Source organism: Terrapene carolina, unplaced genomic scaffold (genome assembly GCF_002925995.2).
Source record: "Terrapene carolina triunguis isolate 2854851 unplaced genomic scaffold, T_m_triunguis-2.0 Scaffold951, whole genome shotgun sequence".
Lineage (NCBI taxonomy): Eukaryota > Metazoa > Chordata > Testudines > Emydidae > Terrapene > Terrapene triunguis.
In genome coordinates, this window is record NW_020665302.1 from 378,309 (window position 1) to 444,839 (window position 66,531).

The window sequence follows — 66,531 nt, forward strand, 5'->3', positions numbered from 1 at the left end:
CATGCAGAGAAAAGGCTCTCCCTGCCATGGGCTGTTCTCATGCTCTGCCAACCCCACCCCATCTCAGCAGCTCCAGCTGCCTGAGGGAGCAGGGAGAAGAGGCCATCCTGCACCTGGGACAGAGATGGAGATTGATGATCGACCTGCACATTGTGAACATGGTGCAGGACAGCGCTCAGGACATGTGATTGCAGGTTTTCTGGCAGGAGACCGTGTATGAGACCTTGCAGGTTGGGGGGTGAGACAGGCACTAACATTGGCATGGAAGTTTGGGGAATGGGGCAGAGGCCGGTGTTAGGCAAGGAGAGAAGGGACTTGGGAAGCAAGAGCTTTGTAAATGTGGGTCAGGATTATCCCCACTTCAGAGAGGGGGAAAGTGAGGTACCATGTGGGAGCGGAACCAGGCCAATCTGGCTGAGCCTCTGAATAATCACTATAGTGAAAATATAAAAACTATTAAGTACCAGCAGATGATTCATCAGGAAATTGGAGAGTTCAGGGAGAGTTCAAGGCTGGCCAGAAAAGGTGCAGTATGTGGCATAAACCAGTATGCGCTTTGCCACCTCACTGGTCTTGGAGTCAGGGGACGTCTCTTGGACAGGGGTTAGAGGATCTTTCTTTCAGACACACAACTGTCAATAGTTTGGAACACAAACCCTATTTGTAATTTTGCTCACTGGCCCTGCTAGAAACGCCACCCTCCAACCATTGTGAACCAGGACCAGGAACACCATTCCCCTCTCATGTTTACATGGACCTGCAGACATTGCAGCTGGCACATGCACTGGTGCTGGCGCTGTGATATGAGCTGGATGAACCACCCTGCTGGTCCATATACCCAGCATTCTCTCCCTGAGCAATCAGTCCTGATCCCTGCTCCTCCTCTTTTCATCCAGGAACCCCTGGAGCAGTCTTTCTGTATGGACCGTGTCCCTGTCCTCCTTGGCTCTTTGAAAGCAAGGTGCTTTTTGCTCCTCCTTGCCCCCATCTCCAAAAGTTCCTGCATGGTCCTCCTCCTTCTGGCCCACTGCTGGCCACTTGTAGCACCCGCAGTTCCAGGCAGCAGGCTTGGCCCAGCAGGTATGGAAGTGTCTTCCAATGGAATGAAACAGAGGCTATATTCATTGTATTGCCATGGGGGGTGGGAGGGAGAAAGAATCCCCCACTTTGCTTTCTATCTGTCCACAAGGCCATGATTTGCAACACTGTGGAATGCTTCTATATCACTCTTTCATAAATTCTCATGTTCACTCCATCTCATTTCTGTCCTTGGAAGATTCACACATGCACAAGCCCAACTGATGCAGGTGTGTGAGTAACACTGTTTTTATATAAGAACGGCCATACTCAGTCAGACCAAAGGTCCTTCTAGCCCAGTATCGTGTCTTCTGACAGTGGCCAGTGCCAGGTGCCCCAGAGGGAATGAACAGAACAGGGAATCACCAAGTGATCCAGCCCCTGTCACCCATTCCCAGCTTCTGGCAAACAGGGGCTAGGGACACCATCCCTGCCCATCCTGGCTAATAGCCGTTGATGGACCTATCCTCCATGAATTTATCTAGTTCTTTTTTGAACCCTGTTATAGTCTTGGCTTTCACAACATCCTCTGGCAAAGAGTTCCACAGGTTGACTGTGCGTCAATCTGTTGATTTTACTTTAAATCAATACAAAAAAATGAAGAAGCTGGATCTGGCTGATGCAGGATAGGCTGAAGTCGTGTTTGGGGATATTTACCAATACTGGCTTTGACTTTGTTTGTGGCGGGGAAGCCTTTAATATTTTAGAAATATTGGAAAACTAGTAATTTTCCAGGCAAGTGGTGGGATCCCATCAAAGTATGCAGAGGAGCTATTCAGGGAAATGGTGTGTGAACAGCACATCAGTGAGTGCAAAGGTTTATTAAGCTACCAGGGACAGGGGGAGGGTGGGCTACAAAAGTTCTCTCTATCCAGAAATCTGAAAAAGTCATCTAGAATTCATGTTCCATGAAAAGCTTCCAAACATCACCTTCCAGGAGCGGAAGGAAACCAGGAGGAAAATTAACAAACTTTTGGATTAGAATGTAGCCTTCTGCTTGCAGCAAGGTGGATTCTTCCCAACCCTCCTCCCAAGCCCGACAACAGAAAAGCCAGGACGACACAGGGCAAAAGAATGCCTGCTGCAGGAAGCAGCACTAAAGTCACCTTCCAAGGAGTTAAGGAGAAACCAGGATAAAAAAGGATTCAAAATTCACATTATCACTGCTAGGTGGGGTAATAATTTGCTACCCAAAACATGCATCTGCAACATTAGATCAACATACCCAGTATAACAAAAAGCTCCACTTGTAAAAATAGGCCCTCAGGCCCGCTAGGTTTGTTAGCCATTAACAGTGTGGAAAGCTGTAACTTCAAGGTTTTTTCCCCTCTATTTGAACTTGTGATGGGCAAACCTCACACTGGGCAAGAAGGGGTTAAGGAGCTCCCCTGGCCTCAGCCAGCCCCACCCCAACACACCTGCAGGGGATGTACAGACTAGGGGAGGATTTAAAAGGGAGCAGAACAGCTCACTTGTGGGCAGACCAGGTAAGAGTAAGGACCTCTACCTTGCAGCCACCTCCTCGGGAACTCACCCCAGTTCCTGTGCCAGACCCTGGAGTGACTGGCACGGAGCACGAGGCTAGGGAGTGGTGCCGTGATATGGAGCAGTCCCATGAGTGGGGTCTGCTCAGATAGCCGGATTGGTGCCGATACGAACAATGCTGAGATCGGGACCTACTGCGCGAAGGCGATCTGCGCTGTGAGCAGGAGTGCTGGCGGGATCTGGATTGGTGCCGCAAGTGCGAGCGGCGCTGGGACTCCGAGTGGTACCTCCTCTCCACAGGCTGAGTTGAAGGGCGGATCATCGCTGGCTTTCCCCTGGACGGCGCCGCCCGTGGCGGTATCAGAGGCATAATGCAAAGGGCTGGAGACCTCGGTGCTGTCATCGCATTGAGGTCCCTGGCAGCCTCAAAGGTGTCTGGGGTGGAAGGCAGTTCTACCTCCTCCACCACCGGACCCGGGGAGTCCAAGTGCACCAGATTTGACGGTCCCCCTCATGGGGCCAAAGTCAACAGCACAGGCTCCAAAAGTTTCGGTGCTGGGGGCTCCTCCCTGGGACACACCCCATTGGCCGGCTCCGATGGGGTGAGTCCTGAAGTGGGGGAACCACTCCTCCCTTGCTTCCGGTGCCGCTTCTGCACCGGTGAATGGGATCGGTGCCGGGGAGTGACGGTGCCGTGGGTCTCTACCAGAGTCCTTTCATGGTGCCGCCTCTGCCACTGCTGCCAGGGCACTGCGCACCAAGGATGGGACCAGCCCTGACACCGAACATTGTCCCAGTCTAGAAAGACAATAACAAGTTGTGACCTGCAGGATACAAGCATCGTCCTGAGTGCAACAATCCCCTTCCAAAGCTCTGCAATCAATGACTCAGATATTCCATCCTGCGCACAATTTCTCAGCCCCGTGGGGATGGGGAGGGGCTCATTTGCACAGCACGTGTACCTGCCCATTGATCCTGACCTACCTCCTTCCCCCACAGCACATCAACTTCTGGATTGTGTCCAGAGTGACCCAGGAGAGAGCCAAGGCCATTAGAAGCATCACCCTCCCTGAGATTGATGTATGTGACCTCTGACCCCAGCTTCCTGACTCCAGGTGTAGGTGGGCTGGCTCCGGCGGTCTGGAGGATCTGCTGCTGCAGGGGCTGTGGGTTAGGAGTGTTCTTCTTGCGGAGGCAGAGTCAGAGCAGGGAATGAGTCAAGTTCTTTTCCTGGTTAGTGGTAACCCTGGGCCTTTAAGGGGACTATGCTCCAGCCCCTGCCCCAGCCAGGTTCGTGCCTGGCCTTGGGTCCCTTCTTGGCATCCTGGAGCAGCTCCAGGCTCCCTTGGCCACAGGAAAATGAAGGATCTCACTCTAGCTTTTCTCCCCCAGCATCTCCTGCAGAGGGGCTGAGGGGGAGGAGACTCCCGGCCCAGGCGGGACTGGGAGCGGACAGGAAAATGCTGATGGAGTACCCTCTCCTCTCCCGTCCATTAGAACTCAGCCGAGTTCCCTAGGATGGGTCACCATGTGGCACAGCTGGGTCTGTTCATCAGTGACCCAGCCAAAGACATAAGCCGGCAGGCCAGGGAGGGGATTTACCGGCTGTACCAGTTGCTGCTGCACCAGAGGGGTAAGGAACCCAGCTGGGAAATGGGACCCAATAGGAGATTGAGACAGACCGCAGCTGGGTAATGGGACCCCAGCCAATTTCTCTGACTGACCCCAGCTGGAGGATGAGTCTCTCTCTTTCTCTGTTCCTCTCCACCTCCTGCAATTCTATTGGGCCAGGGATGCAGCGAGGACTCTGCCCACTGTGCAGCCAGCAATGGGGTTGGAAGGACACAGACACTGCTACCAGAATGACAAATGTGTGTCTCTCTCTCCCAGGGCTGACCATCCATGAGGCCGAAGATCTGTGGTGCTGGGACTGGCACCAGGAGAGCAGGCTCCTGGGCTACAGGAACGCAGCCAGGGTGGGGGAGGTAAGGACACTCTGCCAGGGCATGACAAGGCTCAGGGACTGGGGCTGGCTAGGTTCCCTGCAGTGGCTGCCTCCTGGAGACAGGAGAAGAGCCCACCCCTTATTTCCAGCTCAGAGTTCCTCATCCAGCCCACAATGGGAGAGGCTGGTCCTAAAGTTCCCACGTTGGAACCTCGCTAGTTGCCGTGATTTGCGTGTCTGACATGGATCCATTGCTACATGCCATAAGGAGAATCCAGAGCACTAACAAGATACAGCTTGCTTTCCACGTCTTACTTTAAGTCACTCACCCATCTCCCATTACCGCTATAATCCTTCTGCTGTTTTCTCCCTTCCTCTTTACTATGGTTAGTCACAAGCCCATCTATACTTGCATTGGCCCCAGTGCCCAGCATAACTACACACGTCTACAACCACCAAGTCAGGGAACCCCGTTACCACAGGCTATGGCTGTCCCCGATCTCTTTATCACTGTTACATGTTATGCAGCAAATGGGCAAAGGCTTGGACAATCTGGGGTTTTTAGATGAGGGCAGAGTTTGGTCTGGTCTACACTATTGTTTTTAACCCTGCTGTACCCAGGTCTTCTGGCCTGGTTAGAGTTGTAGCAAAGATAGAGCCTTAAGACACTAAGGCCTAGATCCTCAAAGGAATATAGGAGCCTACTTAGGAGCCAACAAAATCCCATTGATTTCAATGGGAGCTAAGCGCCTAAATAGCTTTGGGAACCTAGGTCTAAAGTCTTAGTGGGACCCAGCCCAATCACCAGTTCTTAGCTTCAGTTGCTCACTGCTCTGTGGAGTTTTTCTCAAATCCCTTGAGCACACATGCCAGCATCTTTCATCCTTTTTGCTATTCCACATACAAATGCTACTTTGGGGATGACTTTCTGCGCATTTTAAGCTTGTTGGGTGAAAAGCACTGTCCATACCAAGAGCGTAACTAATTTAAAGCTTTAATAAGAACATTTTAGGACAATATATTAGCATCTTTAATCAAGCACAGAGCATAAGTAAAGCAGATGGAGCAGGATAGTATAATGACCAGTGACGGTGTCCTGGGGCACAGGCAGGCTGCTTCTGTCATCATCAGATCCATCCTGGTTCCAATCTGGTGTAAGACCACTGTTGCTCCACCCCCCTTTGTTAAACATACATCCTTTATACTGTGTCTCGGAACATCCCATAACAGGTGTAAATTATTAAAACTACCTCATCTAGAAACATTCCATTTGAAATATATTTTCTAATACATTTTACTTACTCTGCTAACACCAAATTTGATACCTATGTCTTCATTATTTCTTACAATAGCTGCCTTATTGTTACTTATCTGCTTCTTCTGACCTTGGAGTTGTTGACTAGTTTTGTCCAGTCTTTATCCACCCTAGAAAGCTCTATATCTGGCTAGCAAATCATATGTTTGTCTGTTTGCTTCACCCTGGTATCTACACAGACCAAGAATCCACTGTAGATAAGACACAACCTTTGAAAGCTGTCAAGACACATACAGAAAGCAGAAAAGTTTCCTTTTACATTTTCTTATAACAATATATATCTGCGTATCTAACTTTACCTAATACACATGTATTGAACAGTTCATTCTACATTCTTTACACGCTCACTTTGCAGATATAAATGGGTACAGAAGGCAGGGGAGAATCAGGCCCTTTGTCTTTGAAGAGTAGAGGTATGCTGCAGGCAAAGGGCCAGTAGATCAGCCTGTTACCCCAGGGGCCCCACCTCAATCTAACCTATCGCTCTGACTCGGCTGGATCACGCAAATTCCTCTACCTCCAGGCTAGCTACAGGGCAGCGTGTTGTGACCTCAAGATACTGGCTCATCAGAGCGCGTTGCAGTGTCACTGCTCTAGGCTAGAGCAAGCCTAGCAAAGAGTGCTAGACCAAGGAATGCTGTACAAAGAGAGCACTGAGACCAAACTGGCTTGGTTTGGGGTTCCTAAGTGAGCAGAGGTGGTGGGGTGGAGATGAGGTCAAGAGTTGGTGTTTAGGAGAGTCAATGAATAAACATGAAAACTCTCAATGATTATGCAGAGCTGAGAGCTTTGATCTTCCTCTCTGTTGCAGCACCAGCAGATGCACATTAACGACATTATGTTAAAGCCAGCCCCTGCAGGAAAACACACAGCACGGCCCTGCTCGCTGCCATTCATCTCTCAGCCCCTGCGTTCGCATGCTAGTTTTGTTTACAACAAACAGACACAGCTTTTCAGTTATTAACCAGCAGCAACAAACCCCTTCCTGCACAGGCTGGCATCTGCAGAAGCAAGGCCAGGAAAATTCTCTCCATTACGCTGTTTTGCCTACACAATGCCCCCTTATTAGGAACCCCTTTGCAGCACAGCACATTGGTTTTACAGTAGATTCCTATTTAGATAGCAGTTTAGGCTGGTACTTTTCAAAGGAGCCTGTGGGCATTCGGCACCCACCTCCCATTGAAATTCAGAGGGAGCTGGGACCTGACTCCTATGATTCTATGAAAACCAAAGCCTTAGTCCTTCTGTGACTGAACAGAGATATTAATGTTTCTAAGGGTATGAACATAAGAACGGCCAGACGGCGTCAGACCAAAGGTCCATCTAGCCCAGTATCGTGTCTTCCGACAGTGGCCAATGCCAGGTGCCCGAGGGAATGAACAGAACAGGGAATCATCAACTGATCCATCCTCTGTCGCCCATTCCCAGATTCTGGCAAACAGAGGCTAGGGACACCATCCCTGCCCATCCTGGCTAATAGCCATTGATGGACCTATCCTCCATGAATATATCTAGTTCTTTTTTGAACCCTGTTATAGTCTTGGCCTTCACAACATCCTTTGGCAAAGAGTTCCACAGGTTGACTGTGTGTCATGTGAAGAAATACTTCCGTTTGTTTTCAACCTGCTGCCTATTAATTTAATTGGGTGACCCCTAGTTCTTGTGCTATGAGTAAATAACACTTCCTTATTTACTTTCTCCACACCAGTCATGATTTTCTAGCTCTTTATCATAACACCCCTTAGTCATCTCTTTTCCAAGCTGAAAAGTCCAGTCTTATTAATCTCTCCACAGATGGAAGCCGTTCCATATCCCTAATTATTTTTGTTGCCCTTTTCTGAATCTTTTCCCAATTCCAAGGTATCTTTTTTGAGATGGGGTGACCACATCTGCATGCAGTATTCAAGATCTTTCTTGAGTGGTAACAGCTAATTTAGACCCCATCATTTTATATGTATAGTTGGGATTATGTTTTCCATTGTGCATTACTTTGCATTTATCAACACTGAATTTCATCTGCCATTTTGTTGCCCAGTCACCCAGTTTTGTGAGATCCTTTTGTAGCTCTTCGCAGTCTGCTTTGGACTTCACTATGCCTACACTACAGCGGCATGGTTATGGTACTGCAGCTGTGGCACCATAGCATAGACCAGGGGTTCTCAAACTTCATTGCATCACGACCCCCTTCTGACAACAAAAATTACTACACGACCCCAGGATGGGGGACCGAAGCCTGAGCCCACACAAGCCCTGCTGTCCCAGGCGAGGGGACTAAAGCCAAAGGGCTTCAGCCCCAGGCATGGGGCCTCTAACCTGAGCCCCACCACCCAGGGCTGAAGCCCTTGGGTTTGGCTTTGGCCCTGGATGGTGGGGCTCGGGCTTCAGCTTTGGACCCAGGAAGTCTAAGCCAGCCCAGGCAACCCCATTAAAATGGGGTCCCGCCCCACAGTATGAAAACCGCTCGCATAGATGCTTCCTACATTGACGGAAGGGTTTTTGCATTGATGTGGTTAATCCACCTCTCAGAGAGGCAGCATTGAGGTTGATGGGATTTTTCCACTGACCTCGCTCTATCTACAGCAGGGGTTAAGTTGACCTAACTATGCTCAGGACATGAAATTTTGCACAATCCAGAGTGATCTAGATAGGTTGATCTCATTTTAAAGTGTAGACCAGACCTATGTGCTAGGTCAAATTTACATCACATTTAACAGATCAGCCTGCCCCAGTCAGCACTGCCAACTCTGGTCAAGTTGTCTTAGGCAATACAGAGCTGAAGGAAGAGTAGGGAAGGGTCTTCCATGCACTGAAACAGATGTGGAAAAGCTTGACTGAAGCCATAAGGGAGAACAAATGAATTAGAACATGCACCTGAGCACCGAAGTTCTCACGTCTGTCTGTTTAAAGTTTAGAATTTAGAACCAGAATGTTCTACCTGTGTAACTTTTCCACCTAGCGCTTGTAATGAAAGCAGCAGCTTGTGAAGTTCTGATTTTGGGGTTCCACACATACACAAAAGTAGATGGCAGAATTGAGTGTGATTAAAGAAATAAAACTGCTAAGGCCCAGTCACCCTACTCTTCATCACTCCAGTTTATTCAGACCACACTGCACCGTTAGAGAGTTTCAGATACAAAGTGCTTCTGTGTAATAGCATAGAACAAGTGCTCTTTCCCAGGTTAAGTGCTGCTGAGATGACATGCTGGCTGTGCTCCTGCTACCTTTTCAATCAGTTGTAGAGAGCAGACATGTTGGCCCCAACTATGGCTATGTCTACAGTACAAGCTAGGGGTGTGATTTCCTAGCTCATGTATGCACACTCACGAGAGCTCCCATTGAGCTAGCGTGAGTACAAACATTAGTGTAGCCAAGACACAAGGACATACCCCAGGTGGGTTTGTACTCGGCGTGGCTCATCTGTGCCTCCGCTACCCGTGCTACTCCAGCTGCACTAGACTCGCACACGCGTGTGTACAGAAACAGGGGAATTACACAAGCTAGAAGTGTGGCCTCGATGGTTCCCAGAAATGACTAACGCTCAACTTAGCACACTAGGTCACCTGCAAGTCATACCTGTCAGGAAGCGTTAATCCAACTTGAATTCTCTCCAACTTCCAGATGGACTCTCTCGTGGGTGGGACTCACCTGACCGACTGCAGGGGGATCTGGCAGTGGCCCAAAGATAGGGTAACTCACCTTGTGCAGTAGCTGAGGTTCTTTGACCTGGGTGCCCCTGTAGGCGCTCCATTGTAGGTGACTGGGTGCTCCTGCACCTCTCAAAAGCAGTACCTGGTTGGGCCATACATGCACTCTCCCCGTCTCACGCCTGCAACTGCAGTTAACCAGTACTGTGCAACCCCCCCACCCCAAAGTTCCTTCTCTACCGCAGAGCCTTAGAACGCTGGAGTAGAGGGGAGGAGGGTGGCTAATGGAGCACCCACAAGGACACATCTCAAAGAACCTGTTACTGCACAAGGTGAGTAACCCTCTCTTCTGTAAGTGATGGCCCTGTGGGTGGCTCCGCTTCAGGTGACTGCAGAGCAGTGCCCCTCCGGGGGAAGGAGAGGCTTCGAAGTTAGATCTGTCATTGACTATAAGACCGTGTGTCCCAGCCGAGTGTCGTGATGCGGAGTCCTGGTCAATGACAGTGTTGAATGAATGTGTGAGATGATGTCCAAGTAGCTGCTTTACATATGACAGTGATAGGCGTGTTATTCAAGAAGGCTACTGATGTGGCTATTGATATGGTGGAGTGTGTTCTGACCCGTGATAGGGACTGCAGCTCATGTTGACAATAGCCAAGTTGGATGCAACCTGAAATCCATTTGGAAAGTGTCTGCTTAGATATGGCCTTTAGACTGCTCCATAGTGGAGAGAAATAATTTAGGAGTTTTTCTGAAGTGTTTGGTCCTTTCAAGATAAAATGCTATCGCCCTTCTGACATCCAGGGTGTGGAATGCTGCCTCTTGTCTGTTCTTGTGAGGTTTACGGAAGAATGTGGGAAGACGGATGGGTTGGTCGAGGTGGAATGAAGAAGGGACTTTAGATAAAAATTTAGAAAGCAGTCTTAGGGTGACCTTATTCTTGAAAAGGATTGTATATGGTGGGTATGCCATGAGAGTCCCGAGTTCTACATGTCTTGTGGATGTGATGGCGATGAGAAATGCTACTTTCATGGAAAGGTGTAGTAGCGAGCAGGTAGGCAAAGGTTTGAATGGGGCACTTATGAGAGATTGAAGCACTAAATTGAGGTCCCATGGAGGAGTTGGGGTAGAGGTTACATACACCCTATAGGAATCGTTTGGTAATTGGATGTGCAAAGACTGAAACTCCATCCACTTTATGGTGGAAGGTTGTGATTGCTGCCAGGTGTACTCTGAGTGAACTCATTGATAGACTTGATTTCCTAAACTGAAGTATGTAGTCCAGGAGTATCAACAGCGTAGAGGCGGTGGCTTCGATTTGTTTGTTTAAGCACCACATGTGGAATCTCTTCCATTTATGGAGGTATATTGAGCCTGTAGTTGACAGTATGCTGTTTAACAAGATGTCTTTGACTTCCTCAGAGCAGATTGTCTCGCCTTAGAACCATTGAGGAGCCAAGCTCTTAGGTGGAGTGTTTCCAGATTTGGGTGCAAGGTCTGGCCTGCATCCTGTGACAAGAGATTTGGAAGAACTGGGAGGATGCACGGTGGGCATTCTGACATCCGTTGTAGGTATGGATACCAGGTTTGCCTGGGCCATGCGGGGGCTATCAAGATGATGTTGGCTTGGTCGATCCTGATCTTCTGTATGACCCTGGACAGCAAAGTGGTAAGAGGGAAGACGTACATGAGAGGTGCATCCCATCAGATGAGAAAGGCGTCACCTCTGGATCCTGGTCCCAGGCCTGCTCGGTAGAAAAATGTTGGGCATGTGCTGTTCTGACTCATGGCAAATAAAACTATTGTGGGGAAACCTCATTGTTGAAATATCCTCCGGATCACTCATGGTCATGGGAGAACTTTCTGTTTAATATGTCTGCCAGATGTTCTGAGATCCCGGTAGGTAGGCAGCTGATATGGTGATCTGTTGAATGCACCTTTTCTACAGTTTCATAGCTGTGGTACATAGGGAATGACCTCACCCCTCCTCGTTTGTTTATGTGGAATATGGAGGCCACATTGTCAGTCATATTGCGGAGATTTGTGGACTGTTCACCGTAGTACTGATCAGGCTCACTAGGGCAATGAACCTGTGTCGTAGTAGTGAGGCTTTCAAGTTCCAGTGAATTTAGGTGGGCCCCCAATGAATTCCAGTTCTTGAACTGGTTTTAACATTGATATTTGAAGGTTTATTTGTAGACCAAGGTTTGTGAAGAGTGACATCTTTTGTGCAGCTTCGACAGCTTCTTCTAGAATGGGTGCCTTGAGTAGTCAATTGCCTAAATATGGGCATATCATGACCCCTTGCTTGCATAGGTGGGCCACCACCACTGCTAGAACTTTGAAAAACACTTGGGGAGCCATGGAGAGGCCAAAGGGCAGTACCATGTATTGATAGTGATCCTGCCCCAAGACGAATCAGAGAAGTTGCCTGTGTGCTGGGTGTATGGCGACATGAAAATGTGTCTTGCACATCAAAGGCTACAAACCAATCCCCTGGTTCTAGTGCTGGAATTACTGTCGCTAAAATAACCATCCTGAATTGTGTCTTGACAAATTTGTTTAGCTTCCTGAGATCCAGGCTGGGTCTCCATCCCCCTAACTTTGTCTGGGTTAAAAAATAATAGGAATAGAGACCCTTCCCTCTGTGTTGTACCGGCACTGATTCTACCGCACCCAGTTGTAGAAGGTGGTCTACTTCCTGTCTCAGGAGGTGCTCATAGGGTGACCAGACAACAAGTGTGAAAAATCGGGACGGGGTGGGGGGTAATAGAAGCCTATACAAGAAAAAAGACCCAAAAATCAGGACTGTCCCTATAAAATCGGGACATCTGGTCACCCTAGGTGCTCATGAGAGGGGTCCCAGAAGAGGGACGGGGAGAGAGGGTGGGTAGGGGAGATGGAGATGAACTGGATGGAGTTGCTGGTCTTGATGACTTCCAGTACCTATTTGTCGGAAGTGATGGTTCACCACGTTGGGTAGAATGGTATTAGGTGGTCTGTAAATCGATGGTTGATGGATAATGGTTTTAGCAATGGTAATTGGGGGAGGTCTGTCAAGCCCCCCCGACCAAACCTTCTAATTTGATGTTTTGATGTCAGTTGCTGTGACGCAGTGGGTTGAGAAGAATTTGATCTACGTTCGGATGGTCTTTGTCTCCATGTCTGAGGATCATACGGTCTCTGGTTCTGCGTGTAGGATGCCTGTCTTGAACGTTGCGAGTAATATCTGCCTTGTTTCCATTTTATCGCAGATGTAGAGATGCCTAAAGATCGGAGAGCGGCTCTCGAATTCTTTAATGTATGAAGGGATTCGTTGGTCTTACCCACGAACAATTTTGGACCTTTGAATGGAAGGCTCTTTACTGTGGATTGCACCTCCCTTGGAAACCCCTACTGGTGGAGCCAAGAGGCTCAGTGTATTACAATGGCAGTTGCATAGACCTCACCACCACATCTGCAGAGTCTAAACATGCCTGAAGGGCTGTTCGAGCCAGGAGATGTCCTTCAGAGAGGAATGATTTATTTGGATAATTTTGAATAATTTGTGTAGTCATATTTCACCATCAGAGCTTCATAATTGGTGATTCTAAACTGTAATGTCACAGATAAATAGGCCTTGCAACCAAGTAGATCCAATCTCTTCCATTCCTTATCATAAGGGGTGGCCCTGAAGTAATGTTGCCTACCTGTTCATTAACTGTGTCTACCACCAGAGAATCTGGCTGGGGATGTGAATAAAAATTCCCATTCTTTCAAACAGACATATTTCTTATCTGCATGTGGGATTGTGGCGGGGGTCTGCCAGATGGTTGTGGCAGGCTCCATGATTGCATCATTTATAGGAAGAGTGATCTTGGAGGTTGTTGATGTTCAGAGTATGTTCAACAGCTTGTGTTGTGATTCAGCAACCTCCTCGAGGGGTATTTGGAGTGTGTCAGCTACTCTTTTAAACAGTTCTTAGAACGGTTTGCAATAATTTCTGGTAGTAGGCAGCAGAGGCATGATGGTCTTATTGGGTGAGAAAGAGGTGTTCATTGCAGGAGTACCCTCCTGATCTAAAGCTTCCTCAAAAGTCTGTTCATGGGAGATGTCAGATACCACTGCTGATGGTGGTAGGGAGTGCCTACACATTTCCTACACACTTGTGGGTTTGGGGTAGTACTGCTTGTATACTGTCCATGGGTCCCAGTACAGCCATTGTGATGGGAAAGACACGGGTGAAAGTACTCATGGGTCCTTACCACCCCCTGGATATCAGGTCTGGGATGGTGTCTAGCAGGGGTAATCTATTTTTTGCCAAGGTCTAAAATTCTTGGTCAAAATATAGTCAAGTTCCAGACCCCAGAGAAAATACTACAACAACAATAAAAAGATTGTGGACATTTTAAAAGCATCTGGCAGTACAGATTTGGCCCACGGTCCACCTATTGACTAACACTGGTGTCTAGGATGCTCCCATAGTTCAGACCTGATACTGCCTTGCATAGGTGAGGAGTGTTGGGATGAAAAAACTTCCCCTTCCTTGTCCTCCTCGCTGGAGAAAGGAGGGGCAGATCTAGTTGGTAGCAAGAGTATCGGTACCGAGGAGAGGGGACTCCGGTGCCAGGGTCATTATTACGTCCTTATGTGTGAGGAACTGCAGTTGTTGCGGTGCCAAGAACTGTTGCAGTGTCAGAATTGGAGCCAATGTCAACTGCACCAAGGAAGACATAGTAGGCTTCAGTGCCATTGCATGTGTTATGCCCCAGAGAGCCAGAAGGTGATGCCAGTGCCTGAGATGTTGCAGAGGCACTCGGTAGTATTTCATTGGTGCAGCTGGTGCCATTGTGGAAAGGGCAGCCTTTTCTCTGCCTTCCGTTTTAGAGCCTGCCTGCTTATGGTCTTTGGCCTTAACGGTACTGGCGATACCGGAAGTCTCTGCCAACGCGTAGGTACTTAGCGGTAGCGCGGTCAGTACCAATGCTGTAGATTGAATTGGGGAATGGCTTCTTTTTCAACCTGTTCTTTGTAGGAGTGGTAGCTTTCCTCTTTGCATGTCTTTTAGGAGACAGGTCCCTCCTGTGCAGGGTTAAGGAGGGAGGTCTGTCAGAAGCCACATTCAGCTATCAGTCGCCAGGAGAAGTTTGCGATCCCAGGTCTGAGGCTGGGAGGAAAGACTTCTCCATGAGAATGAGTTTTAGTTTAAGCCCTTGTTTTTCTTTAAGGCTTTAAGATTATGGCAATGAGTGCACTGTTAGGGTACGTGCGTTGCCCCCAGGCACCGGACACATTGGGAATGTCCATCCAAAATTGGGATTGCCTCGCAACAGGAGGGGCAACATTTTAAGCCAGGCGATCCAGGCATTCTGAAGGAAACTATCCCCTAGAGGGATGAAATTGTAATTTTTTTTTTTTTTTTTAAAGAGAGAAAGGGATCTTAAACTAATCTATTATATACAGATACTCCTAACACTAATTCTGAGGTAAATCATGGGGAAGCACTGCTGAAGCTCTGAGTTGGACCAAGGGCAGTTAAGAAAGAACATGGGGCTGGGGGTCGGCTGCACAATGCCACCGCAGGTGAGAGAAGGGGAGAGCGCATGTGCGGCCCAGCTAGGAACTGCTGTTGAAATTCTCCGACTAGAGGCGCAGTGCGTAGAGGCTCCAAAAGTGGAGCACCCCCAGGGACATCATTCGAAGAAGCGAGTTAAACTGTTGCCAAAAACTTAAGAGGTTTTCAAGCATGAAGGTGTCTGATTTCACCTCTTTTGGAGCAGTGAAACACTTGGGCATGTCTACAGGAGCATCTACTGCACAGCCAGCTGGGATGTAAACCTACAGCGCTCCGGCATGCTGTGCACTGTCCCTGTCAATCCTGCTGCTTCACACTGAAAGCTCCCTAGTGCACACTGACATGCTGCAGTTTGAACATTAATGCGCAGCAGCAGGGTCCACAGTTAGGGCATGGCACACTGGAGCAGTATAGATTCACAACCCATCTTGCTGTGCAGGAAGTGCTCATGGAGACGCTGTAGAAGTTCTTTATCCGAGTGAAGTTTTGAATGCCCCAGAACCAGCACATTCCCCTCCTTGAAGAAAACTGCTCACCGTCTTTTGCCCCTCAAGCAGGAAGATTACATGGGCACACTGCAGCACTTTTGCAACCATATGCATTAGCTCACTTGGTGATGGTATAACAAGACCATCTCTGTTACTTTATCACAATTATAAGGTTTATGCAGGGATCAGTACACACACATACACAGAAATGCAGGAGGGAAATGAAGAACTACCAAACAGTCTGAAGTAAATCCTGATTTTAATTAAGTCACCTCAATTAAAACTCGCCCTCTGCAAACTGAGATGGGATTTTTAATCACCATAAATAGCTCAGTTCTAGCTCTAATAGAAATGGCTCTGTCCAGCAGCAAAGCACCCAACTATCCCCAGGCTGGACTCTGGAAGAGTTAGAAGGAAGTGTCACTTACACAAACTTGTCAGAGCACCTGTATTCTCCCTTAGATGCTTGCCTGGCACATAGGAACACATACAGAGCCTGGCACTAATCAGGTGCTTGTGCTATGTGACATGCTCTTTGATTTCTCCACCAGCACTGACTCCTACTGTCCTGATAGGCATCCTGTCTTGGTTTTATATACATGTCCTATCTCTGTGAAATCAGAAATAATTAAGCCTGGAGAGCACTGCATTTCACACCAGAAATGGCATTCTGGGAATAAGTAGTGTGTACACTGAAGAATCCCTAAGAGTGTAAGTTGGTTGTTTTGCTTCTAGCCTATTTTGGGAAGTTTGAGTCTGCATGTTTTGTTTTATTGATGTCACAGGCACATGGTACAGAAGACCAGGCTCAAACCCTTGAGATTATTCAATTGGTTGTGTTATAAATTAGTTACAATGGAGACTGAATAGTGTTTCCTGTTCAGAGCCTGTATTCACAGGGCACCTGCTGTTTCAGTGATAACCTTGCTTGAACTTTCAAACCACACTGCCTGTATTACTTTCAGAGGAAGATTCATTACTCAAGATGATTTCATTTACCCTTCAAGTTCATACAGTCCTACATTTCTACTTACTGGGCTGCCTTGTCCTGAATGTTTTCAACAGAGCACTGGCTCCTTAGCTGCACTCAGATACCAAGATGGTGGGCATGGTATACATGAAATAAAAACACTACCAGAGAGAACTTAAATGTTCATCTGCTATTTACAAAAAGTCTAGTCATGATATACCCAGCAATACATCTTTATTTACAACCAGGATGCAATTCTGAAGTCCAATGTCTCATTTGAAATGGTGTGTTCAATTCCATCCTCTGAATGCAATAAGCCACACTTTACAGTTTAAGGTTAAGGTGCCTGCTCTGCCTTGCCAAATACACTTCAGGATTGGTTCAATCTTTTCATGGTAGATTTCAATCCCTGCTCCCTCCATACAATGCAACATTCAATATCAAAGGATTACAAGCCATATAATACATACAACTCATGAGTGAAACTCACTGCCTCTTCTGCAGAGCCCACAGAGCTGGAGTTTGCGATGCCAACTCCAGGTGGAGATGTTCAGAGTGCTGTCGAATAGAGGCTGAGAAGTATTAAGTTTATAAACATTTGGAATTTTATTTTAAAAAAAACATCACAACCATTAACATTGTTACAGTTAGTTCTCCTCCTCCTGGTTTTGCAAACAATGATACTGAGCATGCTCACAACAATGGTTTCTCATTGGTTTAGTTTTAGTTAAACAACCATTTTGTTTAAAAGGAAAAAAATAACTCAGCACACTACCATTTAACTTGGTTTTAATGTTTCTCCACAAATGGTGAAAAATACTAAAGTACAGACAAGGAATAATCATAATGTTGTGGCCAACATTATAAATATGGAATTATAAATTTAAAACATTTTCTGGTTTAAAAAATAAATCTGGTAGTAAATGCAGCTCTGCAGGTTTCTGCCTCTAGTAGGGCCGGTCTCTCCGCTCCTGACGATGTTCACCCCTACAAAAAGAAAAGCTTGTTTGGTTATAGCTCATAGGACACACCCACAATCTTGCTGTTCCATTAGACGGAAGAGGAAAATGATAAAAGGTTTAGAAAAATCTGACTTAGGAGGAAAAGTTAAAAAAACTGGGCATGTTTAGTCTTTGGAAAAAAAGGCTAAGGGGACAGTCTTCAAAAGTGTTAAGGGCTGTTATAAAGTTTCTAAGGTGCCACAAGTACTCCTGTTCTTTTTGCGGATACAGACTAACACGGCTGCTACTCTGAAACCTGTCATAAAGAGGACTGTGATCAACTGTTCTCCAAGTACAAGAAGGTAGGACAAGAAGTAATGGGCTTCATCTGCAGCACAGGAAGATTTAGATTATATTTTAGGAAAACCTTTCTAACTCAAGCACTAGAATAGGATTCCAAAGGAGGCTGTGCAATCCCCACCATTGGATTAGACAAACATCTGTCGGGGATGGTGTAGGGTTTACTTGGTCCTGCCTCAGCGCAGGAGGTTGGACTAGATGAGCTCTTGAGGTCCCTTCCAGCCCGATATTTCTAGGATTCTATGCATACTCCTAGCACAAGAGGAGGCTATCACAATTTTCATTATTCAGTGTCCCCATCAAGTTTCTGACCAAGAGTTACTGGTTTTCTAAGCTTTATTTCTCCACTTACCCTTGATCACATCAGATCTTGTTTCATTCCCCACCTCCACCCCAAAACCTATCTGAAGTTGTAAAATCATCCTAGCCCAGTGGTCCCCAAACTTTTTACCTCTCCTTCTTCCTCCCCCCCAAGCTGGGGCTGGGAGGAGGGCTGCAGCTCCAGGAAGGGGGACGTGGACAGGGGTAAGGCGGTTGAGGGTGGGGCCACAGCTGGGGGCAGAGCCGAGGCCAGCAGCCATGGGCCCTGGGCATGGGGCTAGCAGACGGGGCCCCGATCACAGGGCTGGGAGCCAGAACCAGAAGCGGAGCTGGGTGGTGCTCCCTCCTGGCCCCCCATGGGGACCTGGCCTGGGCCCCAGCAGCCCCCCCCCAAATATTCCTCCCCACCCCCTTGGGGGTGCACCCCACAGTTCAGGGACCTCTATCCTAGCCTATTGCCAGGTTCTTTAGTTTGCTCTCCTACATACTTGTCCATTTTTCCTGGTCCTCCACGCCTGCCGCCTCTGCCTCCCATTTGCTCCATGAGAGGTCCAGGTGGGCCCCCAGGTCCTCCTCGTCTTCCTCCTCCAAATCCACCTCGATCCATACCCCGGCCTCCTCTGAATCCGCCTCTATCTCCACCACGTCCACCTCTGAACATTCCACCAGGGCCACCACGATCCATGAGGCCTCCTCTTCCTCCTCTCATGCCACCAGGGCCACCTCTGCCACGATCTCCACCTGGTAAAGAAAAACGTCACCATCTACATTTGAAACCAGGGCTCTATAAGGTGAAAACATGCCTGCTCTAAACAGACTTCCAGGACTGAAAACTTAGCCCTTTCACATTAAATCATCTCTAACTTTCCTCCAGACCCGATGCAAGAGGAAGCAGTAAAAGATGTGTCTATGCAGCTTTGAGGCACAGGGTGGCTTAAGGCCTGGCAGTGGAACCATGAAGAGGGCAGCCACCCCAATCACAGGGCAGGAAACCCACTTTTCACTCTACCCAAAATTGCTTGCCCTTGTCAAAAACATGAATGCTGGCAACACTGCACAAGCTAGAGGAACAAAGCATAGATGCCCAGGAAGCAACATTAGGCCGCTTTCTGGGCTGGAGACAGCCACTGGTGGCTAATGCCACTGCATGAACTGCATATGTTTCCAGAAGTGCCACTGAAAATTTTGGGCTACCCTGAAATCCATTGGGGAAGCCTGAGAGGCAAGATGGCTGATTTAAGGCCATTTTGGCTGGGAGCCACATAAAGTGACAGTGTGATAGGGCAGGTCTACAGTAGAAACGCTACATTGGTGCAGTTGCGCCACTATAGCATGTCTGGTGAAGTCGCTCTATGCCAAAGGGAGCGTGCTCTTTCTTCGGCATTACTCCACCTCCGCGACAGGCGGAAGCTATGTTGGCGGGCGAGCGTCTCCCGTCAACACAATGCCAGTGTGGACAGCGCTTAGGTCACTGTAACTTGTGTCAAGTCTTTTTCACACCCCTCAGCAACGCAAGTTAGGTCAACTCAAGCGGTAGTGTAGACCTGCCTGTAAGAAACTGGATTGCTGCAGATAGATGCAAGGAAAGAAAGAGTCAGTAATAGCGGGTAAGTGAGGCCAAGTCATCTCAGGCAGAGTAGAACCATAAACTGCTGCCTCTACAGCTCCAAGAGGGTATTATTTACCCAGTAATTAATACTGTGATAATACTAGCGATCAGTCCCTGAGAACACTGTATAAGCAATGTCAATCACATACGCAAAGGAGGTGGTTCATCTTAAGTACTCATCTCCCATGCTCTGGGAATAGCCTTGAGCTCCTCTCTAAAAGTTGTGTCACATACATACCTGGAGGTGGGAAAGGGGGTGGAAGAAAGCCTTCTGGTTTAGGAGCCTTGCATTGATTACACTCTGTTCTCCAGGCAAAGTTCTGGTTTCCACATCCCCTAGACAGAACCATCAGTTAGTGAAGACTTTAAAAAAAAAACCAGTTATTTTTATCAGGCAGAGTAAATCTGAAAGAGACAAGATTCACAAATCTACCTTAACTTTTAATGGCTATGTAACTGATCTAGGAGAGGAGGCTGGTCCTGGTACAGAATGGGAGACAAATGTAAGGATTTTATTCTCAACTTTGATACTGAGGTCTGTAAGTGAGCAAGCCCATATTTCTCCATCTTCTGGGTTTGTGATGACTAACTAGTTAATATCTGCATCACACTTCTGGGCAACACACCCTTTTTATCTCCTGGTCTGCCTTGCCAGTACAAAAGAATGGCAATGTATCATTATACCGAATGATGTGGCTGCTCCAAGTACGCTCCTGTTTGGGGCAGGGACTGTTTTTTTGTTGTGTTTGTACAGCACCTAGCACAATGGCACTACTGCAATACATATAAATAATACCGCTATCGCTAATATGGCAGAGGTGTTAAATTGGCAAGGACTGTATGTAATCACTAATGCATCTGTGCTTAGTCCAAGTTCTCAATTACAGTAAATTCAACAGCTTATTTTTCAAAATTTGAACTGTACTTTACTACCAGAAGTTCTGGCCCCAAATGAGCCATTTCCTAACTGACATGAGTATTAGCATGATGGGGGCTGTGACATTCTGCAGGAGATGAAAGCTGAGTGGGCTGCAGTGCCAGGTATCATGCAAGGAAGAAGGCATCTGGGTTTACACGCAGGACTACAGGGCACAAAGATGTTAACAGATCAGCATAGTTGGTAAAGCAAACACTTACGGGTTGGGGCACTGCCAGTCTCCAGCTCGGTGCTGGACATTCCCTCCAGAAGGGTTTCCTCTAGAACCCCGTGGTCCTCTTGGGGGGAAGCCTCCCCTGTCTCCACCTCTGCCTCCCATACGGCCCATTGGACCACCAGAACCACCAGGACCCCCTGGGCCTGAAAGGAAGAAGTCAGTTAATTCCGATGCAGACACTGGTCACCTCCACAACTTAGGGTGTTGCTCGGCAACGTTCCCTCTAATTTTTTACATCCATGTGCGGAATGAGTTTTGTTATGTGCAGCACCAATATCAAGGTAATGTGTGGATGTGCGCCACCGCCCACCAGTACAAACAAAAAGCCTAGATATATTTTTTTAAAAGTTATAAGTATGGAAGAAGAAAGAATATTAAAACAAGGCATAATTAACAAGGTGCACTGCTTAAGATGTTTATTTAGTATGAAATCAGATAAAAAGAAAATTAAAAAAATAAGAGAATTAACACGGATGGCTGTATTACACAGGACAGAGACAAGACAGTAGACTCTCTATGTGACTGATTGTGTTCTCACAATGTGGGGCACCACTGCTGTGGACTCACCCAGACTTAGTTATAGCCCATGCTATCTTAGGACAGGAGCCGATTAAGTATCCCTTGGAGTGAAGTACATGCATTTTATCATCCTTTCTAACAACTCAAGCTAGTAAACGCACCAAAATGTGGCATATTGAAAACAGCGATATAGATAAAACAAAGACAGAGCCATTAAGTGAAAGCATAAAAAAACATGCCAGAGGCCCAATTTAATAACCTGCTCCCACAGACAACTAAATCTTCAGGGAAAGCTGGTCTCAAAAAATAAAGCATCTGCCAAAACACTAACATGCTACGGACTTTTGCAGTCCACAAAACTATCCCTCTTGCATGCATATTATCTGAACACATAGCTCAGCTTTAAGATGCTAAACAAATCTATGCGTCAACTAGAAATAGTCATGCTTGCCTCACAAATATTAATACAGTATTTTCTGATACTGGAAAGGAGAGTAAACGGCATTCACTCAGGCTTATACAATTTCTATAGGATGTCAACTCTTAATTTGAGTAATACTTCACACACATAGAACAGTAAAAATAAGTAATAATAAAGTGACAGCCAGCAAACAAGCCACAAACAAGTGACAACACCGAAAATACAACGGGAAATAAAGCATCGAGTGATTGGCTGTTATGAGTTTTTAAATGAGCGTTTAGCAGGGCCCGCACTGTGTAAGTGAAACAGAGCCCTGTAGAAACAGGCAAAATTCTCCTGTAATTTGTGCATGTCACCAACTCAAAAACTCAGAGTAGGCTCATTAAGTTTTTACAAGCCCAGCCTTAAGTAAATGGAGCACATTAACACATGGCTTCAGAGTTTGCAGACAGATCCCTGCTTCAAATAATTTGAAAATAAAGTCTTCAGCCTATAAAACACCTAGCACCAAGTGCTTGCTACTTATGAGTCAATGAGAGTACTCTGAAGAGCCAGAACTATACCAGATAGCAAAGATCTGGCCTTAATGGTTTCCAATACCTCTCACCAAACGAATTCTAAAACTTGTCTGGAGGCCTCTCTCCTGGACACTGCAGCCCCGAAGCTGGGGCTGGGACATGACAGGTTAGAAAATACAAGAGCAATACTGCAAATCAAACTTTAAAGCTATTTCGATAGTACATGTTCCCAGACAAAGCTAAATCCAAACATTTTAAGCAGCTGGTGGAGGTACTGTTAATTTTAGGAACTAGATTAATTAACCTATGTACCAGACAAGCAATTCCTAAATGCCATCCAATGCAAAAGCTAGGCATAAATAATACATTGTCACTTTTGTGATTATAGAAATAGTTATTGAATGTGATTTTTAATGAGAGTTTTGGGGAGTAGATGATTTATTTGGATTTTTTTTTTAAAAACAAACCACAGTTACTGCAGTTATTCTCCAGCCAGAAGTAATCATCTATGGGGATCTCCTTTTTGGAAGAATAAAAGCACTTGTCATACACCTCTACCCCGATATAACGCGAATTCAGATATAACGTGGTAAAGCAGTGCTCTGGGAGGGCGGGGGCTGCACACTCCGGTGGATCAAAGCAAGTTCGATATAACGCAGTTTCACCTATAACATGGTAAGATTTTTTGGCTCCTGAGGACAGCGTTATATTGAGGTAGAGGTGTATATAAAGCACATCTCAAATCCTGTTTCTACTTTTTCTATTCAGTTGCCTTGACTTGTGTACAAAATTCAGGTATAATCAGTGGTAAAATAATGAAAATGAACCTAAATACATTTGATGATTATATCTATCCGCTAGTTTTTTACATTAAAAAGGCAGAGGCAAAATGCATATATTTGTAAATGGCACACATGACATGGGGTAATCTTTAACACAGTGAAACAAATATGACGTTTAAAAAGTGACATTTAGTTAAATCTTTCTTATTGGTATTGTGGGGTATTGTTTATTTGTCTTTCCCATCTCTCGCCCACAGCCCAGCTGGGGCTGCCTGGGAGAGACTCGCTTGTCCATTGGACCAGAGTTGTGACTCACGTCTCCCCAGCACCTCACTTATTCCCTCCACCAGCTCACCTTCTCCACGTTCTCTCTCTGCAGGGTCAGGAGGCACCTAATTAGTGGAGCCACGCCTGCGCGACTCCACTAATTAGGTGTGCGGCCCTTCGTTCCCTCAGGCACGCACCGTAGAAGGAACGATGCTGTTTGGTGTACACTACACCCCTGCTCTGCACAATAAGGTTCTGGGGGAATTCAGCTCATTCATACAGACTCTGACCAACATTACCTCCACGCAGCGGGGGAGGCAATCCACGTGATTCACGTGGGGGCATCCCACCCCTCATGCTGTTCATTGGCGCCTTCTTCCGAGTGAGAGAAACTTTGAGTTTGCTCCCCTGGAAATCTTTTCCTGGAAAAAACACAGAAAAGTGTGGCTTGCTTACATGGTCACAAACTTCCACTACTGGAGGGGGAATAGGGCTTGGGTACCATGTACATGCATCCTACAGGATACACCTCTTCGTAGTCACTGATCAAAGGGAAAGGTGTCCTTATATCAAGTGTTGGGGGGTGGGGGGGAATTCCACCTCTGACCTGTGGAACCAAAAGATAAACTCTACACAGAATTGCCCAGACTCGTTGGACGTTAGCGCACTAGGGAGCTGGCTTATCTTATCTGGTTTGACTAAAACCAGAAAGTTTCCCAGGTAAAGTCTTTTCAAGTAAGATCTGCTTTACCATGTATGTATCACCTGCCTGTGTGGAGGACATAAAACCCCACTTTTCTATCCTCTGAATTAGCCAAATACTTAGCTATGAAATAAATCCCAGTCAAAACTACGGTCATCAGAATCAGGAGTTAATTCCAGTCACTTGCCATCAAACCACTCTACCGCTGCTTTGGCAGTTGATGGGTCATCATAGGACACTGTGGCATCTCCTTTTGGCTTTCCAGTTTCTTTGTCAAGATAGAAGTTTATCATAGGTTGCCCAGTCCTCTTGTTCATCTAGCAGGAGAATAAAATCACTTTAAATTGCAGTGCAATGAATTGTAAACAAAGATTACCAATATATCCTTCTCCACTACTCTTAAAATCATCTCCAATTCCTCTGAGTTAGAGGTCAAATACTCCATTTCAATGATACAGTTAGATGTATCAGGAAGGAGCAAATCCACACAGATCTCCCCCAATCCCACTTAGAGGATGTGACTAATCCCCTATCCCTCCTAGAGGGCACAACTACAGTAGAATTCAGAAACCTGATATGGACACTGAAGGACAAGTCCTAAAAGGCTCTTTTTGGAATACAACTCTGCAGGTTATTTCAGGGGTTCTCAGCCTGCCGGGTTGGGACCATGCTGTTATATGGGAGAAGGACCTGCCTAGAATACACTGGGTGGGGGTGTCCCAGTATGGAAAAGGCTGAGAATCACAGCTCTATTTCCATCCCACTCTACTAGTTGGTGAGAGTTACTGCTCCACACTCCAGCGGTCCTGTATAGAATCATAGGTTTGGAAGGGACCTTGTGTGGTCATCTAAGTCCCCTGCACTCATGGCAGGACTAAGTATTATCTAGGCCATCCCTGACAGGTGTTTGTCTAACCTGCTCTTAAAAATTTCCAATGATGGAGATTCCACAACCTTCCTAGGCAATTTATTCCAGTGCTTAGCCACCCTGACAGTTAGGAAGTTTTTCCTGATGTCCATCCTAAACCACCCTTGCTGCAATTTAAGCCCATTGCTTCTTGTCCTACCCTCAGATGTTAAGGAGAACAATTTTTTCCCTTCTCCTTGTAACAACTTTTATATACTTGAAAACTGTTGTCTCCCCTCAGTCTTCTCTTCTCCAACTAAACAAACCCATTTTTTTCAGTCTTCGATCATAGGTCATGTTTTCTAGACCTTTAATCACCTTTGTTGCTTTTCTCTGGACTTTCTCCAATTTGTCCACATCTTTCCTGAAATATAGCACCCAGAACTGAACACCACACTCCAGAGGCATAATCAGCGCTGAACAGAGCAGAAGAATAATTTCTCATGTCTTGCTTACAACACTCCTAATACGTCCCAGAATGATGTTCGCTTTTTTTGCAATAGTCTTACACTGTTGACTCACAGTTAGCTTGTGATCGCTTTCTGCAGTACTCCTTCCTAGGCAGTCATTTCCCATTTTGTATGTGTGCAACTGACAGCTCCTTCCTAAGTGGAGTACTTTACATTTGTCTATTAAATTTTATCCTATTTACTTCAGACCATTTCTCCAGTTTGTCCAGATCATATCCTCCAAAGCAACTGCAAACCCTCCCAGTTTGGTATCATCCACAAACTTTACAAATGTACTCTCTATGCTATTATATAAATCATTGATGAAGATAATGAACAGAACCAGACCCAGAACTGATCCCTCCGGGACCCCACTCAATAGGTCCTTCCACCTTGACTGTGAACAACTGATAACTATTCTCTAGGAACAATTTTCCCACCAGTTATGCACTCACCTTACAGTAGCTCCACCTAGGTTGTATTTCCCATGCATACCCACGTTGTCACCCACCTTGACAACACCACATTGTTTGAAGAAGTCTGCCAGCTCCTCCAGGGTCACACTGTCACTCAGTCCCTGTACATAAACTGAACTGTTGTCTGAGTCGTCATCTGGGTCTACAGGTGGGCCTAAGGAGATCAAATTCACAGAAGTATCATTATACCAGATGATCACAAAAGATAATGAAGGACAGAGTTCAGTTTTGTCTGGTCAACTTTAGTGATCATCTCCTAAATGGATTGCTACCTCTCTTTCAGTGAGGGTAAATACTTGTATATTTATGGAAATACCAGATGAAAATCCAGCCATACAACATGGGGATTCAGTGGCACTTTTTCTATACATAAGGAAGAGCCATACCGCATACTGATCACTAAGCAAAGTATCTGTAAAAAAGCTCATCCTTTACAAATAATCAGCTGATTTATTTCCCACTGACCTCCTACATAAGGGAATTTTGGTCTGGTTTCTTGCCATGGCTGGATGTATACCATTCAAGTGCCATGAGAAACTGTAGCCAAAATTGGGTGGCTGATGCAATGGAAGTCTTTTTGGGGAATAATTTGAGATCATCTGTGCAAAAACAGATATCCAACTGCAGGTGCACATTAGATTTTACATCTTTTATGCAATTATATGGGCAATGACCTAAGCTGATCCTGGAAACAGCTAGAGACACAAAATGCACATTTGTACAGGACTAGAAAGGAAAAAACTACAAATTCACAGGCTATGGGTGGTGGAGTAGAGGAAAGGAAAAGAAAAGTAAAGCTAGTATATGCCTCTAAGGTAGTTATTTCAGTATTGCTTGAAGTTAGATGCCTGGTATATCTGAATAGCCATGGACATGCTGCTTAAATACCCTCTTCTTTCATGAAGGGAAGGATAAGCACCCAAATGAATCTTTGCAAATTTAAATAAGCCAGCCCAACTATTTGATTAATTAAGAAAGTAGAAGGAATGAATCAAGACTCTGAAATACAGAGGATGAATGCCCCTGAACTTTTTATATAGGCAGGGAAGAAATAAGGCAGAGAATCCTTTGCGGACAAGCAATGTCAATGACTGCCTTCACTTGTGGAGGAAGAACAAGTGAGAAATCCTTCTTTTCAGCATGCTCAGGTAATATTCTGAACAGTATTTAAAATTACCTAAATCAAGATCTGGTCCTTCTTCCATGGGTCCTGACAGTCAGGGAAAAAAATCATATAAAGTTTTGTTAGTGCACGTCTTGCAGGCTGAAAACCGACACACACAAATCTATCTACTTACAACCACCATATGATGGTGTTGGTTAAACTCAAATTGACCTGCATTGCAAAAATTTTAGCAATGCACCTTTTTACGGCTTTTTTGTGATCAGTTTGCTACTTTTAGCAGCCTTTAAAACCATTAACCATTATTACACTTCTTTAGCTTTATTGGGCCAATCAGTGTATATTTATAAGAAAAGTTACTTTTTTCTTTATTAAATCCAAACAAAATTAAATTTATTCTCCCCAAATTACAAAAGTAGTTTCTCAATACTTCAAGTTACCCTTTGTTTTGTAACCATAGGTTAACCTTATACCCCTAGGCATTGCCGGCAGTACCCATTAAAGTCTTGTTGCATATGTCATTTTTAACCACTTATGAAACTAATACAAATTATATTTTTTTTTTTTCTAAAAATTGATTATTTTTTTTTTTTTAACACTATCCATTGTAATGCTCAAAAACTTACCACCAGGCTTATTGAAGCCACCTCGCTCTCCAGCGCTGCTGGGGGGATAAACGAAGAAATGAAGGCCTTTCCCTTTAAAAAGCCAGTACCGCTCTGAGCCTCTGGGGCTCACTGGGAAGAATGGCACTGGCTAAACATCTCCAAACAATGCATCTGTCTGTCTCTCTCTCATCTCGTCACTATGCCTTTCTTCAGGGCAGCTTGCTCAAATTTCCTTTACGCACAACCTTGCTTGTCTGGTTTAGACACCACTTTTGCTGCTGTACCCTTTCATTACTTGTATTGGTATTAACAGTACAATACTTGGCAAAAACATTTAGAGATTTTCAAATTGTGTTTGATTTAAAAAAAAAAAAAAAAAAGGTAAGTCACCTATAGGTCAACTCCCTCCCCATTTGTGTGTACATAAAGGTGCACCCTCAGCCTCTTGCAGCAGGAGAGCAAAATGAGTTCCTGGGTCCCTAACATTAACAGTTAAAAAGGCAGGAGACAACCATATGTAATACCTAGAACACAGTTCAGATGACATTTCCACTAAAACCTTAGTATAACGCCATACATTCAGGTCACTACTGGATTTAACAGTCTCTGTGGAAGGAGAACTTACAGAATATATCAGGGCTCAAAGGCCTGGGGGTGCAGCTTTGTGGACACAAACCAGAAATTAAGATTTTAATGTGTGCCAATGCAAAAATCACAGCCTCTAGCTTTTAATACAAAAGCACAGGCTAAGCTATTAGTTTTCAATTGCTTCCAAGTGCTGGTTAATTAGGAAAATGCCACCTGAAAAGGGTTTTATGGGTGGGGGGGTGTTGTTTTGAGGAAGGGAAGAGAGGAGGGAGAGAGCCATCTATTTGCTAGCCAGTATTGCACCTTTAATCTCTAAAAAGGTTTTAAATACACAATTCCAAGCTGTTGCATGCAGCTTTGCTTCCTTTTTTTTTTTTAAAGTACACACCATATATGTAATGTCTCTCTTTTTAAACACATTCGTTTACACTTTTTAATGTTACACAATTCTAAAGTATTATACCAGTATGCAGTTACCAAAGTTACAGAAGGATTCCATTTATACAATGAATACATTTGGTTAAAAATATTCTATGTATATTTTTCCTCTCCATATGGACACCGTGTCTAGTCCCACTTTTCATTATGCTGCCGGCTGAGTACTGAGTACGGGTACTTTTTAAGTATTGAAGTGTATACAAGGCTCTCACTTTGTAACCTGTAGCATATAAATGCGACAAAGCATGTTAAAAAGTTTCCATGTTTAACAGCCAATGAAAATATAAAATAATTGAGTCAATGAAAAAGGGCATGTTAATAACATTGAGCTCCTTACCTGCAGGAGACACTGAAATCCATCACCACACCATGATAAAAGGGCCGAGTTCCCCTACCCTGTCCCCGGGTGTTCAACCTACTGCTTCATGGGAAGGCCACCTTTTCTATGGACAGTAGAAAAACTACATCCAAAAAGCTGGCAGCCTCTTTAATAGACTGTCAGCTGGAAATCACTACAGAAGTAATTTATTCTTTGATTACAGGTGTGAAATTAGAGAAAAAAATTGTGAATCTTTTGCAGTGAACAGCACCAAAATGGCTAGAAGTTTTAAGACGTGATGATAGTAATTTCAAGTGTCTACATCTACTTTAAAAACATTAGAAATAAATACATTATGGGTGAAATCTTTATATAGAACAATGGAACCCTATTCCATTCAAGCCAATTTATTAAATCAGTAATGTTTCCATGTGAACAAGTATTTATCTTTAAAATGTAAGTTCCAGGTAGTTGTATTTCTCCAATAAAGATTTCAGGCCATTTGGATTCATTTTAGCTGAGCTATGCAGAATGACAGAGTAACTTCTCCAATTTCTAGGTGAAATGGGGTTTTAAAACAAGTCGCCAATAAATGCTGCACATTTATTTAAGGCTGTTGACTCACTTGCCCAGCCATACAAATATATGGGGTAACATTTTACCGAGGTTGTTCTGATGTTTTGCACGTCAATCTCCACATTTCTAATCCACATGAATGAAACACTCTGCATAGCTTTAAACGAAGTTTCATAGGGATTGAACACACACAAAGCTAAACCTTCCTTATATTAGCCTTCATAATTAGTCCATCATCCTCACCTTTATTAAAACAGACACCAGAGACAGGGAGCTATAAACTACTGATCTGAACAAATAGGTTTACTAAACCAGATTATGCCATCAGTTAAAATGACCAAACTGATTTAGACCACCTGAAAGCTCCAATGGGGAGCAGTCCTGGAAGTCAAGTCAGATCTTTGTGTGTTCTTGGGGCTTTTCTTCACACTCCAACCAAGCCACTCTAGAGCCGTGGCTTCAACAACAGTAAACTGACCCATACATTCACATATGACAGTAGCTCCAAGTGCTACTTCTAGTGCAAACAGAGGCTGAGGGGAAACATTGTATAAAACAGCTGACATTAGGCTTCTGCCATGTACATACCTGAAACATCAAGACCCCCAATAGCAAGGCAAAGAAAGTGAAACCTGGATCTCCTGGAAGGTTTGTGTGTGTTCTATCCAAAGTTATTGTTAAACCCCACAGAGGATTTCACCTCTGAATAACCATGAAGGGAGCTGAAAGTTCTGTATTTCATAAAACCCTTAATTCCCCCAAACCCAACAAACTGCAGGAAAAAAAAAACAGATCCTGCCCCTACTTCCCCTAGGAGTACATTTCCATGGACTAGAAACAATCTCACTATTAATAAATATTCTCCATGGAAGTGTGGTTTGAAATGTCATCTTTCAGCCGCTCCTTCCATTTCAAATCCTATGGGTAAAACAGAATTAGGTAAAAGGAGAAAAGATTTGCTCTTACCCCATTCCACCGCGTCCTCCTCCCCGCCCACCTCTGCTCATGCCTCCACGATCAAATCCTCCTCTTCCCCTTCCCCGGTTATCAGGGCCACTCATGCTCCGACTTTCTCCTGAGCCAGAAAAGCCTCCAGATTCCTGTCCATATCCACCCATGTTGCTGGTATGGTCCTGACGAAATGAACCTGAGGAGAGTTTGTATTGTAGATATTAAAGAAGAAGTAGATAAAGTCAGACTCATTCTGAAGTGCCTGTTCCGATTACAGTAACTCCTCACTTAAAGTTGTCCCGGTTAACATTGTTACGTTGCTGATCAATTAGAGAACATGCTCGTTTAAAGTTGCGCAGTGCTCCCTTATAACATTGTTTGGCAGCCGCCTGCTTTGTCCACTGCTTGCAGAAAGAGCAGCCCATTGGAGCTAGTGGTGGGGACTTGGAAGCAGGGTGGACTGGCAGCTCCCCGCTCCCCTGTGCGGCAGCCGCCCAGCAGGCTATCAATTGCCAGGCAGTTCAGCTGTCCTGCCCTCTGCCTTGGAGCTGCTCCCAGGAGTCGCCTGCTTGCTGTGCAGTGGGGAGGGAGGGGAGAGGGGTGCTAATGTCAGGGTGTCCCCCTCCCCCCACTCCTGCCCCTCGCTACTTTACTCCATTTTCACAGGGGGGGGAGGAGAGAGACAGAAACTACAGGGCTCAGGATAGAGGGAGCTTGCTGGCAGCAGCTGCTGTCTCAACTTGCTGATCTACTTAAAAAGGCAATGTACTTATAGTGGGGTCAGCGTACTTAAAGGGGCAATGCGTGTCTCTCTCTGCCATGCTGCCGCCCCTCCCTCCATTCCTGCTGCCTTGTAGAATGTGAGGCTACATTAACAACGTGTTAACCCTTGAGGGTTTAGCTGAGTGCTAGTTCATCATTTAGCAGTAAGGCATTCCATGGGAAATATCCCACCCTCTTCCACTCTCTGACTTCACCACCTCAACCAAGCTCCACAATCATTGCTGTGTACAGTATTAAATTGTTTGTTTAAAACAAAAAATTCTTATGGGGAAATTGGATTTGCTTACATAGTTTTGCTTAAAGTAGCATTTTTCAGGAACATAACTACAACGTTAAACGAGGAGTTACTGTACCTCTCTGCACCTGCCTTCAGTACCATGAACTTTAGCAATACTGTGAACTAACAGTTTGACATGGGTCTTAATACAATGGCTCTACTGAAAGCAGGATGCATAGCACTCGACTTGCGGTCAAACTTAAAACTATACCCACAGTCAGTAAAAGTCTACAGAACTATTAGCTGGCAGATCAACTGCTGGTTGGAAAATACTCAAAACACTAAAAGAGCGAAAGCCTCCTTCAGAGATTTACTAGTCTATCTTATTTGAGAAACACTACTGAGATAGTACAATCATTACAGCTCGCCTCCTTAGATGAGCTTCATTACACAAACTCACTCTGCTGTCCATAACTGCTGCTCTGCTGGCTGTATTGGCTTGGGGCCTGGCTGTAGGATCCAGTCGGGGGAGGATAACTAGTAGGTGGCTGCTGGCCATAGCTGCTTTGCTGGCCATAGCTAGTCTGTTGTCCATAGGTACTTGGCTGCCCATAGGTGCTTTGCTGAGAGTAACTGCTCTGATCGTAACTACTTGGCTGTGTAGAGGAATAGCTGAAAGACATAAGAATTAAGAAGTGTTTCTAGATGGAAGATAAATCAAGCCCCCTGGAAACACGCATTAGGCTGCAGTGGTATTTAACTAGACAGTAAAGCAAGTCAGACAACGTGTATTAACACAAGTCATTTAAAATGTGAGGTCATTCTATGGAGGCTGATTTGCAGGCATAGAAACAAAATAAGAAGGGTTGCTAAAAACAAAAACACTGATCTAGTTCTTCATAGCGCTAAAAAGAGAACTATGCCATGGAAATCATCACTAGTTTCCAAGTGGGAAATCTGCACCCCTTGGGACGTTGCACTTTAAATACTTTAAAACAAACAGAGTCAGTGAATGATTTATATCTGTCATCTAGAATTCCAAAGCCACTGAAGACTATGAAATACCAGCTGGTAATATGGTTTGTTTGTAACTTGTTTCCCTGGCTTCTTATAAATCAAAAGCAATCTAATTCACTTTATTTCCAATCCACTTTATTTATTTCTGCTGGGCATGTGTAGGCTTTTCAGACATGCTTGAGAATTTCAAAAGCAACACTTGTCTGTTCTACGTTTCAGGATGAACAATTCACCTTGTGAATTCATGATTCATGACTTGTGCGGAAGCAGCATTTTTATAAGTTAACACTGAAGAGGAATACAGAGCGCCTGAAACATATCCTCTCTTTAGGACCCAAAGTTTTAGGAGGTAATGACATGTAATTAAAAAGTGGCTTTCACACTTAAGAGTTAAAAGCGAATATTTTTATATAAAACATTTTTCTTTAGTCACTTTTGCCTTTTGTTGTTATTATAGATATCTATCCTTTGATTAGAACTTATTTAATCACAGCCCTGTATTCTTTCCTCTTTGACCCTGCAGTGAAGAGAAAACTGGTTAGATGCAAGTAAGCTTGTTTATGAAAATATCTGATAATCTGCAAGCATGGCAAGAAGCCTTATAAAGAACAAATGCTTAAAATCCAAAATATTTAAAGTTTTCACACACTAGGAAAGTCCCTTTTAAAAAGGCAACAGCACTTTTATCCAAGCAAACAAATTTTAATGCTCCACCACCACCTTCGCCAACCCTAATTTTTTGAAAGAATTACCTCGTTGGAGGATAGGATGGAGGAGCAGTGACAGGCTGCATAGGGTAACTTCCAGGCACCTGAGGATAACTGTAGTTACTTTGTCCGTATCCTAAGGTGGGCTGACTGTAACCTGTGGTACTCGACTGAGGCTGGCTAGTCTCCGCTGGCTTGCTGCTATCCTGGGGTCTAAAAGCAAAGTTCAGCAATGAGGCATCATCTTGTACCAAACTCCCCTCCACCTCACCTGTTCTCCTTGCAACAGGTAATGATAATCCAAAGCACACCCAGTAGAAGACCAGGCTATATTAGTTTATGGAATTTATGACCTAAAGTTGCAATTAGGTAGACCAATGCATTTTAATTTCAAATCAATATCAGTTTCATCACTATGAAAACAGATGAATTTATCCAGTGAATTCTAAGACTTTTTACATTCTGATTGACAATGTATACATTCTCCCACTACTAGAGAAATCACTGGCTACCTCATTAACAATAATTAAAAATACAATTTTGCTACAGCTTCCATTTACCTTATTATTCAGGTTCAATCTCAAATCTAAAGCACATAATTTAGAATTAGACTGACTCCAGCATGGCCCCGGTGATACCAGTCAGCTCTGTTTTTGGGAACCAGGGCGCAGTGTCTGGCCTGTCTGACTCATGAGGGACACGCCTCCCCCCCCCCCCCCGCAGGTCTCTGCTTGAACCAAGACTGTTGAGAGACACACCTAGACCCCTCCTGACAAGGGTGACAAGATTAAGACATCTCTATTTGCATACAGAATGGAGAGCAGAGAACTGCACTGATCTTTGGGACCAGAAAAGCAGGGAAGCACTGCATCATGGGAATCTCTGCTCCAGATGTTAATGAACCTACACCTGCCCACACCCAGCTCAGCAGTTATCAGACCAATTCTAGTAATGAATCCTTGATTGATATCCAAAATACTGAAGCAGCCTAGTTGCATTGTGAGCTCCCTGGAAGAAAACACCACCCATAGCTAAGAGTGATCAGCTCCTATTGTCTAGCCTAAAGAAAACCCTTGAGTCATCAGTTTACCTATAAACAAATCTAGTGTTCTCCCTTGAACCATTGTTGTTTCTCTACAAAAAAACCCTACCGATGTTCAAGTAAGTGTTCTGATGCTTAGATCCAAACTATGCATCAGTTCCACTGGGACTCCATCTTCTCCTGACTGATCGTGCTGGGGGCTCTGCCTGTCTCCAGCACTCAGGACCCTGAGCTACCACCATCACCTGGGAACCCCGACCAGTTCAAGCCTCATGGAGTGGGTGAGATCCCCTTCTTTTTCTCTCTCTGTTTTCCTTTCTACCTTAGGTATTAACCTTTAATAATGTATGTTATGTTGGTTTAGCCCTCCTTGTGTAGTTATTATTATTCAATAAATAACTTTTATGGTTAAGCTGGTTGCTTTCTCTCTCTCTTGCTGAACTTTACTCTTTTGTGTTTTTAGCTTCCCCCATTTACTCTACAGCAACGCTTCTTTTACCTAAGCTACAGATCCCTGCAGCGCCCAAAAATACTGTGGGGTTTCCTCATCAAGTAGGTTACTACCAGTACAATTGTGATGTGAGTGGGGATAAGGATGTGCTGAATCTGGGACACATAAGGGTGGCAACTTGAAAGTGCTGCTTGACCCAGTCCATTGAGCCCAGGGGCACATAAGGGGGTCAGCTTGAAAGTGCTGATTGACCCGGTCCGTTCAGACTTGGTGTGTGTGTGTGCGTGTGTTCGGTCGTTCATCCGGTTCTGGAGGAACCCAGCCCTAGTGAACCTAAGTCTTGCAGGATAGCTCCATTGGGAGGGGACTTGCATAAGGGAGAAGTAGACCTCCATATGAAAACACACGACACAAGCAGAACATAGATAGAATTACAGAACACACGCCCCCGCCCACCTCCAAAGAGTAACCCGAATAAATGAGCATACCCCAAAGTAATGGGCAAATCTGGTAACACCAGACAGATCACAATCTAGAGCCAATTAACTCAGCCATTCCACTCTAGGTTTTCTTGCACTATGCTTGTCAACTGTTAGTACAAAACTGGTGAACAGCTTTGCCACCTGATGGCATCAGCTTGTTTTGTTTAACATTCAATCTGATTTAGAGATAACTGTTCTAAACCTCTTTTTAGTTGAAGAAAATCTTAGATTTGCTGAACATACAATTAAGCTAATAGGCCTATTATCAGCAGAGGCCAAACACACTGAAGACATTTTGTATCAAGTCATCCATGTACACCCATTCCCAAACAACATGCTAGGCAAGTGTTAATTTTCCACTATTTTTCCTATCTCACAGTTTGATAGCACTGCATCTACCGTCAGCTGCACTGTTTTGTTGGTCAGTAGAACTTCCTGTGTTAGGCAACCGCTTGATAACATTGCTGGCACCCTGTGCTGGGCGCAGAGGAAGTCATGTACACACTTTTCCTAGGCACTGTAAGAGCTATGAGATACAGCAGGAAAGCTGAAACCAAAAATGCAAAAGGAGAGGCATATGCAGAGAGAGAGAGAGAGAGAGAGAGAGGCCCAAGCATGTTCGGTGTTGCTCTTGGATCTGTCAAGGGCCCACCTTTCTAATCAATAGGAGAGCAGAAAGAACCTTATTTAAAAAGAAAAAATTAAATGAAACTGTGTGTATTACCTTGCAGGTGCAGATGTTGCTGGCTGCTGCCCATAGGTTGGGTAGGCAGGCTGGGTGCCGTAAGCGGATTGTGCTGCATAAGAAGCCTGGGTGGTAGTAACTGTGGGTGTGGTGGTATCGTAGGCAGCTGTGCCGTACCCCTGGACGGGCTGACTATAAGCTGGGGGGGCAGTCGGGGTGGTATAACCTAGAACAAACAAAAGCTTCGTCAGATTGACTTTCAATCTAGATTTCATATTTCAGACTACTTTTATTCTTCTTCAAAGAGTTTTATCCAGAGATTACAAATGTTACTGATTTTACTTTTACTATGCAATATAGGTAACCCGAAAACGTAAAAATTGACTTATGCCCCTTTTCTGCTTCTTCATGGCATATGAAGGCCTGGAAATTTGTTTCCCCCAAACAGCATTTTTGCTTTAACATTAGAAATTCCAGTCTAGTCTTCCAGGTCCAACTAATGACTAGAGAAATATTACGTCACTGAGAACAAAAAAGCTGATTGACCAAGGGGAGTTCCTTCTCAGTCAGACTAAAGATTGATTGTTTACTACTATTTAACTTCAAAAACTAATTTAAAAAACATACAATACAGGCGGAGACCTGTAGAAAATACTCCAAAACAGGGAAGAGTCAGCGAACATTCTTGTTATTTCTAAAGTAAAAAAACCAAGCAATTACAGAAACTTTTAGCTAAGTCACACCCATGTTAGGCCTTAAATACAGCACAAAGAAAAGGCATAAGGCTAACTTTTAAGATGATCTTTACAGGTTACCATTACAGCACTATGTACTTGCAATCATTAGTAATTCTTGAAATGTAAAGAATGAACTTTAATTTTGCACTTACATAAGAACGGCCATACTGGGTCAGACCAATGGTCCATCTAGCCCAGTATCCTGTCTTCCAACAGTGGCCAATGCCAGATGCTTCAGAGGGAATGAACAGAACAGGGCAATTATCGAGTGATCCATCCCCTGTCATCCAGTCCCAGCATCTGGCAGTCACAGGCTTAGGGACACCCAGAGCATGGAGTTGCACCCTGACCATCTTGGCTAATAGCTATTGATGGACCTATCCTACGTGACCTTATCTAACTCTTTTTTGAACCCAGTTACACTTTTGGCCTTCACAGCAAGGAATTTCGCAGGTTGACTGCATTGTGTGGAGAAGTACTTCCTTTTGCGTGATTTAAACCTGCTGCCTATTAATTTCAATGGGTGACCCTGGTTCTTGAGTTATGTAAAGGGGCTAATAACACTTCCTTATTCACTTTCTCCATACCATTCATGATTTTATAACTTTCTATCATATCCCCCCTCAGTCATCTCTTTTCCAAGTTGAACAGTCCGTCTTTTTAATCTCTCCTCATATGGACACTGTTCCATGCCCCTAATCATTTGTGGTGTCCTTCTCATACCTTTTCCAATTCTAATATATCTTTTTTGAGATGAGGTGAATTGTATGCAGTATTCAAGGAGTGGGGTACCAGGATTTATATCATGGCATTATGATATTTACTGTCTTATTATTATTTATCCTTTCCTAATGGTTCCTAACATTCTGTTAACTTCTTTGACTGCCGGTGTACAGTAAGCAGATATTTTCAGAGAACTATCCACAATGACTCCAAGATCTCTTTCTTGAGTAGTAACAGCTAATTTAGACACCATCATTTTGTATGTATAGTTGTGCTTTTGTCTTCCATTGTGCATTACTTTGCATTTATCGACACTGAATTTCATCTGCCATTTTGTTGTCCAGTCACCCAGTTTTGTGAGATCCTTTTGTAATGCTTCACAGTCTGCTTTGGACTTAACTATCTTGAGAAATTTAGCATCATTTGCAAAACTTGTCACCTCACTGTTTACCTCTTTTTCTGGATCACTTATGAATATGTTGAACAGCATACTCTACTAAGTTAGAGAACAGGTATTTCAATAAAGAAACATACCAAGAAGTCAAATTGTTTCTGCTGTTTTAATATGCCATTGGTTAAAGGAAAACCATAGCAATTTAATATGCCACAGGTAAAAATATTCAGTAGTTAATATAAACAAATTGTTGACACTTCTTTTAGAAATATCTATCATTGCTCCTATCTCCAGTTAGCGAGTGGGAGATGTTCTTTACTGGTATTTTCCAGCAGCTCAGTTTGATTTTGCAAAAGGGCATTGATAACTAGCATTGAGGACAGAGTAACAGGAAAACATTATCTCAGTCCTTATTTTCATCAGTTAAGATAACAGCTTCTTTTTTACCTGTTAATTTTATTATAATTAAGAAACTTGTAATCACAAAGAAGAATACATCACATGTAGTGTTCAGACTAACTACACTGGAGTTTTCCTTTCCACTGCCTGATTTTCAGAAGAGAATCTCCAGTACTGTAGTGTTTACTAGTCAGCATCTTTTCCTTTCATCCTCAGTGTCTTCAAAATGCACAAGGCTCCTTTCACTACTCATTGTGCTATGTAGGTGACCTGTCAACAAAATCCAGACTTTTTCTAACTGGTTAATGAAGCAGTATTTAAACTGAGCAGAGGAAACTACCTCATAGCACATGCCAAAGCAGCTACACTGGTAAACTATAAAACCAACTTCAGTTCAACATTCTGAGTAGTAACCCAGCACACGTGTAATAATTCTTTAAGTGTTCCTCATGAATCCCAACATTTTAAATTGCACTTGTTACAATTCAGCCAAGCTAGAAAAGCCAAAGTGCAAGTAGGTATTTATTCTCCCTTCCTATAGGAAGGCTATATCAACAATATTTGCTTTTCATAATATTCTGGGTACTCATTTCTGTCTAGAGTGCAAATCCCTGTTCTGAAGCCTAAGCGTGCTAGTGAGGAAAAAAGGTGAATGGGATGGTGCTGAATGGTGTAAAATGAGCACAGTTTTTTGTGTTCAGCAAATTGAAACAGTTCAAACACTCAAAAAAAACCAAACATGAGCCACAAAAGCATTCCACAAAGACTGGCTGATACCTAAAGTTAGATGAACCCCAATTCCAAACAACTAAGCCCCGAGCACTCATTGACATCATCAGGTTTTTGCAGTAAGTCAGTCCCCAGTGGTCAGAGGTAAACTTCACAGCAAACTAATGCACTTGGGTCCCAATCCTGTACTCAAAGAGAACTTGTTGCAGGATCAAGGCCTTAGCTAGATCTTTCCAACTGTGGTCCCTTTTCCCTGGCACATTTGATGGTATTATTAAAACCAAATCCAAAGCAGGCAGCAAAGTTTGCACACTGCCAGATGCCACAAAGGTTGTTAACTGTCCTACAAAAAAGAACCTTGAATTTTAAGCACATGTGAACTCTAGTCTTGGCACATCGTTTGTAAAAGTGCTTTTAATATTTAAGCCTCAATAGGTAAATGGTTAGTGATTTAGGAACTCATTACTGTAAATTCTATTTTCAGCTGCACATCAGCTTAGTTTAAGATAATATAAAACAATTAGAGCTGTATCTTTTGATGTATTAGATTCCACTTTGGGGGAACATTTAGACCAGCATCTCTCAAACTGGGGTCCGCAGGGCCCACTGATTAACTCCTCCCCCTCCCTCCCAGCGCCTCCTGCACGACCGATGTGGGGACCGCTGGGAGGGAGAGGGAGGAGCGTGGACGGGGCGTGCTCAGGGTAGGGGGTGGGAAGAGGAGGGGCAGGGATGGAGTGGGGGCGGGAAGAAGTGGGGCCCTGGAGGAAGGGGTGGAGTGGGGGCAGGGCCTGGGGCTCAGCTGGGGCTTTGGGGGTCTGCAAAAATCAAATTGGGGGTCCTCTGGTTGCTAACATTTGAGAACCTCTGATTTAGACCATATAACCACCCACTTACTGAACAATTTGAGAGTCTCCAACACAGACAAAAAAAAAAAAAGAAACTTTAAGAACTTCATAATCTGCTTTAAGCAGCCCGGTAAAGATGTTACTTAGTCAGCTCCAGTTCCTCTCACAGGATCTAACCCAGCAAGCCTTTTGCACGCAAAACCCCCATTGATGTAAATAGCAGTTCTTTCTGCATTAGAAGGGAAGGATTCAGTCGTCAAAGAATACTCAGCTAAAATACTGGATTGAAAAGGATTTATTCTGAAATAGCTGGCTTCTCTTCAGGTGGTGGCAGTTTTCAAAGTTCTCTCTAATTTAAACAGCCAGCATCATAAGCTACTATGGTGTTTAATAAGTTCCTGCAGAATCCTAATACATACAGGATAGGTAAACTTACCATAAGTGAGAACCAAGACACAGGAAATTATATTCACCATCCATAATAAATTATTCTTCATGATGGTAGGCCATCAACTTAAAGTACTGACATTTTAAATACATAATACTAACATACAGTGGGCAAAAAGAAAGAATGGGTTTGGTTATTTGCAGAAGGTAACTCTCAATCTAGAGATCACCAAGAGGTCACCAGGGTTATGACCCTTCCTCCCAACCTTTATGCCTAGAGGGGAAAGGGAGTCCCAAAAAATTGCTTAATTGGGGTAACAATATAGACAATATTGATAACCTTTGGATTAACTCACACCTCAAATGCATACCAAGGTGCGAATCAGTGCCAGCCACACAGGACCAAATAGGCTGGGACTAAGGGGAGACTGATTGAGCCTCCCCTATGTGGGACTAAAATACGCCCCTATGCAGGCGAAGACAACCCTAGCCTGGACCACTATCACGGTGCAGAAGAACCAGCTCTACTACTCGTGCAGACAGACCCCGCATCAGTGGTATTTCAAAGGGAATGAGCTTCACAGAGCAACATAAAGCTCTGAGACAACATAAAGCCTTTTAATGAATTATGAAAATAGACAAAAAAGCACTATTTAAATAATTGTCTTACGCAATACAAAGTCAGCTTCTAGAGAAAATTAAGTGCAATTTTACTGGAAGTCTAAATGTGATGCTTTTTAGGGTGTTAATTTAAGTGCCCCTTACAGCACTACATGTTTTATAAAGCATGAAAACCTAGAAACTGCATAGTGAACAGTATCTTTGATGGACTTTGGATTAGGCCCCTAAGAGGTTTCAGGTTAAAACGGTACTACTATCAGTTCACCTTTGGATGGTTCTGAATCTTCTAGGAGAGGATGGCGTAGTGACTTCAGCACTCGGCACTAGGTGCATATAAGTAGCGTATATAAGCTGTTCCGCCAAAGTCAAAGACAGGGAGAGAAACTAATGGACAGGAAGGCAAACTAATGCAAATCATATTCTAAGGACCTACGCCTATGTGGTCTTCCATCTGACCATATATTTTTTTTAGTGGCATTTTTTATTGGATGTGAGAGGAAGCAGCATAGGAAAAATATCTAATATTGTTATATAGCCCAGTAAAAGTACCTTGAGCTAAACATGGTGCAAGCAAAAAACATAATCCAGTATAGATTACTGTTCCTATAACCCCTGCACATTAAGGGCATGTCTTCACTAAAGGCTAAATCAGCAATGCTGCAACAGAAGCAGCAGCGTCGATTTAGCAGGTCTGGTGAAGACGCCGCAAGTCGATGCTGTAAATCGATCTAAGCTACGTCCAATTAAATTACGTAACTTATGTAACTTAACTAGCGTAACTTGGATCAACTTACCTTGTTAGTGTAGACAAGACCTTAGTGTCAGCAGAATAAATGGCAGAGATTTTTCAGCAATATTTTTGAAGTTAAAGTCTACGAATATATTCTGTTAATGATTTCTGATCTTCAACATTTAAATGGAGAACCAAGAACAAATCATCTCTAGAGCTGCGTGAGTTACAAAAACTATCAGTTCTCATTCTTCAAGGCATAAGATTACTGTCAGAAAGAAACCCTCTCCCACTTAAAAATGGCAGTAAAGAACTGCACAATTAAATACATTATGGGGTAATTTTTTCTCCACATTTTCCATTGTAAGGCATCCACCTTACCATCCATCCATCCGTGCCCAGATACTAGTAGAAGCACCACCTGTATGTCCTGGATATTCCTAGGGAACCTTTAAGGAAGTTTCCATTCCACTAGAGCGTTAACTTTAATTTTAATAAAGGATGAGCCACATAAAACTGTAGCCAGGATGTCACTTGGGTGAAGAGACTACGTTTTTGCATGGATACCTGGTTCAAACTGAGTGTACCAGAATATAGTCTTCAAATGATGTATCAAGTCTCTCAAGATCAGTTGTTTTTTTAAAAAAACATTAAGATATTTTTATGAACAAGACTCCAGTTTAAAAAGCGCAAGTTGAAATAATTTACAGAGCATTTATGAAGATGTCAAGTATATGTCTGAACTGGAAACCCATAGACATAACATGGAACATGCAAAGGTGGTGATCAGAACAATCTGAACATGTCTAATCATGCTGTTTACCCTTTAGGAAATGGTAAAGACAGCTAGGTTATATTCACCTGGAACATCTTGGTACAGCTGTCACTAGATTGCTTGGAAAGTTTTATCCATAGAGCACGGCACTCAGGAGTTTGTCAATGGTACTCATTATACAGACATGGAACTTATAAATGGCACTAAATACTAGCAAATTTTGAATAGTACTGTATGTTTAATGTGATGTTATTAGGGCTAAAACAAATGAAACACCTAAAGGGTTAACATCACACGTTTAGACAGAATGAAACAGCATTTCCCATGCAAGAGTGAGCAGGATATTCAAACCTGTACTGGTCCCTTCTACTGTGGAAAGCACAAGACAAAAAGTAGAGGGTACACTATCAGAACAGGCAAACAGTCACTTTAACCAATTTGATTTTCAAGCAACTGAAGAGATGCCCAGAGTACACATGCCCAATGAGCATGGTTACACAGCTTTTGTGTTTGATTTTTTTTTAAACAAACTACATTCTGTAGATTAAATGGGTATGTTTACTCCTGGCATTCATCCCACCCACATCTCAGCATCGTTTTAAATCAGCATTCCCTATAAGAAAGGCTATAGGAAGATTAAAACCTTTTCTACGTCAAAGCTGCCCTGATCGATTCAATATGGTTTAGGTTCATATTTAGGTAGAAGATTTTAACTAAGCTCTTTCCCCAATAAAAACAGTCATGCAACAGTGTTGAGGCTCTTACCCGTTGGAGGCTGCCCATATGAAGTTGCATATGCAGTTTGCCCATATGTTGCAGTTGTCTGAGCCTGTGTGTAGTTGACATCAGTGGGTTGTCCATAAGTTCCATAACTCTGTTGCCCATAGGCCTGCTCCAAAGAAAATATATATATTTAATTTAAGCACTGAGATCAGTGTATTTCATTACATAGAGGCATATAAACAGTCATTTTGGTGACACGGAGTAAAAAGGCAGCAATGTGGGGCAATTTAAATCAATTTATTTTTGTTTTAATAACAGACTTAAATTACCGTATATACTCGATCATAAGCCGATTCGTTTATAAGCTGACCACCCCCCCCAGATGGAAAAGTAAAAATGGAAAAATTTTATAACCCATTCATAAGCCGACTCTATAATTCAGGGGTCAGCAAACTTTGGCTCACGGGCCATCAGGATAAGCCAATGGTGGGCCGAGATGGTTGGTTTACCTCGAGCGTCCGCAGGCACGGAGGTAAACCTCAATAAACAAAGTGTTCCGGCGCGCCAGCTGCTTACCCTGACAGGCCGGGACAGCAATTGGTGGGGAATTTTTTTGGGGGGAGGGAGGGGAAAGGGTGAAGCTGGGAGTCAGGGGAGTAACCGTTGTGACCACCCCCCACATGACCCCACCCCTAGCCCCGGACTCCCACACTCTCCCCATCCTATTCCTTCCCACCTTATCTGGGGAGGATGTCTCTGACCTGGCTGGAGCTGCTCCGGCAGGCTGGGCAGTGCGGCCACAGCCTGCTCTGGGGGGCGGGGCCGAGTGGCACAGCTGCAGCCTGCCAGTCTCGGAGCTGCAGCTACTTCGGAGGCTGGGGGGAGAGCAGCATGGCCAGCAGAGACTCTGGCCCCGCCTCTTCTCTTCTGTCTGTGCTGCCTCTCCTTGTTCCCTCTGTTGGGGGGAGGGGCTGTGTCCCACCTCTCCCTCTCTATACCGTTCATAAGCCGACCCCCTTCTCTGGTGCTTCCCTTTTTTACTAAAAAAATTTGGCTTATGAACGAGTATATACGGTAGGTTGAGGCGTTGTAAAGCTAATTTAAGATATTGTATCTTTAGATTAAAATTTATAATCAAGTAAATTATAAATGTTGTTTCTAAATGTCATACTGGTATCTTTATTAGAATTTTACAAACCCCACAGGCCAAACAAAATATTGAAAACTAAGCCCGTGATCCTGCAAACACAAATACATAACTTTATCCACATGCATAATCCCAGGCTTCCTACAGACTTTGACAGGTGTACTCACATATTTAAAGTTAATCATATGAATATATGTGTATGCAGCCTGAGGAGCTAAAAACCATACTTTTTATTAAAACTTTTCTTAGGGGAATAAAATCTTTGCCACTTCAAAACAAAATTCCTTCAGTGTTAAACGTGAAATGTTACTTAGGCTTTCAAAGCATTAACAAAGTTGTTGTGAACATTTTCAAAAGTAGGAGCCTAAATCCATATTTAGGTACTCGAGGGCATGATTTGCTAGCCTACCTCCAGTATCATCCTGGGAAACACACAAGCTACAGAGTGATTAGCAGCACATGGTATGTCTACACTGCAGCTGGGTCTGTGCCTCTGAGCCTGGGTAGCCAGACTCAGGCTAGCTCCACTTAAACTAGCATGCTAAAAATAGCAGTATGGACACTGCAGCATGGGTGGCAGCTCAGGCTGCAGCTAGCCACCCAAGCCCAAGTTTGGCTGACCCTATGGGTATGAGGTCAGGTGACTAGTCTGAGTCACTGACCATGCTGCAACATCCACACTGCTATTTTTGCATGCTAGCTCAAGTGAGTCTGTCTACTTGGGCTGGGAGCTGTAGTGTAGATACCCACAGAGTGATTGTTCTAGTAGAGTGATTAGATTAGCAGTTGAATTGCTGTAACTGGAGCTGCTGCACCCCCACTGAATTACTAGCTGGGGCTTCAAACACTCTCCTTCACCTACCCAAGGTTAAAGCACCACATCTCTCGTGCTAGAGATTTGTGTCTGAACAAGATCTGTGTGTGGGTGAGGAGCAAAGCTCAAGTTATATCTCAAGCTAAAAATGCAGTGAAGACAAGCCTTATGTGACTTAGGACCACATGTCTCACTGACTTCAAATTGCAAACCCTAAAGGAGGATAGCCTAGTCACAGTGAAAGCATTTCAAGCTTTCTTGACTTGTGGAAAGTTCAGTAGATCAGAAGTTGAGGAAAGGCTGCAAGTGTAACATGGACTATTTGCTTATAAATTTGAGTTGTGTTGTTCTCACAGAGAGGGTCTTAGTGAGCCCTTTGTCTTTTCTTTTTCAACACAGATGAGGATTTTAAGTGTGAAACTTCTTAGAAGAAGAAAAAAAATCTACGTAAAATCTGAAATTCTAACAATTAGAAAACTAAAGAAACAAGTACAAAACATACACTATAGCATACTGGTGGCTTGACTAATGTGAATCTGTTATTATTTAGTTATTTGGGGGAAAAGGAGTCATCTGTATGAGTACTCTATCTCAGAGTATTGGATGTCCAGAAGTTTGGCTGTCCCCCCAAGCTCTTAAGCATGATTCGATCCTTCCATGAAAATAGGTAAGGCACAGTCCAATATGACGGCTCAGTGTTTGAGGCTTTCCAGATTTGTAGTGGAGTTAAGCAAGACTGTGTACTTGCCCCACTCTGTTTGGGATCTTCCTCTCCCTGCTACTGAAACTAGCTTTTGGCTCCTCAACTAAGGGAATCTACTTGCACTCAGCGACAAAGAGTCCTGTGGCACTTTATAGACTAACAGAAGTATTGGAGCATAAGCTTTCGTGGGTGAATACCCATTTCGTCAGACGCATGAGGTGCCACAGGACTCTGTCGCTTTTTACAGATCCAGACTAACACGGCTACCCCTCTGATACTTGCACACAAGATCTGATGGAAAGCTGTTCAATCTTGCAAGACTCAGATCTAAAACCAAGACTCAGGAGGCCCTTATCCAACACCTTCTCTTTGCTGATGATGCAGCAGTGACAACCCACACAGCTCATCTTCAAAGCCTAATGGACAGTTTTTCCAAAGCCTGCCAGACTTCAGGCTTACTATAAGCCTAAAAAGACTAAATGTGCCAAGGAGTTGAGGAGGCACCCTCCATCAAGATCAACAACTATGAACTTGAAGTGGTGAACGAGTTCACATACCTGGGGTCCACTATCACCATCAACCTTCCACTTGAAACAGAACTCAACATCCGAATTGGAAAAGCTGCCACAACAATGTCTAGACTGAACAAGAGGGTATGGCAAAACAACAAACTGACAGAACACACAAAAATCTGTGTGTATCATGTGTGTGTTATCAGCACATTTTTGTATGGAAGTGAGACATGGACCTTATACTCTCTTCAGGAAGAGGCTGAACAGCTTTCATATGCGTTGCCTTCGTCGAACCTTTGGAATCTTCTGGAGGGACAGAGTCACCAACACTGAGGTGCTCAAACGGGCCAGCATACCTAGCATGCAAACACTTCCCAAACAAATAGAGACACTTCCGCTGGCTTGGGCATGTGTGCAGAATTAATGATGGGCACATCCCAAAGGACACCCTCTACAGCAAATTGGCATTAGGAAAAAGACCCAAAGGACATCCAAAATTGCGTTTCAAGGATGTGTGAAAGCGAGACCGCAAAGAAATGGACATGGATGTGGACAAATGGGAAGATCACACTCAAGACTTCAGCCTTTGGAAACAAGAGCTTAACAAAGGTCTCCGGAGTTACGAGAGGAAGCAGTCCAGCTTAACAGAGGAGGAAAGAGCTTGCAGAAGGCAGAGCCCAAAGGGTTGAAACATCACCTTTAAATGTGACAGATGTGGCAGAGATTGTTTCTCTCGAGTGGGGCTCCTCAGCCATGCTTGCGGCTGCCATAAAACCAACTGAGTAAATTCTTTACCTCTCAGGGGCGCATACCCATGGCCTCTTGAGACTGAAGGATGCCTATTACTCTACCTCAGGGATTCTCAAACTTCATTGCACTGCAACCCCCTTCTGAGAACAAAAATTACTACATGACCCCAGGAGGGGGGACCGAAGCCTGAGCCCACCCGAGCCCTGCCAAAGCCAAAGCCCCACCACCCCGGGCAGGGGGACCAACGCCAAAGGGCTTCAGCCCCAGGTGAGGGGGCTTATAACCTCAGCCCCACCATCCAGGGCTGAAGCCCTTGTGCTTCGGCTTCAGCCCTGGGCAGTGGGGCTCAGGCTTTGGCCCCAGGCTCTGGCTTTGGCTCCAGCAAGTCTAATGCCAGCCCTGGCGACCCCATTAAAATGGTGTCGCAACCCACATTGGGCTCCCGACCCACAGTTTGAGAACTGCTACATCTAGTTCTAAAGTCATTTTTCATCAATACAATTATGTAAACAAAACTTAAATTACTGTGTAGGTCACTGATTAAGGAGGCCCAAACACAAAGATTGCAGTTGTATTTCTCTGGCAACAGTTGGTACCTTACTGCTGTAGAGTAAGGGCTGGTCCACACTAACCCCCCCCACTTCGAACTAAGATACGTAGCTGAAGTCGAACTATCTTAGTTGGAACTTACCGTGGGTCCACACGCAGCAGGCAGGCTCCCCCGTCGACTCCGCATACTCCTCTCGCGGAGCAGGAGTACCGGCGTCGACGGCGAGCACTTCCGGGATCGATTTATCGCGTCTAGACAAGACGCGATAAATCGATCCCAGAAGATCGATTGCTTACCGCAGGACCCAGAGGTAAGTATAGACGTACCCTAAGGCATGCAGCTCCCTGGAAAGTGAAGCTATCAAATGATGCTAGTAGAAACACAGAAATCTAAACTAGAGTTTTAGAAGGAAACTCAGTATTCCTCTAAAATGCATTTGAAGTTTGTGTCTACACAATCTGGATCCTTAAGATTTTTTTTTAAACCCAAACATTTTAGTTTCCTTGATGGCCATCAGCCTGAAATCTAGTCAATTTCAAGCGTTAACAATTGTTTCTGGTATAATATCTGTACCAAAAGTCTATTCTCTTCCCATTCCATCCAGTGACTGCTGCAATTTTGCAAATTACATTTCCCTACTTTAACACGTTTCTCTCTCCTGCACTGCTGAATTAAATATTCACAAACAGGGAAACTGTTAAATACACACCAAGAATTATTTTATCTCAATTCTCTCAGTTACAGCAGTAGGCTAAGAAATTTTTAACAGTAAGTGAACAGTTCCAGATTTTAAGGTTGATGTCCCTTTAAGGAAGGCTTCTACACAATCTAAAACCTTATCAGAAAACTTTCCAACATATTTCACATTAAAGCTCAGTCTTTTTCTTTGGTTATTTAATGGCTGGTCAAATCTGGCTTAGTTTACTGGTAGACATGTGACTCAGTAGCTGTTATGAAAATGCCCCATGTTTTACCTGGGTCGTCTGTGCATATCCTTGAGCTGGCTGAGCTGCATAAGCACTGTAGCTATAAATAGAATGTAATGAAATTTTAAAATGCAGATATACACTACTGAATTTTGTAATACATACTTTACACCAGGGGTCTCAAACACGCGGCCCGCAGAGCTCTTCCCTGCAGCCCACCAAGCTCCCCGAGTTATTTTATGTGGCAGCTAAGCTCCCTGCTCCCCAATGTTTGGGGCCAGGTCTCTCCCCCGGCCCCGCCTGCCACCCCCACGCATCTCCCTCAGCTCACTTGCTGCCCCTTCACCTCCCCGGAGCCTGCAGCTCATGCTGACTCCACTCTGCTCTGCTGGCTTCTGGCGTCACCTGCTGCCGCAGGGTCCTAGTGTCCCCCTCCACTATGGCCAGGGCAGGCTGCCCTTCTGCCCTAGTCCTGAGCCTCTCCAATGCCCCAAACCCCTCATCCCCAGCCCCACAGCCCTCACCCCTGCCCCCCCTCCTATCCCCAAACTCCATCCCAGAGCCTGCACCCCCCACCCCCTGCCCCAGCCTGAACCCAGCATCCAAACTCCATCCCAGACCCCCTCCCCCACCCAAACTCCCTCCCAGAGCCTTAGGCAGGTGGGGTGGAGTTGGGGGGGGGGGGAGGTTCTGGGCCCCACCAAAATTTCTACAAACCTGCCACCCCTGGAAGAGGCAGAGCAGGGGTGGAGTGGTGGTGCAGCCCAGTGCAGTGGGGGGGCTTTAACAGAAGTAAATCTAACTAAATCTAACTAAGTGCATGTTTTGTCCTTTGAGTGAGGTGCATTACTCTTGGTGGCGCTTAGCACTTTCCAGGAGGGAGGGGGGAGGAGCAGGGAGCCGCGCGCTCAGGGGAGGAGGTGGAGAAGAGACGGGGCAGGGCAGGGCCTCATGGAAGGGGTGGAGTGGAGTGGGGATGGGGCCGGGGGCAGCGAGGGGGGGTGTCAGTGATGCAGCCCTCGGGCCAATGCACTAGTCCTCACGTGGCCCTCGTGGTCATTTGAGTTTGAGACCCCTGCTTTACACAACATTTTCAACGCTCCCAAACTATTTTTGTTGTAGTTCTTGGTAACAGAATATAAAAGGTCTAATTTAAAAGAAACGGTAGAATCCATTTTTTATTTAGAAATCTACACACACACATTAAGAAATACAACACTATATACCTAATCTTCACTAAAGTGGAAGCTATTGTATCCCTTTTAAAAACACAAATGGAGACTATAATGTTACTTACCCTTGCTGGGCTGCAGCTTGGCTATAGGTACTATAGTCTGCAGGAAAGACATAAGAGTAAGAATGTTGACAAAGACAGCTAATAAATTAATGGCATAAGAGTGTAGTTGCCAGAATTTCTTCCAGCTGCTTGGAAGAGGAGAAACCATTATAAACAACCGGAAACCAGAGTTTCAAAGGTGCTAAAGATAAACGCACTCATAAGCATTTTGGTTTGGAAGCAAAAACGTTTCCCCTTTGTTACCTGCTGCTTCGAGCTATCTTGGATTACCCTATTTTAATTTGTCACCTTGGATAGCACCCAGCTACAGAAGTAGCAGGGGGGTTTTTTTGTTTTTGTTTTTTTTAAAGAAACACTATGCCTGACCCCTTTAAGACAAGGTCAGTTTCAGGAGGCTTTGCTCCAAGCTATTCAAAGTTGAAGAAGCTAAAATAAGGCTGTGCTCCTTGTACTTTGACTTTAAAAGGCCAAAAATGAATCACTGGAAGATTGCTTAAAAGTTTGTGTTAAAATCCAAGATATTCAGTTGGCAAAGAGTTTTTATATTCCCACCCACCCCATCCCCTTGATCAAAGACAATGCTATATTTTAGATTATTATAGATCATAAATGCAAAGCTTCACTGAAAGTTATGAAGTGTTTTTAGTTGCCTTTCAGACATCTAGAACAAGTGGTAGAAGTTCCTCAACAGGTCAAGGCCGTAGTCGCCAAACAAATTACTACTTTTGAATGCTTCCAGGGTAAGGAAAGTGTGATTAACAGAGTATGGAAAGATCAGACATTGTTCAAACTCTCTGTATCTATGCAGTCTCTAAATTAGTGTTTCTCAACAACTGGACCCTGAGATCTCCCAGACACAAGTCAGGAAAGCAGCAAGCCGGTCTCTGGTATCAAAAAGGTTGAGAAACACTGCTCTAAAGCTACTACAGCCACTCAGGCTAAGGCATCTAATTTAGCTGAAAGTAGTTTGGGACCAGATATTGCTACAATTTTCTTGCAAAAATTCAAGTAGTCCCAAATGGGAACAGATGTATATATTTTTATTTTGACAATATCTCAGGGTTAGCTAGCATAGGCAAGAAAACAAGCAAAAAAATCTGAGGAATCTGGCTGACAACTGCAGAATTCAAGGATCTGCTTTAATTCTTTCATTTATCTTTCTAGCTTCTTGTAACTGAAATGTGTGGCACTGAATAAACAAAGGTTCAATATAAAAACTTACAGAGGGTCCTGTGGCACCTTTAAGACTAACAGAAGTATTGGGAGCATAAGCTTTCGCGGGTAAGAACCTCACTTCTTCAGATGCATGTTGCTTTTTTTACAGATTCAGACTAACACGGCTACCCCTCTGATATAAAAACTTAGTATTTTTATTGTTTATCAATGGCTCACGTTTCTTAAAGCCGAGGACTCCTCAGCAACACAATTTTCAGATCTCTGCTTTCCACCCCTTCATCCCATTCACATATAATGATGATTAAAATTAATCATATGGGTTTTTTCTCCTCCCATTTCAATCCTGGTGTTGCTGTTGGGGGATTCAGGCACTGGTTGGGATTTTGAGGGGGAGTGCATTAGAAAGGAAGTTGCAGTGGCCTGGATGATAACTTCTGACCAGACTGCACGCTATTTTGAACTTTGCAGTAGGAAGAAATAAAGTTATTGTATTGGGAACGGAGGGTCATGGGGTAGAGAGTCTCTGCAAATAATTTATTTTTAGATTAAACACCTGTCATTTCATGCCATTCAGAACCAAATGTGTTAAATTGCTCTTCTGAAAAATCCAAGCTCCTGAGATCCCTCACACAAATTAGACTATATTCTAGCATTACTTGTAAATTTAAAAAATGTTGAATGTAAAAATATTTAGAAAAAACAACTTGCCACGTCCAATTCTTTGACTCTGCCTTTTATAGATGTTTAAAATGTGTGCCCATCCCCAGCTCAGATGCATATCATTTCAGTCTTTAAAACATTTAACAAAATAGTTAAAGTTGACCTAAAATGAGCAACGCCATGTTTCTTTCACACCTTGCATTGCTTTCCTTCACCTCAGTGTTCATCATGCCCTTTCCTATTTCTTGCTATTTGCTTCTTAACTTCCTTCCTTTCCTTCCACCTTTGCTCCACCTTATCTTATTCCTAACCAACTCTCCCTCCCCCTCCTTCCTCATTCCCCTTATTTTCTATATACAGTATCTATCAACTCCCCCCATCCATTCCTTTGTCCACCACACACTCCCACAATCTGTTCCTATCCCCATCCTCATCTTCCCAGTTTCAGTCCTCCTTTTGCTCCCTTTCTGTTTCATTGAACACACTCAACACTTCTGAGACTACTTCTTGCAGCTGGGGAGCATATGTACATATAGCCACCACTTATGTGCTGAGATGGGACAGGTGAGTCCCCAGCTCTGCTTCCTCTTGCTCAGGGGTTCTCAAACTGGGGATCGGGACCCCTCAGGGGGTCACGAGGTTATTACATGGGGTGTCACAAGCGGTCAACCTCCACCTCAAACCCCGCTTGCCTTCAGCATTCATAGTGGTGTTAAATATATTTAAAAGTGTGTTTAATTTATTAGGGGGGTCGCACTCAGAGGCTTGCTGTGTGAAAGGGGTCACCAGTAAAAAAGTTTGAGACGCACTGCTCTTGCTGCTCAGTGGAAGGACTCTGGCAAGCAAATTACTATACCCACAACAATGAACTGAGCCTCAGAAGCAGCCCCAAATTTGAAAATATTTACTATGCAATCTTCAGTTACTTATAACACTTATTTTTCCCCTCATCTCCCCTTTTATTTCCTTTAAACAACCTAAGATAGTGTTTTTACTATTAGGACTCTATAATCAGGTTAATTAAATACATTAGAAAAGGGAAGTTTAAAGACAGATTTCATAATGTGCTTGAGTGGACTAGTGAACATTTTAAAGAAGAAATATTTTGGTTAATTGTTATAACAAGGGATCCTAGCTTTCCGTTATTTAAAAAAAAATCTCAAGTAAAAAATCCAGTGTTTTCCTAGCCACAATATACAGTGGAACCCCATTTGTCCGATCTAATTGGGACTAGAGCCAGATCGGATAAGCAAAAATTCGGATAATCTGGAAAATGGGCAAAGAGCTTCAGCCCCAGCCACCAAGGTCTCCCACTGACAGCTCAAGCCCCACTGCCCGGGGCTGAAGCTTTTTGCCCATTCTCCGGATTATCCAAATTTTTGCTTATCCAGTGTAGCCCCGGTCCCAATTAGATTAGATAAACGGGGTTCCACCATAGCTAATATAAGTTTGTATTTTTTCATAAAATGTAAAAAATAAAAATTCTCCATAAAAATGCAAATTCCACATTTTTCCATGGCAAATGGATTTCTGGGATCCCTTGTTATAACATTTCAAAAACTCTCATTTCAATGGGACCTGAATCTTCAGCCCTCTTCTGTTTCATGAGGCTCCACAATGCAATGGTGTAGCACTAATACAGCAGCTCCTGAAGAAAAAACATCCTCCTTTACTGAATGGCAAGACAGGAAAAATTTTTTTTTAAACCATTTTGACAATTTCACTCTCACATGTTTCTTTAGTCATTAGATCTTTAGGTTGATAAGCCCAAAGTTTGACCTATTTATAATTTTTTGCAACGCTCATGTACAATTGCGTTTTCTTCCAAAGAAATGCTTCACTGGTTTTCTCCAAAGAAAAAAGTTATCTGCCAGAAACTAAGTGAAAAGCACCAATAAAAGAACTGAGTACACATGGAGGAAAGCATTTGCACTTTAGTTAGTTTCCTGGTTGATTCCCATTGATTGGTAATCACTAAAATATGTAGATTTGCAACTAACACACTAAATGTGGTGCTTTTTTGCTAACAAGGAGGATACATTACAGCTATACACATTTATTTAAGCAATTGTCTAGATTAATTTTTAATCAGATGATTGTTTGCTTATGATTTGTGTCAAGTGGTATTTGAAGTAATTAAAATTAAATCAGGAGTGCACAAACCCAGCACTTTTTATTAAATAAAACTACCTTAAATGTGCTGGATAAATAAATAAAAATTCAAATCACGTTTTACGTTTAAAACTGCTTAGTTAGTGAACTGATTATTTGATTACCACATTCTTCAAAATTTTAGAATTAGAAGATCTCATCCTATTACATAGTTTTTATTCAGATTAAACGTACTGCTTAATATTTTTTATTTAGTTGAAATTATTTTAATAGATTATAATAAATTTAAGCAAACATAGGTTGTCAATTTCAAATATAATTTTAAATGTTTATTTAAAAAACCAAACCTGTACTTAATTAAAGAAATCAGATTTACCAGTAATAAAAACAATAAATAAATAAATAAATAAATAAATAAAAATAAAAATTATTTATTTTTTAAAGCAGCATTTTTATCCACCCTGTTTTCTGGTGTTAAAGCTCTAGAAATCTCAGTTTAAAAATACCTTCACTGTACTGATTTTTAAAGATAAGCTGCAAGAATTACTGTGTTCAAATTAAAGGCGTACTGGAGCAGATTTAGGCTTCTCTGATGTGTCCTTTCATAAGACAAAGAGGACCCTTGGTGAGTAAAGAAATACGGTCTACGTTTTGTATATAAATACTATGGTGCTGCTCTGGTGCCAAAAAGGCTACCAAACCAACCACCATATAATATAACAGGTCCTTAGTTACACCACAATTCCACTGTTTAGCGTAGATGGACTCTTAACCATACTCCCAAACAGTGAAAACACCTTTGTCTGTACCAGGCTCTACCACGGTCGCAGAAAAAGTTAATCTACTATCTATCCTATAGAACTGAAACATAATGTAAGCAGGTATATTCATCACAGGATCTCATGACATATCTGTTGGCCAAATATTAGTCTGCTTATCTTTTCACTGCTATATAAACCACATCCACAATGAGGCTAAGTAAACATTTACCAAAGACAATTTTTGCAGTTTAGCCTGCCTATGTGGACAAGATGTAAATGTGTAATCCACATTAAAAAAATGCTTTAGAACGATATTAGCCCAAAGCAGATTTTAAAATAAACTTCCAGTATTGAATCCTAATGTGGAGAGTGATTGTAATGGCCCGATCCATCTTCTTTCCCAGTCTGCTCCTAAGAAATCCTAGGCATTTTGCATTACACAATTACTGAATGTATTACATGTCTAACAAGTAGAAACAGAACTACAGTTCCTCCATTTTGATACACAATTTTCAATAGCAGCACTTTTGCTTTTACTCTAACCAAATACTTAACCTAATTGTTCTGTGATCCCAGCAACATAACATGCTGATGAAAAGCTGCTGATGTGCTAACTCTATATTCAAATGTGTACTTTGCAAAAGATCTTTAGTCATGTAATTATATTAACAAAACTGTTATTCAGCCCCTCTTTTTGCTTAAATGAGGATGTAAATACTTGTAGATATACACCCTAAAACTCAAGACAACTGTTTCTAGATCTTGGAATTTTAACACTTTGGTGTAATCACTTACTCCTTGGTCTGAAAGATAGGCAAAGATCAGTCTCTCTCCAGGGCAATTAATCCGATGTTAAGCCAGAAAGAGAAAGCTCTATATTAGCACTAACCGTCAACCCCTAATTTAAGATAATTTTCATGACCTATTATCAAGTATGAATATGTGTTTTAAGAACATCTATGCAGGTGGAGCATTTGCCATCAAAAAATGACAGGTGTACAGAATCATTAGTGATCTTAGAAGGGCAATAACGGGAGAACTGTGCTCCCACCCTTTCAGATCATCTCCTCTTAAATCAGCAGCTGCTCTGACTCATGCAGAGCCAGACATTCTGTACTTCCAGGTTTGCAAAGCAGTTAGCAACAGTTAGTGAAGCTGGATCCTAGAAAGGAAAGTTGCCAAAGTGGAGTGAGGAGCAGTAAATTTTGAACATTATACAAGAGGATATTAATGTAAAGGTTACTTAAGACTGCACTTTGACTGTGACAATACAAGATGGGACTTATAATGAATAATCTAATGCCTTGTAAATTTTGTACCAACAAAAGCATGCTCTCATTCCTTAGCCAATTTCCTATATTTTAAAGACATCCTTCAAAAATAATTTGTTAAAACAGCTTTAAAGTACTAGAGGCGGTGTGGTTTTTGCGTTGTGCTTTGGTGCAAAATGGGATATACAGATTAGGTAACAGATGTTGAAGTACACAGGTGTTCTCATTTTTGGCAATAAGCATGCAGAGTACTTAAATCTGAAAGAGTTAAAAGAAAACACATCTCATGATGAGTAAAGATTTTCTAGGAAACTAATTGTCTAGTGCGCCCCAACCTTCATTACCACACCATAATCCAAACCTTCAATGGTAGATGCCTTTTAACATAACACCCATTTTACAACTCCAGCCTCAACTTCTACTGAACACTGGAGTTCTCATCAGTTTTTAGGCTTATGAAAATGAGCCACTTCTCCTTCAGGAAGCTGTTAACGGTTCATTTCGTTTTGCTTTGATGAATACAACACACTTCAGACCCCTGGAAAGGGAAGGCCAGCTTTTTAAGGGCATTCACATGCCAGAGGCCTAAATATTTGGCCTAAATCTGTCCCTAAACCCACCGGGTGGCAGTACCCAAGAACTCTCTGCGGGCTAGTCCCCACAGGGAGCGGAGGGTGGAGGCCCCAAGGCGGAGCTGGACAAGTGGATGCCGCGGATCCAAGCAGGGCTGCGCTGGCTCCCTACTTAAGTCTCCGCCATTTGCCACAAGCGGCCCTTCCCTCGGGCGGCTCCATTGTCTGAGCGCGGGGCAGGCGAGGCCGAGTGTCTGGCAAGCCCCACGCAGCCCCCCTGGGGAAATGGAGGCGGCTGCGGGAGGACAACCCAGGCCCGACGCTGGTAGGCGGCTCTGCCCGGCGGGGATGGCGCAGCAGGCCCGGGGAGCGGATCCCGCCGGGCCCAGAGCGAAAGAGGCCCCGTCGCCGGGCCCGGATCCCCTCCACCCCGAGGCAGGCCCCGAGCGGGGCAGGCCGCGTGGCCGGGCCTGGGGAGCCCGCGCCGCCCGTTTGAATGTTACACAATGGGAGCGGCGCCCGGGCCCGCCCCCGGCCGGTCTCGCCCCCGCCCCAGCTCTCCCGCCCTAACCGACCCTCCCGTCACACGCGGCCCGGAGAAGCTTCCAGAAAACCCTCCCCCCCCGGTCCCGGCCTTCCCCGGGAAGCCTCTGTGGCGGGGCCGGGCCTCCGCCTGCCCCAGGCCCATCCGCCCCGCGTCATCCCGGCGCGGAGGAGCCTCTCCCCCGAGGGTGGGGGTCGGACCTGGCCCGAGTCTGTCTATCGCCGGGCCCGGGTCCCCCCCACTCACCCGTCGACGCCATTTTCTCGCTTGTTCCTCCTCGTTCTCTCAACGTCCGTCTGGTCGCTCTGCCGCGCGCTCATGCGCAGCCTTTCCAACCTCGGCTCCTACCACTCCGAACGGGAGGGGGAGCTAACTACATTTCCCCTCCCCACAGTCCCGCCTAATCCTAACTCCCCTCCGCACGGAGACTCTCTCCCCCAGTCAGGGAGCAAATACCAGTCGGGAGCCTGGCAAGGGAGGAGAGAGGGACCACGGAGATTTATTTCTCGGCATTTCTCCCCTTTGGGGTGGCGAATGGTTCAGTCCACCCCAGTTAGGGATCGTCGTTCAAGAGACACTCTAGGGAAACGCAGAATAGGCCTCAGAGGTTGGGGGAGGGACTGGGAGCAGCTAGCAGCCCCAGACTCGTGGGGGATGCGAATTACGTTGCTGGGTGCCGCCCATGGGGGGGAAATGCGGGGACGGGGAAGAGCTGCCATCACAGATTGTACTTATTGAAATGACCCACATACACGAGTCATATCTTGGCTTAAAATCACATTACACAGTCTGCAGTGCATTGTGTGACGTCATCATGTCGTCACATGTAGCTGTGGGGAGTTGGTATGAGGTCAACACTGGGAGCAGTGGGGTGTTGGTGTGATGTCATCTCATGGAGTCAGCATGTTGCTGTGATGTCAATGCACAGACCTGTGGGGTAACTCACTGAGTGAGTTAGCACAATGTTAATACGTAGAATTGTGCAGTGATGTTTTGACACAGCATCTTAATGGTGGCCTTCTGTGTGACTTATGTTGCAACATCATCACAGTTTATAGATGTTTCATAGACTTTGAAAGTGATTTGGGGAGCTGTGACACAGCAGGCCCAAACTCTAGCAGAGCTGGGTTCAAAAGGGCTAGTGGGAGGGACAGACTCGGGCAGGAGCTGAATGGCAGTGGGAGCAGGGCCACATGGGGACAGGGGGAGGGGAGTGGCTGAGTGAGGGTGCAGGGACACATGAGGATGGGGGAGAGAGTGCAGGTAAACATGGAGACGAGGGAGAAGGGATGACTGAGTGGGGGTGCAGGGACACATGGGGTGGGGGAGATGAGCCTGACGGAATGGGAGATGCTAGATAGCTGGCTTTGGGAGACGTCTGAGGAAGATGGGGGCTTTGTGAGAGCTGAGGGTTTGTGTCCGAGTGTTGGGGGCAGCTGGGAGAGATGGTAGGCTGTGGAGCCGGTTGGTGAGGAGGGGCTGGCCGGCGGCTGGGTGGAGGAGCTGGGGCCAGCACTGAGCCTTCTCTTCCTGCCTCTTCTTGGCTACTCCTTCCCTGCTCAGATCAAGCAGGGGGTGTAATAAGAGAGAGGTCACTAAGCTGCAATTGCAGGTCATTCCTGTAGCCCCAGCCCATGCAACCTGGGCTGCGGGCATTCCACGCGGGTGCATATGTGACTATCACATGAAATGCCTCACACTCGACTGAGTCCGATTGTTCAGCGTGTGACTATGCACACTCTGCTGGCCTCTGCAGTGCTTCTCAGGCCAGGCTTCTGCTGAGTGGGGTCCAGCTACACCCATGGACTCTGCTGGCCTTTGTGGGGATGGACAGACTCCCCTGCAGTGAGGCTCAGCTGGGCTCCTTGAGCCTGGTTCTTTCTCCACTGGAAGAAAAATAAATGCCAAGCGCCCCCTCTCCCAATGCCAAACTGAGCTGTCACTCAAAGGAGTTTGTGCAGCTCCTCCCTCTCCTTTCTCTGATCAGCAGTGAAACAGCTAACAGCCTCGGAATAGGTAACCTGTAATCCTCTGCGCTGACATGCCATTGAGAGGAATGGGGCAGTTCACACCTCGCACAGCTCTGGTTTCAGGCTCTCTACAGCACCAGGCAGAGATCACTATGTCCAGTACACTCCAGGCACTACTGAGGGGTTTCTTGACAACTGTAAAGGACACAGACTTGCTTTTTCTTTTTGAGTGAAAGCTGAGGCTCTGAAGCACAAGATGGCAACTCATGCGAAATGGAGATACAGCAGATGCTCGTGTCCACCCCCAGTTCGGTTCTTGCTGCTCACACTATTGCTCTCACCTGCTATGCTGGGCTGGTTCTAGTGCAACAGCGGGAGAGTTCCTGAAAAATGCTAATGCAAACAGGGTCATTTTCCTAGGAGAGGCTGCTTGTGTTGTTCAGTGTTTACCCATGTGGGAAGCTAGCCGCCTGGGGGGCAGTGGGGGGCAAATGACAAGGAGTGGGGAAAGCTAGTTATGTGACTCTGGATTAGAGCTGGGTGAACATTTTCAGACAAATGCATGTTTCCGTATAACCTTTACTCCGGGGGGAATTCTGCACCAAAAAATAAAAATTCTGCATATTTGGTCAAAATAACACAATATAATCATGCCAGTTTCAATTATTTTGGTAATTTATTTCAAAATACCTGTCAGCAAGTATGTCTGTAACAATACAGATAACAAAAAAGATTCAGGACATGTTTTTTGACAAATAGATACCTTACTAGGCATATTAATACAGAACATGGAGTAATAATTAATTTAAACTACAATAGAGAACCATATTTCCTGCACCCCTCAGAAGCAGTGCAAAGGCTTGGGGGAGTCAGGGGTAATGAAGGAGCTCAGGGAGAGGGAAGTAATTGCTGGGCAGGAGCCTGGGAGTGAATCTGGAGGGTTGTTGGGTATGGGTGGGAGGTATGGAACAGGTTTTTTTTAGGGGGGAGGGGATTGTTAGGGAGTTGGGGAGCCTCCCCCATGCAGACCCTGGCTGACTGTCTCTAGCTTCTTCCCCAAGCTATCCAGCTCCCCCCACCCCTGACACTCCCCAAACCTAGTCCTGCCAGCTCTCCTCAGCCAGATACCCTATTGCTTTCCTTGCACACCACCCAGCCATCGCCTCTTCCTGTATCTCTACCACAGGCTTTCCCTACAAATCCAGTTCCTCCAGCCTGCCAATCCTCTGACAGCCACTGTTATCTTCCACCCAGATACACCCCAAATTCAGCTCCCAAGATTCTCACCACTCAGATACACCCCAGACACTTCAGCACCCATTCAGCTGCCACATCACCCAAGTTTTGTGCAGCTCTGTGCCCTGTCCCTAGCTACTGCTCGGAATGGGGTATATTGACCTTATGCCAAAGCTAATGGTCATGCCCAAATGATATGAAAATCATGTAATGAGCTAAGTGATATATGTGCAAATTTGCATAACATCTCTGTGGCAGGGCGCTGCTAGGAAAGCCCTTAATCAGCTCTTGCCACCCCAACCCTAATCGGGGGGGGGGGGGGGGGGGGGGGGGAATGGATTGGGGCTGGGTAAATAGCCAGCCCTTGCCTGGGAACTGCCTGCACCTGCCAGCCTCATTAGCAGGAGCTAAAAGGCTGGGAGGGGAAACCAGGAAGGAAAAGTCAGGCTCAGAGGGAGGAAAGAGCCTACTAGTGTGTTGCTGATCAGGACTGTGTGAGGCCAAGCTGTGTAAATAGCAGGAAACTGGTGGTGGGATTTGGGAATGGACACCAAATAAAGAGCACGGGTGTTGCACCAGCTTGGAGCATCCCTGAGTCTTTAGGGAATGGGGCCAAGGGGCTGAATCTGGAGGGATGCAGTGTGTACCCTGTTATACATGGGGCTTGTCTGGGATTTGAAGCCAGCGCCAGGGAGTGGCAACCCCAGCATGGAGGGAACCGGGCAGTGGCTTGTGAAACAGCAAAAGGAGCTGCAGAAAACCCTGCAGGCCTTTCAGCAGTCCCAGCAGGGCGAGAGACAGGCCTTACTCACTTGACAGGCTGAGCAACAAAAGACCCTCTAGGACTTCATCAGGGAGCCGGCCAGTGCACAGCAGTAGTTCCTGCATTGGTTGGTGAGTCCCCTGGGAGGTGGTGGCAGGTGAGGCTCTGTAAGATGGGCCCTACCGAAGACCCCAACATCTTCCTGTGCACTTTTGAATGGGTAGCCATGGGTGCCGGATGGGACAAGGTGACCTGGGCCCTAAGACTAGCCCCATATCTGGCTGGAGAGGCTCAGGCTGCCTACATGGCCCTAACTAATGAACAGCCCAAAGATTATGAGGTGGTGAAGGCGGCAGTCCTGGACTGGATGGGACTGTCTGATGAAAAGTATTAGCAGAAGTTTCGGGCAGCGCAGTGGACAGAAGGTTTGCGGCCCGCACTTTTGCCCAGAAGCTCATGGATTGGGCCACGCGGTGATTAAGGCTGGACACCCAGATGGTGGGAGAGATAATGGACCAGGTGATCCTAGAAGAATTTGTGCAGGGCCTCCTGGAAAACGTGCGAGTCTGAGTCCAGCGGCACTAGCCAAATACAGTAGAGGCCGCTGTCAAACTGACAGAGGCATATATGTGGAGGTGGACTTTCCTCGAAAAGAGGGGAGGATGGACTGGGACCTGGACTGGGGGAAGAAACCCTGAGAACTTCCCCTTGGGAGAGGCCTGGAGATTAAGGGGGCCCCTAGTCGCCCAGGACAGTTGGTCTGCTGGCGATATGGGCGGCAGGGACACGAGTGTTGGGACTGCCCAGAAATGGAATGTGGGCTAGCTGAGTTTTGCAGTTGGACGAATGGTGACAGGAAGAAGCGGGGAAAGGGATTGGCCACTATCCCCGAGCAGGTGGGGAGGAAGCCCTGGAGGGGCCACAAGAGGAAAGGCAATTCTTGATTTAGTCCTAAGTGGAGCACAGGATCTGGTCCAAGAGGTGAATATAGCTGAACCGCTTGGAAATAGCGACCATAATGTAATTAAATTTAACATCCTTGTGAGGAGGAAAATACCAAAGAAGCCCACCACAGTAGCATTTCAGTTCAGAAAGGGGAACTACACAAAAATGAGGAAGCAAGTAAAACGGAAATTAAAAGGAAGAGTCACAAGAGTGAAATGCCTACAAGCTGCATGGAAAAATTGTAAAACTCCATAATAAAGACTCAAATTAAATGTATTCCCTAAATTAAAAAGAATAGTAAAGAGGACCAAAAAATGCCACCATGGCTAAACAACAGAGTAAAAGAAGCAGTAAGAAGCAAAAAGGCATCCTTTAAAAATTGGAAGTCAAATCCTACTGAGGAAAATAGAAAGGAGCATAAACTCAGGCAAATCAAGTTTAAATGTATAATTAGGCAGGCTAAAAAAAAAAAGAATTTCAGTCTTTTTTGCTAGTTGCTCTTCAAACTAACAGCGAAAACACATTTTACGTACATCAGAAGCAGGAAGCCTGTCAAAGAATCAGTGGGGCCACTTGACAACTGAGGTGCTAAAGGAGCACTCATGGAAGCCAAGGCCATTGTGGAGAAGCTCAATGAATTCTTTGCATCCCTCTTCAATGAAGAGGATGTGAAGGAGATTCCCAAACCTGAGCCATTCTTTTTAGGTGACAAATCTGAGGGACTGTCCCAGTCTGAGGTGTCATTAGAGGAGGTTTTGGAACACATTGATAAATTACACAGTAATAAGTCACCAGGACCAGATGGTATTCACCCAAGAGTTCGGAAGGAACTCAAATGTGAAATTGCAGAACTACCATACTAACTGTGATATGTAACCTATAATTTAAATCAGCTTCTGTACCAGATGACTGGAGGATAACTAATGTGACACCACTTTTTTAAAAAGGCCCCAGAGGCAAACATGGCAATCACAGGCCAGTAAGCCTAATTTGAGTACCAGCAAATTGGTTGAAACTAAGAACAAAATTGTCAGACACATAGATGAACCCATTTGTTGGGGAAGAGTCAACATGGCTTTTGTAAAGGGAAATCGTGCTTCACCAATCTATTAGAATTCTTTGAGGGGATCAACAAGCATGTTGTCAAGGGTGATCCAGTGTACTAGGACTTTCAGAAAGCTTTTGGCAAAGTCCCTTGCCAAAATCTTGGGTCTACACTACAGAATTAGGTTGACATAATACAGCTTACATCACCCTAACTATGCCACTGTCTACACTTCAGCGTTGCTCCTGCCGATGTAAGTCACCCATTACACTAACCTAATAACACCAGCTCTGCAAGAGCCATAGCACTTAGGTCACTGTAGCTGGGCGGCTCAGCGTCTGTGTAGATTCAGCATTACTTACATCACCTGTTGTCTGTCAGCCTCACGCAGGGCTCACTGCTGGAGCCCCCCAGTGCCCCACACCTGTCCTGGTGACGATGCTCACTGCCAACCGAGAGCGTAATGTGGACATGAACTGAAGTGGCTGTATGTTAACTAGATCAACTTAATTTTGTAGTGTAGACAAGGCCAAAGGCTCTTAAGCAAAGTAAGCAGTCATGGGATAAGAAGAAAGGTCCTCTGGATCAGTAACTGATTGAAAGACAGGAAACAAAGGGTAGGAATAAATGGTCAGTTTTCAGAATAGAGAGAGTTAAATAGTGAGGTACCCCAAGGATCTGTACAGGGACCAGTGCTGTTCAACATATTGATAAATGAGCTGGGAAAGGGGTGAATAGTGAGGTGGCAAAGTTTGTAGATGATACAAAACTACTCAAGATAGTTTTAGTCCAAAGCTGATTGGGAAGAGTTACATGCTCTGGGTGTCCCTAAGATGCTGGGACTGGATGACAGGGGATGGATCACTCGCTAATTGCCCTGTTCTGTTCATTACCTCTGAAGCATCTGCCACCAGCTGCTGTCAGAAGACAAGACACCGGGCTACTGGACCACTGGGCTGACCTTGTGTGGCCTTTCCTATGTTGTTACATGCAGCTGCACAAAACTCGGCAGCTATGACCATCTCCACAACCCACTGACTCCTTTTGGCAGCTCAACGGGGTGGGGCGTGGCTTGTAGGCAGAGCTTTCAGATGGCACCAGCAACAACCATGCTGAATTGCTGTGCCTGATTCCCACAGCCTTGCCCCTTGTGTCCCTTTTGAACCCCCGCAAACAGCGTGAGCCTGCCAGCTCCAAATGCCCCATTCCCTGATGCTGGCAGTGGCACGTCACGCCTGGGAGCTGCGGGTGCTGAGCCCTTTAAAGAAGCTGGCCCCTGTTGATGAAATTCAGAGGGGCTGAGCACCCACATCTCCCATTGATTTCAATGAGGCCTGGCAACTGAGCACCTCTGCATCTCAGACCCCTAATATTGTGCATCATGGGCCTACAACGTCCACGTCCATTGGGCCCCACGGTTGTGTTTTGTGTCACAAAATCCAATGGCAATAGAAATATTTTATTAGATTAAAAATAAAAGAAGAAAATGGCACATTGCAAGCCCAGCTCAGAGCCAAGGTCCCGCTTGCCCCGGATCCTGCCTGACAAGAGCTAGGACCCAATGTTTTAGAGGAGGGTGTAAGAACCTTGGAGTAGCAGAGGTGGGGTAATCTGCCCCTGCCCTGGTCTGTGGCAGTGAGGCATTGAGTTAGGGTTACCATATTTCAACAATCAAAAAAGAGGACACAGGGTGCTGCCCTAGCCCCGCCCCCTCCCACTTCCCGCCCCCCTCAGAATCCCCCTACCTGTCCCCTGACTGCCCTCTCCTGAGACCCCCCCACCCTAACTGCCCCCAGGACCCCACCCCCTATCTAAGTCTCCCTGTTCCCTGTCCCTTGCCTGCTCCAACCGCTCTCTACACCCCTTCTCCTGACAGCCCCCCCAGAACCCCCGACCAATCTAACCCCCCCGTTCCCTGTCCCTTGCCTGCCCCCCCCCACCAGGCCGAGGGAGAGCTGCGGGCTCCACATGCAGCCAAACACTGTGGCGCTGCTCTGCGGGGGAGGAGGGAGCGGGGGAGGGGGAGGGACTCTGGCTGCTAGAGGCCCCAGTGGCTGCGAGCGGCTTTCAATCAGGCCCAGCCGTCCAATCAGCCGCGCCGCACTCTGCATGAGGGGAAGGGGGAAATCCCGGACATTTCTACTTTATTAGAAATCCCCCCTGGACGTCCATTTAAAGCTGAAAAAGCCGGACATGTCCGGGGAAACCCGGACGGATGGTAACCCTAATTGAGTTTTGCTATCTCTTCCACAGTGGTGGTGTTTGGGTTAGATCCTCCCCTGCAGTGTCTGCAGCCCAAACGCAGCAGGCGGCTCAGTGCCACCTGGAAAGCAAAAGGGACTCGAAAGAGTACTTTTCCCTGTCAAATGCAAACGGGGAACAAGCAGCAGAGACCAGAGCAGTCGGGCTCCTTTACAAATCCTCCCAGCTCTCAGCCGCCTGGGGAGGGAGATGTGCCATGGGAAACCCAGCCTAGAGCACACCCCCGGAGTCCCAGGCCCATTGCGATCATCCGGCCTGGCCTCCTGTTCAGCCAGGCCAGAGACTGCCCCCACGCGAACTCCGAGAGCACGTCTAGCTGAGATGCTCCTTTTCATCTCGGGGGTTCAACTTTCTTGACGCTCCCTGGCTGGCCCAAGCATTGTGCAGAGCTGAAAGTGCCTAGCAGAGGAGCATGGCAAAATGGCTGTGTGGTGTCCCTCCCGCCCCTCCTGGGCCAGGGTAAGGACACCCCGGGAGCCGCAGGGAAAGCTGCCTGCTGGAAGGAGGTGAGCCGCCTCCCGAACCAAGTGTTCAAAGCAATGAGCACAGCAGGCTGGAGAGGTAGGAAAAGCTTTGCATTGCTGCCCCAGAGCTAACCTCGGTGCAGAGCCAAGAGCAGCCTGCGGAAATGTGGGCCCCTCCCCCCAGGCCCCAATACAGCTGTTCCCTTTGTGTCCCCCGTTGGGTATGGGCGCATGGGCCCTCGGGGACACCATCCTACAGGCCGAGACCCCGCGGACCCAGACTTGAGTGCCTTCCATATGCCCCTTGCAGCAACAGAGCACCATACAGCCGGGGCTGGGGAAACGAGGCCACGAGTTACTGTTTGGGGAAGGGTTCAGGGGTAGCTGTGTTAGTCTGTATCCGCAAAAACAATGAGGAGTCCTTGTGGCACCTTAGAGACTAACACATTTATTTGGGCATAAGCTCTTGTGGGTAAAAAACCCACTTCTTCAGATGCATGGAGTGGAAAATACAGAAGCAGGTATAAATACATGAAAAGATGGGAGTTGCCTTGCCAAGTGTGAGGTCAGTCTAAGGAGACAATTCAATTAACAGCAGGATACCAAGGGAGGAAAAATAACTTCTGAAGTGGTAAGAGAGTGGCCCATTTCAGACAGTTGACAAGAAGGTGTGAGTAACAGTAGGGGGAAATTAAGTTTAGGTTTTGTAATGACCCAACCACTCCCAGTCTTTATTCAAGCCTAATGTGATGGTGTCCAGTTTGCAAATTAATTCCAGTTCTGCCGTTTCTCGTTGGAGTCTGCTTTTGAAGTTTTTTTGTTGAAGAATTGCAACTTTTAGGTCTGTTCTTGACTGATCTCCCTGGTCACAGGGCACAGGCCAGCTCATGCGCTGCAGGGTTTGCAACACAAGGCTTCTGAAACAGCAGCCACCTGCTGTCTTGTGTTTGAGGCCAGCTGTGTGGTTCTCCTGCCCCCTGGGGCAGTGTGCACTGCAGGAGGCCGAGCCGGCTGTGGGTTGGCTGCCTCGGGGTCCCTGTTGTGTAGCATGAGTGGCTCTCGTCTGTGCTTTTGTCTCGCACAGCTCCAAGCG

At 45.2% G+C, this 66,531-nt stretch overlaps 2 protein-coding genes across 10 annotated transcripts in view; one reads left to right on the forward strand and one right to left on the reverse strand.

Annotated features, from left to right (window-relative positions):
• Positions 1-16,695: 16,695 nt before the first annotated feature.
• On the reverse strand, positions 16,696-57,076 carry EWSR1 (EWS RNA binding protein 1). Of its 4 annotated transcripts, none has more exons than XM_024203416.3 (17): positions 57,000-57,076; positions 49,658-49,694; positions 48,409-48,460; positions 43,001-43,127; positions 35,932-36,118; positions 33,278-33,445; positions 31,969-32,180; positions 30,524-30,704; positions 27,655-27,692; positions 27,083-27,115; positions 25,941-26,059; positions 24,261-24,390; positions 23,670-23,792; positions 20,847-21,006; positions 19,948-20,045; positions 18,589-18,841; positions 16,696-17,465 (listed from the first exon to the last, which is right to left on the reverse strand). In XM_024203416.3, exons 1-17 carry the CDS (start codon positions 57,010-57,012, stop codon positions 17,426-17,428), a joined length of 1,971 nt encoding a protein of 656 aa, XP_024059184.1. In that variant the 5' UTR covers positions 57,013-57,076; the 3' UTR covers positions 16,696-17,425. The 4 variants fall into 4 exon arrangements, with proteins under 4 accessions (XP_024059184.1, XP_024059188.1, XP_024059189.1 ...); XM_024203420.3 differs by having other exon boundaries at positions 27,655-27,689; positions 57,000-57,075; XM_024203421.3 differs by having other exon boundaries at positions 27,655-27,689; positions 43,001-43,124; positions 57,000-57,074.
• Positions 57,077-65,355: 8,279 nt separating this feature from the next.
• Positions 65,356-66,531, forward strand: part of RHBDD3 (rhomboid domain containing 3) — a 12,752-nt gene continuing 11,576 nt past the window's right edge. For 4 of the 6 annotated variants that reach the window (XM_026661229.2, XM_026661231.2, XM_026661234.2 and 1 more), the window contains exon 1: positions 65,356-65,535. Coding sequence is in view for 1 of the 6 variants with exons in the window: in XM_026661234.2 (XP_026517019.1) it covers positions 65,514-65,535 (22 nt within the window). In the remaining 5 variants the exon portion in view is untranslated. The remainder of the gene's footprint in view (positions 65,536-66,531) is intronic. The other 2 variants (XM_026661230.2, XM_026661232.2) reach the window with 1 other exon arrangement.

What these genes read in the sequence shown, in the direction of transcription:
- EWSR1 (XM_024203416.3), bottom strand. An exon ending in AACAATGTGGTGTTGTCAAG is followed by an intron (nt 24,391 to 25,940) that starts GTGGGTGACAAC and finishes TTCTCCTGCTAG; the next exon opens with ATGAACAAGAGGACTGGGCA. An exon ending in GACTGGCAGTGCCCCAACCC is followed by an intron (nt 20,046 to 20,846) that starts GTAAGTGTTTGC and finishes GGTTCTGTCTAG; the next exon opens with GGGATGTGGAAACCAGAACT.